The sequence below is a fragment of the Monodelphis domestica genome, chromosome 1 (assembly GCF_027887165.1).
Source record: "Monodelphis domestica isolate mMonDom1 chromosome 1, mMonDom1.pri, whole genome shotgun sequence".
NCBI lineage: Eukaryota > Metazoa > Chordata > Mammalia > Didelphimorphia > Didelphidae > Monodelphis > Monodelphis domestica.
This window is the reverse complement of record NC_077227.1, coordinates 491,522,186-491,594,274: the sequence shown is the minus strand read 5'-3', so window position 1 is coordinate 491,594,274 and position 72,089 is coordinate 491,522,186. Positions and strand designations below refer to the sequence as shown.

Below are 72,089 nucleotides of genomic sequence, written 5' to 3'. Positions count from 1 at the left end.
TAGACAGAAATGGTCAAGTTCCAAGGAGGAGTAGGTTTAGTAGGAAAGAGTACCCGGCACATAGAAAGTACTGAAGTGTCCGTTTTGTTTTAAACTCTTATCTTCTGCCTTGGTATTAATTCTAGGACAGAGGAGCTACAAGGGCTAGGTAATCAGGGTTGAGTGTCACATTGCTAGGAAGTATCTGAGGCTAGATTTGAACTGTCACAATTAAAATGGTTGTTTGCCATAAACTGTGGCAGTTAAAATGGTGGGAAGCATAAACTGTAAGAGTTAAAATGGTTGAGGTCATAAAATGTGGTGATTTAAAAGAGTTAAAATGGTTGATGTTGTAAACTGTAGTGAGTAAAATAGTTGGGGTCATAAACTGTAAGAGTTAAAATAGTTGAAGATATAATTTGTGATAGATATAAGATAGGGTGAATAAATTTGACCACGGAAAATATGTTTCACTACAGTGTCTTGGTTTTTAATCAAATATAAGGTGGTCACCAGGGAAATATTCCTAATTATGAATATACCCAAGTCAACTGAGTTTTATAGAAAATTTAATTAATAATACAATGAGGAATTAAAGAAAGAGAGAAAGAGTCAGAAAGGAATAAGTATGAAGGGCCTTAAGCCAACATGGCTTAGACCTGAGTCTTAAGAGAAAGAGAGATCAGTCAGTCAGTCTTTTATCACTCACCACAAGGTCTGTCTAAGCAAGGATTCTAGTGACAGAGTCTCCTCAGAGAGAGTTCCAGCCAGAGTCCTCCTCAAAGAGCCTTCCAGCCAGAGACTGTTTCAAAGGGCCTCTCTCCAGAGCCTCCAGAGGGACAGAGTCCCCTCAGAGGAGCTCCAGCGAAACCTCCTTAGAGATTGTCCTCCAAGAGCTTCCCTTCTCCAGAGAATCTTCAAAAGGATCTCCAAAAGGATTCTCTTTCAAGAGATTCTGCTTTTTCTTATATAGGGGGTTTTCTCCTATGTCACCTCCCCTAAGTCCTTACATCTACCAATCACAGTAGACGTTTTCCAAAGGACAACCCATTCTAAAAACACTGCTGGGTCGACTAATCCCTTTAGTAAGTTTGTACCAGAAAAAACTTCTGAATAAGTTTTCACCTCTTTGCTCCTGGTAAGTTTACAAGTTGCCTGACCTTTAATAGGTACTTAGCACCCCATTGTATTAATTCTAAAAATAGGCATGGCTTAAAGAACTTTTTGCCTCATTATAAGTATGGGTTAAAGTACTTTCATTGTTTATCAAGGAGTTCTCTCCCCCAAAGCAGTCCCAAGTATGGATGGAGCAGAGGTCCTCCCATTTCTGATCCAAGTAGAGTTCTCACCGTCAAAATGGGGAATGTTCCCAGTAGGGAATTGTTCCAATGGAGAATTCCCCAATGTGGAAATTTTTAACATTCACAAGTCTGAGAAATTTCAAGATTTACAGAACATAGGTTCTTCCAATTCCAGGCCTGGCACTCTATTCACTGTGCTATCTAGCTATCTCTGAAATGCCTGTTAATGGTTTTTAGGAAAGATAATGAGCCCCATTTGGGATATTCTGAGTTTGAGATGCCAGGGGTACAACCAGACAGAGATGTGTGGGAGAGAAGCAGGGTCAGAGTTTGGAAAAGAGAGGTCCAAGTTGATCACATATCTGTGATTTACTTACATAGAGATTTTAGGATCATAAAATCAAAACTGGAAGGAACCTTAGAGTTCTCCAGGGTCAAAACTCTCATTTTGTAGATGAAGAACTGAGGCCCAGAGAGGTTAAGTGAATTTTTCAGAGTAGCATAGCCAGTATCATCTGAAGCAGGATTTGAACTCAGGTCTTCTTGAATCCAAGTTGTTAGATTTAAAATGGTTGAGGTCTTAAACTGTAGTGATTAAAATAGTGGAAGATATAAATTGTGATAGATATAAGATAGGGTGAGTAAATTTGACCGCAGAAATATGTTTCACTACAGTGTCTTGGTTTTTAAATCAAATATAAGGTGGTCACCAGGGAAATATTCCCAATTATTCAAATACCCAAGTCAACTGGGTTTTTAGAGATTTTAATTAATACAAATGTGGAATTAAAGAAAAGAGAGAAAGAAAGAAAAAGGAAATAAGTATGAAGGGCCTTAAGCCAACATGGCTTAGACCTGAGTCTTAAGAGAGAGAGATCAGTCAGTCAGTCTTTTAACACTCACCACAAGGTCTGTCTAAGCAAGGATTCTAGTGACACCAGGCCAGCTCCATCTCAGCTGACTTCACCAGAGAGAGTTCCAAAGGGCCTCTCTCCAGAGCCTCCAGGGGGACAGAGTCCCCTCAGAGGAGCTCCAGCGAGATCTCCTTAGAGATTGTCCTCCAAGAGCTTCCCTTCTCCAGAGCCTCTCTCAAGAGATTCTTCCCAAGCAATCCTCATCAGAGATCCTCCAAAAGGATTCCTCTCTGAAGAGATTCTGCTTTTTCTTATATAGGAGTTTTTCTCCTATGTTACCTCCCCTAAGTCCTTACATCTACCAATCACTGTAGATGTTTTCCAAAGGACTGCTCATCTGAATTCCTGCTAAGTCGACAAATCTCCTCAGTAAGTCTGAACCAGAAAAAATGCTGCTGTGTTGACTAATCTCAGTAACTCTAAACCAGTAAAAACACAGCTGAGTCAACTAATCTCATTAAGAGAAAACTTGCCCCACCCTTTTAGGTACCTAGCATCTCATTGTATCAATTCTAAAAAATAGGCATGGCTCAAAGAACTCCTTGCCTTATTATAAGCATGGGTCCAAGTACTTTCATTGTTTAGCAAGGAGTTTTCTACCCTAAAGCAGTCTTAAGTACGGGTGGAGTAGAGGTCCTCCCATAGCAAGGAGTTTTCTTATCAAAATGGGGAATGTTCCCAGTCCAATGGGGAAATTTTTAACATTCACAAGTCTGAGAAATTTCAAGGTTTACAAAGTCCAATGCTCTATATACACTGCATCACTCTATACTGTAAGAGTTGGGACAAAGGACCATGAGGATGAAGAACAGCTTTGTGTGTGTGTGTGTGTGTGTGTTTTGTGTGGGGGTTGGTGAGAGAGTGAGTGAGAGGTTCTGTTCAGAGGGTGGGATGTCAGAATGTTAGCACTAGAATTGTGCATCGATTTTAGACTTTGGAAGCCATCTAGTCTGACATAACTGTGAGCATATCAGAATCAAAGAATGGGAAGTGACCTAAGAAGTCATGCCTTTCCACATGTACCTGACCAACAACACCTCCCCAACATCCCTGCCAGACGAAAAGTAACCTTCTTATGTTGTTAATGGATATCACTCCCTTCAGCTTGTCACAAGAAAAGAACCCTGGGCATTATTATTAAGTACCTGCTATATTTGAGGCTCTATGTTAAGCTATGGAGATACAAAGAGGGCAAAAAATAAAAACAAGATAAAGTCCCTGCCCTCTAGGAGCTTACAATCTACCCAGGAAGATAATATGCAAACAATTATGTACAAACAAAATAAAAACAGAACAAAGAAGAGATAATTGAGAGAGGGAAGGCACCAGCATTAGGGGGAACAAGAAATGATTCTTGCAGAAGATGGAACTTTATTATTTTTTAAAATAACATTATATTCCCCTCAATTACATGTAAAAACAATTTTTTAAACATTCATTTCCCATTTTTCTCCCACTTCCCCCTCAGATAAGCAATCTGATCTCATACAGATTTTACACATTGCAATCATGTAATACATGTTTACAAATTAGTCATTTTGTAGAAGAGAGGAGAACAAGGAGGAGAAGGAGGAAGAGGAAGAGGAAGGGAGGAAGAAATATAGCATTTTCATTTCAGTCTGCATTCAGACTCCATCAGTTCTTTCTCAGAGGGCAGCTGGCATTTTTTACCTTGACTCCCTGGAATTGTCTTAGATCACTGTATTGCTGAGAATGATTAGGCCATTCATAGTTGTTCAACAGAAATATTATTGTCACTGTATACAATGTTTTTCTGGTTCTTTTCACTTTACTTTGCATCAATTCGTGTAAGCCTTTCCAGATTTTTCTGAAATCATCCTGTTCCTCATTTCTTAAACCACAACAGTATTCTAAAATATAGCACAACTTGCTCAGCCATTCCTGAATAAATGGGCAACCCCTCAATTTCTAATTATTTGCCACCACAAAAAGAGGTACAATAAATCTTTTTGTATAAATACTTTCTTTTCCCATTTTTTTTATTTCTTTGGGATACAGACTTAATAGTGATATTGCTGGATGAAAGGGTATATGTGGCTTTAAAATCCTTTGGATATAGTTCCAAATTGCCCTCCAGAATGATTGGATTAGATTAGAACTCTACCAACAGTGCATTAGTATCCCAACTTCCCACATCCCTTCCAACATTTATTATTTTCCTTTTCTGTTATAGTTCACCAATCTGATAGGTGTGAGGCAGAACCTCAGAGTTGTTTCAATTTTCATATCCCTAATCAAGAGGGATTTTCAGCATTTTTTCATATGACTACAGATAGTTTTGATTTCTTCATCTAAAAACTTTCTGTTCATATCTTTTGACCATCTTTCAACTGGAGAATGACTTTCATTTTTATAAATTTGATGTAGTTCTCTATATATCTGAGAAATAAGACCTTTATCAAAGATACTATAAACATTTTTCTCCTGGTTTCTGCTTTCCTTCCAATTTGGTTGCACTGGTTTTGTTTGTATAAAACCTTTTGAATTTAATATTACCAAGCTCATCTCATTTGTATTCTATATTGCTCTCTCTCTTGTTTAGTCTTAAATTCTTACGATAGATCTGACAGGTAAACTCTTCCATGTTCCTCTAATTTGCTCATGGCATCATTCTTTATGCTTAAATCATATATCTATGTTGACCTCATCTTGGTTTATGGTGTGAGATGTTGGTCTAGCCCCAATCTCCGTCATACTATTTTGAATTTTCCCAACATTTTTTGTCAAATGGTGAGTTTTTGTCCCCCAAAACTTAGATATTATGAAACACTAAATTACTATGGTTGTTTATCATTAAGTATTATGTAACTAAGCTATTCCATTTATCTGTCTCTTAGCCGATTCTATATTATTTAGATGATTACTGCCTTTTAAAAATAGAATTTGAGGTCTACAGCTCTGAGGCTACCCCGAAGGTAGAACTTTAGCTGAGACCTGAAGAAAGCAGGGAAGCTGGGAGGAGGAGATAAGAAAGGAGAGAATTCCAGGCATTGTGGACCTTCTAATAAAAAATGCTCAGACCTGGGAGATGTTTTCGGAGAATAGCAAGGAGGCAAGGATTGTCATTGCACCCCAGAGCATGTGGAGCAGTGTAAGGTGTGAGAAGCCTGGAAAAATAGGAAAAGGCCTGGTTATTAAAGCCAGAGGATTTTATATTTGATCCTAGATATAATAAGGAATCACATAAAGTATTTATTGAATTGGAGGTGGTGGGATGGTGGTTACTATGATGAGATCTGCGATTTTAAAATATCATTTGGGGTCAGCTAAGTGGCTCAGTGGATTTAAAGCCATGCCAGAGATGGGCAGTCCTGGGTTCAAATCTGGCCTCAGACACTTCCCAGCTGTGTGATTCTGGACAAGTCACTTAACCCCCATTGCCTAGCCCTTACCATTCTTCTGCATTGGAATCAATGCACAGTATTAATTCTAAGATAGAAGATAAAGGTTTTTAAAAAAGTTGTTTTTTTTTAAAAAAGGTTAAAAAAAAGAAATATCAATTGATAGTTGGTAAAAGGATGGACTGGGGTGGGTAAAGAGAGACTTGAAGCAGGATGACCAACCAGAATACTATTGCAATAGTTCATTTGTGTCAGAAGATCTGCCGTTCAAGTTCCAGCTCTGCCACTCATCATGGCTTGTCACTTTTCCAGATTGAGTCTGTTTCCTTATTTATAAAACAAGAAGGTTGGTCTAATGACATGCTGGGTCTAATTCTAAGGATCTAACTGTGCACATTTGACATAGTTCCTGAGAAGGTGAGGTTACTGTGTAAGAAAATGTAACTTCCAACAACATCTGGGGTCACTTCTTACCCAAATTCATTCCATGGAATGGATAGATAGACAGACAGACAAACAAAAAGGTAAAGCATCTATTGTGTGTACCTGTACTATGTGACAGACTCTAGAAATACCAGCCAATAAGATAGCTCCTGCCCTCAGGAGCCTTACATCCCAACAGAGGATGGCAACATATAATGGAGTTCCTGAAAGAGGGAAGTGGCAAAGAGAAGGAAATGGAGCTGGGAGAGAGCCTCCATGAAAGTGAGATGAAGCAAGGCTGAAATCTTCAAAACACTATTCCCAGGGAGGATGTCACCAAAGGAGGGAGGAGGACCCTGGGTCAGAGATTTCCCAGAGTGGTAATGTGGCCTTCCAAGGGGAATGGTGGGGAGAAAGACAACACAAGGTTGTCCAAAAGTAGTTTTAAATTATCTGAAGTTATTCTCTAGAGATTCTCTTACATCTCTCCATTATCCAAATGGTGAATATCTGCTCTGTATTTATGATGGGGGTTGAGGGAGAGGGTAAATTAGGAAAGAGAGTCTCTCCTTCGCCCAATCCAAGCAGGGTATACTCCCAGAAGGTTGATTTATTTAAAAAGCAGCCTGCACAAAATATGATTAGGATGGTAGATATCTTGCCAAAAGTAATATAATGTAATTGTTAAGCCAAATGTAAAAAGCTCTTGGATCATTCTCTCCATTAGGATTTTTTTTTTTTTTGGTAACTGGACCCCTTCACAAGATGACACCAATGCATTCAGTCTATCACCATGCTCTAAACACTGTGGACTTCTAAGTAGGAAACAACGATGCTATTTCTGCCTGAGATCAGTTTCATTCCTCCAGAGGATTTACTTGGTTGACAGAAGGCAGAGAAGACTTCTTTACATTTTTAAAGGAAGCTGATCTATACCTGACACGACAGGAAGTGGTATATATGTGTATTTAAGTATATGGACAGACAGACAGACAGACAGATAGATAAATAGACAGACAGAATATAAATATGTTATTGGATTATAACCACTTTTCTCCGTGGGATTGAATCCTAACCTTATTTGAATGCTTCTGGAATCATTTGCATGATTCTTTACCATATACAGCCTAGTTTTATGGTGATCATCTCTCTCCATTTTTGGTTGAAAATTCCTAGAGGGCAGAGACCAAGTTTTATATTTTTTTGGTATTATGCACCACATATAGGATCATAAAATTAAAGCTTGACAGGAATCTTATTAATCATTTGAATTGAACATCCACATTTTAGAGCTGAGAAAACTGCGATGAGAAGTCAATCTACTGCTTTGTACAAGGCAGGTGTTTACTGAATGAATCAAAGTTTATTTTACTTCAATGAAATGTCTTCCTAAGAGAAGACATGATGTGTAAGAAATGGTGCTCTTCAACTGTTCTGGGAATCATAGAATATCAGCAGAAAAGAGGCTTCAGAAGTCTTCTACTTCAAGCCATTCCTGAACAGGAATCCCCTTGACACCATATTGGATAAGTGGTCATATTGTATTTGCTTGAAGACCTCTACTACCTCCTTTCCACTTTTGGATAACTTCAACTGTTAAGTGGCACATTGTATAGATAGGGCCTAGAATCAGGAAGACTCAATGTTGTAAGTTCAAATATAGCCTTAGACAGGTGTTAGCTGTGTAACCCTTTAATCCTATTTGCTCCAGTTTCCTTATCTGTCAAATGAGTTGGAGAAGGAAAAAGCAAATCACTCCAATCTCTCTGCCAAGAAAACCCCAAATGGAGTCACAAAGGACCTGACACAACTAAACAACTGTTAGGATTTCCATACATCAAACCTAAATTTTGCATTCTGGTTCTAAACTCTGGTCTCAAGCAGAACAAGCCTCATCTATCTTCTGCATATGGCCTTTTTATAATATTTAAAGGCAACTATCACATAACCCTCAACTTCCTCTTCTCCAAGAAGAATACTCCTGGAACTCAAAGCCCTTTACTATCATGGTTCCTTTCCTCAAGAGCCCTCTAGCTCACAAATGTCCATCCAAAAGTTTGAAGTAAGGCTGTAAGTGCCCATCTATCACCAGTTCATTATCTTTCAGTACTTAACACTCTAAGGAAGAGGGGCCACTTTATCACCTAACAGCCACTAACACCTCTAGGGATAGGAAGGTCATTAACAAGGTTAAAGTTGTCACACAATTTCAAGTTGATTGGTTGGTTGTTGATGATTTAAGGGAAAGTACATTATTCTGAAAATCAGAGACATTACAGCAGAGCTAGGATACCAATAAGTCATTTGTTTTGCTTAATAAAGCAATAGGACATTTTACCTACTTCATAACGATAGCTTGAATAGAGAACAAATCAATAAGTTTTAAATGTTCTAGATTTTTACCCAACATTCCAGTAAGTAAAGGCAAAGCATATGATAGAAATCTTACAGACATCCTGGTTTAGTCATAAGTATAATACTCATAGTATAATTCATCTCTTCTCTTCTAATAGATTGCCTCCTCTATCATCCTCCATCTATCATTTGTTTTCTGTCTCTCCCAGTCCACTATCTTATTTCCTAGTCTACAAACATGTCCACTTTTCCCCCATCCTGAAAAACTTGATCCTTTCATTCCTGCTCACTATTGTCCTATATCTCTTCTACTCTTTGTGACTTAAAGTGCCTTGAAAAGGTCGTCTATAAATATCTCCAATTTCTTTCCTCTCTTAATTTCTTAAAAGCCAGCTTCTGACCTTATCCACAACTAGTCTCTCCAGTTATTAATGATTTCTTAGTTGCCAAGTCCAGGTCTTTTTCTCAGTTCGTAATCTGTATGACCTCTCTTCAGCCTTGGACACTGTTGACTCAACCACAATTAATTTTAACACTGCTTTTACCTTCCTGAAATTCTCTTCTCACTGGGTTTTTGGGACACCACTCTCTTCTGGTTCTCCTTCTGGCTATCCAACCACTTCTCAGTCTCCTTTGCTGGATCCTCCAGATCACATCCTCTAACTGAGAGACCCACAGAGTTGTGCCTTCTCTTCTCCTTCTATACTACTTCACTTGGTGATTTCATCAGTTCCCATGATTTAATTATCATCTCTATGCTAATGATTTTTGAATTTGTCTATTCTGTCCCAATCTCTCTGCTGACCTCTAATCTAGCATCTCTAATTGCTTTTCAGACTTCTGGGACTGTATATCCTAATAGTAGACATATTAAATTTGGCTGGGAGGTGCAGTGGATAGAGCACCAGACCTGGAGTCAGGAAGACTCAACTTCCTGTGTTCAAATCTAGCCTCAGAGACTCTGGCCAGGTCACAGAACCCTGTCTGCCTTAGTTTTCTCATCTGTAAAATGAACTGGAGAAGGATATGGAAAACCACTCTTGTATCTTTGCCAAGAAAGCCTCAAATGGGGACATGAAGAATTTGACCTGACTGAACAACAACTAAACTCAACAAATTCAAATCCAAACTCACCCTGGAACCTTCCACCCTCTCCTACTTTCCTTATTACCATAAAGGGTAGCATCATCTTTCCAGTCCTTCAGGTTCATAATCTAGGAGTTATCTTTGACTTCCAAATATCTCTCACTTTCATAGCCAATATTTTGGTCTATTGTGGATTTTGCTTTTGTAATATCTCTTGAATATTTCTCCTTTTCTCTTCTGACACTGCCATCACCCCAGTGCCTGCAGGCCCTCATCACCTCGTACCTGGACTATTCCAATAGCCTGCTGTTGATTCCACCTGTAGCAGTCCACCCCTAGCTATGGGCAAGGGAAACAGTTGGTATGTACAGATTGCCTTAGAAGAGAGCATGCTCAGTCTTGAGCATGCTCGGTATTGCACATGGCTGGGAAAGCCTCTGACCCTTGACCCCAGCTTCCCCCAGGTTAGGTGGGCACACAGGTTTCTTTGTGCTCACCTGGTTAAGAGAAACCATACCTATACCTTGTCATTAACCAATGGTAATCATCCCTATGTACTGTGTATATTTGCATATCAAAGAGATTAAATAGGTAGGCCTCAGTCAGCTCCGCCTTGCTCTCTTCTGCTCTTCCTCCCTTCCAGCTCGCACAGATGCCTGTCCTTGTTGGAGCCTGGCCTTGGGCTAGGCTCCATCTCTAATCTTTCTCTATCATCTCTCTGACCTGTGTGGTATTGAATCTGGATCTCTGGACTGGTAAGGGTCCTTTGATCAGAGCTTGGCTGTGGCTCATTGGTAATTAATAAAGACTCATTCCTGCCACCTCATATCTCTACTTCGACTCTGTCATCCCCCTCGTGGTATCTAAAACTTCTATCCTTTCTCTATCTTCCTATCTTAAAGCTTCTCTCTCCCCTCTGAGGAAGCTTTAATGGGGAAATTTTTTAAAAAGATATTTCAGGGGACAGCTGGGTAGTTCAGTGGATTGAGAACCAGGCCTAGAGACAAGAGATCCTGGGTTCAAATATAGCCTCAGACACTGCCTGGCTGTGTGACCTTGAGCAAGTCACTTAACCCCCATTTGCCTAACCCTTACCCCTCTTCTGCCTTAGAATCAATACACAGTGCTGATTCTAAAGTGGAAGTTAAGAGCTTTTTTAAAAGATATTTCATCAGTTTTGAGACTAAAATGCAGTATTCATTGTATTTAATTTTTTTCTTTAATTCTATGAACCTCTATCCTCCCTTTCTGTATATGAGAAACATAGCATATAGGAACTCTGTATGCAAGAGAAACTAAATAAATGCTGCCGAGTGTAAAAGAATAAGTGCATTTCTACCCTCCCCCTCTTTTAAAACTTTAGTTTTATTTGCCTAGCCAGGTAACATTGGTGCTGGAGTCAAAATACCTGGCTTTTAGCCTCAGCACTATATGTGTGACTCTGGGCAAGTCACCTCACCTCACCTTTCCGAGCTTCCATTTCCCCATCTGTAAAATGGGTACAATATGATTTACCCTATTTGCTTCATATTGCTATTGGAAGGAAGACAAAGCAACATAGAAATATGGGTTATCATCAGTATTAATAAAACTGCTAAGGCTCTTGGGCAGCCAGAAGGGCGGGGGTGGGGAGAGGGGAAGGAATGGGGAAGTTGAAGCTGTGTCTCTAAGAGAATGGAGAAATGACCTTGAGAACTGGGCTTTCCTAGTGTTCTGACACGGCAGCACCCTCTAGAGTGTTGAAGAAAGAACACTGAATCATTAGAAATGTCCTCTGATGCTAGATCTATACATAGTCCATCCTGGAGGAATAAGAAACAATTTGTGGGAAAGACTTGCCTTCCAGGACCACAAATTGGGGCTGCCTATCCCTGCTCCCCCATCCCAATATACACTTTAGACTATATAAAATATTCTCAGCTACTTTATCTCATTTCATCCAAAAGGACCACCCCAAGATAGAGGAAGAAGACTAGCATCATCAGCTGCCTTTTGGAGATGAAAATTCAGGCTCAGAGCCAACTCAGGGAGTTTAAGTGAGTGCAGAGCAGGGACTCAACTTCATGGGATACTTATGAAGTGCCCACCATGGGTAAGACCCTTCTAGATGAAGAGGATGAGCAACAAATGTTCTTGCTCTCAGAGAGATTACAATCAAATATGGGGGATCCAATGCCTACAAACATGAATGAGGGGAAAAGCAGAGAAACAGACAAAGGGTTCTCAGGATATTTGAGGAGAGCGACATCTCTTTCAACTGAGGGGACAATAAAGAAAAGTTTCAAGGAGGAGAGGGCTCACGAGCTGGGTTTTATATGTAACTAAGGGGCATACGAGATAGAATGCTGTGCCTGGAGTTAGAAAGATCTGAATCCAAATTTAGCCTCAGACACTTACCATGTGACCACAGGCAAGGTCATTAAACTTGGCAAGTCTATTAATCTTGCCTGCCTCAGTTTTCTCATCTGTAAAATGGAGAGAATAACAAGATCTAATTCCAGAGTTGTCATGAAGACAAAATGAGGTAATATTTTTAAAGTGATCTACAAATCTTAAAAGTACTTCATGGTGCTAGCTTTGTTACTATTGTTAATTATTAATATATATCAAAAGAAAGAGAGAAGAGCTCAGGAAATAGATGGCAAGCCTGGTACAGTGGTGATGAGGGAAGATTTGAATTATGCAGACATCTTCTGGAATCTTTTCCCCATGAGAACAAAGTTGCTAATCAATTCTTGACTTGGCTTCATACTTGAAAAAGAGTAGAGGAAGTGATGAGAGGAATTGTTATTGTAGACTTGAATCTGACCAACAAGGAAGAACTGATTACTGAAGTAGAAATAACAGGAACTTAGGGGAGATATGATTGCTTCATTTTAGATTTCAAGCTACCAGACACTTAGGAAGGACCCATTATGTGTAAGCTACTGTTCTAGTCAGGCACTGAAGAATAAAGGACAAAATGAAAAATAACTGCTGTCTTCAGGGAACTCACTCTACTGAAAAGATACTGCAGGTAAACATAACTAGGCACATGAGAATTTGAGGTGAAGACAACTGAGGGAATGAGAAAAGGTGCCCCATAGGAAATGGCACATGAGCTAAGCCTTGAAGGAAGCTAAGGAGTTAGAAGCAGAAGAAAGGAGAATGGACATTTCTATATATGGGGAGCAGCAAAAATTCATAGACAGAAGATGGGAAGTAGTGTAAGTAGGCTAGCTGAACTAGAATATAGAGTGCATGAAAGAAAGTAATATAAACATTAGCTGAAAAGGTAAATTGGACCAGATTGTAAAATGTTTTAAATTCCAACCTCAGAAGCAATAGGGAGCCATTGAAATTTCTTAAGGAGAGGAGTGACCTGGTTAGGCATGCTTTAGGAAGCTTATTTGGCAGTTGTGTAGAAGATGACTTGGAGGGAAGCAACTAGAAGTCAGAAGTCTAATTAAGAGACTATTGCTGAAGTACAGGTGAGAGGTGATGAGAACCTCAAATTGGGGGGAAAGCTACTATTTAGAGAGGAGTTGTTGAGGATATAGAATAAATTAACAATTGATTGGATATGGGTAAGGGGAGGAGAGAAGAATAACAAATGGCTCTAAGACTGACAAAGGAGAGGAAAACTGGGCATAATCTTTAATGTATATTAAATTTTGGAAGACCTGATTTCAAAGGGTTCAGAGAAATAATAGGTAGGGTCTCATGGCCAAAAATCCCATGGAGGAAATCATCATGTGAGGGACGGGAAGTTTTCAAGAATGAAATTCTGAACACATGAAGCAAAACAACTGTGATGAAGTGGGAAAGAGATTCCTGAAAAGATTTATGTGGGGTAAGCTAGTGGATAGTGAATAATGGATAGAACACCAGGCCTGGAGTCAGGAGGATCTGGTTTCAAATCTGATCTCAGACACTTCCTAGCTAGGTAACCCTGGGAAAATCACTTAACCCCAATTGCTTAGACCTTACTTGTTCTTCTGTCTTAGGACTGAGACTAAGACAGAAGCTAAAAGGTTATTTTTTTAAGAGAAAGACTTTTGTGAAAACACAGTGAAACCATCAATTAATTGTGAATTTTATAAAATGTCCAGAGGATGAAAATAAATAGATGAATAAAAAATCATGGCATGGTTCCATAAGAATAATGTCAGGAGTGCTAAAGCTCAGAATAAGATGAAGCTGGCAGTCTGGAACCAGTCTGGAACCAGGAGGTCCTGGGTTCACATCTGACCTCAGACACTTCTTAGCTGTGTGACCCTGGGCAAGTCACCTAACTTTAATCCCAATTGTCTAGCCCTTTCTGCTCTTCTACCTTAGACCTGAAACTTAGTGTTGGTTCTAAGACAGAAGGTATGGGTGTAAAAAAAATATGAAGCTGGCAAGAAGTGGTAGGAAATAAAAAATGCTGGGATTTTCTTAGTTATATTGGGGAAAAAAAGATCAAAGTAGAGATATGACTGCTACTCTGGGTGGATGGGTCAATGATAATGGAAAATGGAGAAAAGGCAGAACTACTAAGCTCCTTTTTTGCTTATTTTTTCTACATAATAGTTCCAATGATGACCTATATTCTAGAAGTATTATAAGAAATATCATCAAGAAAACATATGATTAGAAAAGGAGGTGGGCCAGAGGTGGGTTAAGAGTAAGAGAAGAACATAAATCCCTCCTGATAAGAGAAATGCAAATCAAAACAACTCTGAGGTACCACCTCTCACCTAGAAGATTGGCCAATATGACAGTAAAGGAAAATAGTAAATGTTGGAGGGGTTGTGACAAAATTGGGGCACTAATGCATTGCTGATGGAGTTGTGAATTGATCCAACTACTATGGAAGGCAATTTGGAATTATGCCCAAAGGGCTTTAAAAGAATGCATGCTCTGATCCAACAATACCACTACTAGGTTTGTACCCCAAAGAGATAATAAAAAGGGTTGCATAAAAGTATTCATAGCTTCATTCTTTGTGGTGGCAAAAAATTGGAAAATGGGGGGGGTTGTCCCTCAATTGGGGAATGGATGAACAAATTGTGGTATATGATGGTGATGGTATACTATTGTGCTATAAGGAATGATGAACTGAAGGATTTCTACATGAACTGGAAGAACCTCCATGAATTGATGCAGAGTGAAATAAGCAAAAATTATAAGAAAATTATACACAGAAAGTGAAACACTGTGGAATGATCCAAAGTAAAGGACTTTTACTACAAGTAGTAATGCAGTGATCCAGGATAATCCCAAGGAATTTATAAGAAAGAATGCTATCCACATTGAGAGAAAGAACTGTGGGAGTAGAAACACAGGAGGAAAACATGTGATATATCACTTGTTTATATGGGTATATGATTTGGAGTTTTGGTTTTAAAAGATTACTCTATTGCAAAAATAAATATTATGAAAATATCAAGTGATAACATTTATATAACACAGTGGTGTTGCTTGTTGGCTCTGGGAGGAGGGAGGGAAAGAAAATGAATCATGTTGAAAGAGAAAACTACCTCCAAAAGGAGATAGTTTAATGGAAAGGACCTAGAGGGATTGAAAATAGGGAAAAATAAAACCACTAGGAACCTCCCAGGGCCAGTGGAGCACAACCCTCGCAATTATTTAAAAAAAAAAAGAGGGTAGGGAAATGATAGATAAAATCCTAAATTTACACAACTATAACTCCTCCCACCAATCTACATCCTCCCTCTAGGGATTTGTTCTTCTGGTCTTCTCAAGCCCTTCCTATTGACTCCCTGATCTTATCTAGCTCCGAAAAAGCTATCTGACTACCTATATACCACAGACTGTCTTTAAAAGGCTGAAGATGCAGGACTCACAGTTGTACTGAGTCCTTAACCAAAGCCTGGGGTTGGTTTCCTAGGTAAACTCAAAGTCCCAGGTGACAAAACCCTTGGGTTTACCTTAACCAAGTTGTTTCTGACAGGTTGATCTCTGTACTTCAGGGAAAGGCAGGTCTCCTCCAAGGCAGTTTTCCAACCCAGGAATTCCTAATCTTTCCACAATCTTAGTCTTTACACTGGCATCCCCTGGGAAAAGATCCTCCTCATCAGATCAGAGGAAAGTCAGATCAGGAGAGACCATTAAACCCAATAAACTCCCAATATCTTCCTCTCCTTCTGGAATCTTCTCCCAGGGTTTGTGTATAAATTCTCCTTCTTTCCTCTTAAAGACAATCTGTATTTCTCTCTATCCCTCATTACTTATTCTTACGATGTAAACATGGAAAAATATTTTTAAAATAATTTTTTTTAAAAGAGAAGAGCCAGAGTATATTCACTGATGTTTACAAAAAGTAAACAGTCCTGTTAAAGCTGAATTCAAACTCTGGTCCTTAATTTCCATAGAGTTTATTAATATTTACTTGAATAAGAGAAGACAGATAGATAAAGATAGAAGCCTATTCTCAAACTAGACACATGGGTACTCCTCTCATGATTCTCTCTCCTTTCACCACTGGTCCAAGTGAATAGAAAGAGCTCACATGATCATTTCTGGGGCTCAGCCTAGGCCAGTGTCATTCACATGATGTATGCTGGGATACAGGTGGGACCCCAGGACGTGATCCTGGGGGAAGTCCCTTCACATAGACCTAAAGGTACATTCAAAGCAAACTTTTTAGGTCTTTGTGGAAGATATCTGGAAGAATATAACATTTTTAAATTGTACAAAAGATACGGGTGGTTTGTAATCAGCATTTACAGAGTGAGTACCCACATTGATGAGTTTATAGATCCAGTTATATAAATATATATATATATATATATACATACATATAACAACGATATCTGGATTGGAAATGATGGAACAAAATGGGTAACAGGGAATTAAAATCCAAGAAAAGTAATCAGGTAAAAGAGAACCACAAGCACGTTTTGATAAGTTCAAGTCACCAAGCTCAGATAAAACATATTCCAAGGATGAAATAAATGGAAAGATTCCTAAGCTATTGTCAGTGATCTCTGAAAGATTATGGAAAATGGCAGAAGTACCATAGGATTCGAGAAGAACAAATACCCCTATTTTCAAAATAGAGAATGGATTATTTAGTCTGCAAACTATAGGCCACAGAGGATGGCTTATTTTTAAATATCTAATAAAATTCTAGAATGTATTTAAAAAGAGGGGTTCATAAATTTGGAAAATCAAAGTCATTACAGAGAGTCAGAATAGTTTCATGAAAAATAGATCAAAGAACCAAGATAGTTCCATCAAAAAAGGTCATTTCCTTTTTTTGACAGGGATACTAGACATGAAGATCAACAGATTTAATGAATAAATATTTATTAAGGGTCTACTATGTGTCTGGCACTGTGTTAAGCACTGGTGATACAAAAAGAGGTTGAAAAACAGTGCCTGCCCTATAATCTAATTAGGGAGACAACATGTAAACAAATATATACTGCTAAATAGGAAATAATCCCAAGAAGGAAATCATTGGAAGTAAGAGGGGTTGGGGAAGGCTGCCTGTAGAAAGTGAGATAAAAGTTGGGACTTAATGGAAGCCATGGGGTCAATAGTTAGAGTAAGGGAGAGAGAGCGTTCTAGTTATGGGGGACAGTCAGAGAAAATACCTGGAGTTGAGAGATGGAGTGTTTTGTTCATGAAACAGCCAGTAAGCCAGTGTCACTAAATCAAAGAGTGCACGTTAGGGAATAAGGGATAAAGAAGAATGGAAAGGTAGGAAAGGGTTAGGTTTTAAAGAACTTTAAATGCCAAACAGAACATTTTGAATTTGATTCTGGGGGCAACAGGAACTCCCTGGTGTTTACTGAGTAGGGGAGGTGGGGAGTTGACATGATTGAACCTGCACTTTAGGAAAATCACTTTGTTGACTGAACAGAGGAAGAATTGGAGTGGGGGGAGTTTGAGGAAATCAGACCCCCCAAAAGTCTATTGCAACAATCAAGGCATGAAGTGATGAGGGCCTGCACTAGAGTGGGGATAATGTCAGAAGAGAGAAGGAGCCATATAGGAGAGATGCTACAAAGGTGAAACTGACAGGTCTTCGCAATAGATTGAATAAGGAGGGGGAGGGGGGAGATTCTGAGGAATTCAGGATGATTCCATTCCCAGGTTGTGAGTCTAGGGAAGTGGGAGAATCCTCTCTCTCTCTGCCTCTCTGTCTCTCTCTCTGTCTGTCTGTCTCTGTGTCTCTATCTCTCTTCTCTCTGTCTCTCTGTCTCTGTCTCTATGTCTCTCTTTCCCTCTCTGTCTCTGTCTGTCTGTCTCTCCCCAAGGGTAGAGAAGTAGAAAGAGGAAATGGGTTAGGCAAAAGATAATGAGTTTTCTTGGGACGTATTGGGTTCAGGATGTCTATTGTACATGCAGTTCAAGATATCTGAAAGATGATTGGAGATGTGAGATTGGAGGTCAGCAGAAAGATTGGACAGGATAGGCAGATTCCAAAATCACCAGCATACAGATGGTCATTAAAATTATGGCAGCTCATGAGATCACCAAGTGAAACAGTATAGAGGAAGAAGAGAAGAGGGCTCGGGACATAATTCTGAGGGATACCTTTGGTTAGAGAGGAACTGGAAGGTTAAGATATTTGAGAAAGAATTAATATGTATGTTGAAGTCTTATATATGAATTTGGGAAGGAGGGGGAAAGTTGTAAGCCAGGTGTCAAACTTATTTGAGGAAGGAAGGGGAGTGACCTGGAGGCATGTGGGTGATAGCTAACACAGATATAGTTTACCTAATTTATTCAAACCAGTTTAACAAAATCTCCCATGCTCTCCATGTGAACAAGATGGAGAAATGAGGGTTAAGTGGATTAAGAGTGGCCTGAACAACAGTTCCCGAAGAGAAGTGTTAAAAGCTTATAGAAAGGTTTCTAGTGGAAAGTCCAGGGATTAGAGCTTGGCCCAGTTCTGCTTAATAGTTTTATCAGTGACTTGAATTAAGGCACAGCTGGAATGTTTTTTGCATATGCAGATGACAAGAAGTGATGAGGGATGGTTAAAATCCCCAAAAGATCTTAACAGGGTAGTATGTTGGGATAAATCTAATATAATAGAAATAAATGAATTAAAAAATAGGAATGAATAAATCCACATTTAAGTGGTGGATAAAAACAAAATCTAGGGTTTTAGTGAATTTATCATGAACTTGGTGAAATCTGGGAAATCTGGGAACCAAGGAAGTTAATGAGATCACATCAAGGCTGAGAGCCTTGGCCTCCAGAACATGGGTAGTCATATTGTATTTGAAAAAAATTAGGTTATACAGAGAGAGTGTACCAGTAAATGTTTAACAACTGGCTTTTGGCAGAATAATAAAAGTGCACATGGAACACTTTAAAGTATAATCTGTATTAACATTTTCTCCACTGCTTTCATTTTTTTAAAAAACCTTTACCTTATGTCTTAGAATTGGTACTAAGTACCAAGGTAGAAGAGTAATAATGATTAAACAACTAGGGTTAAGTGATTTCCCCTAATCACACAGCTAGGAAGTGTCTGAGGCCACATTTGAACCCAGGACCTCGAATTTCCAGGCCCGACTCTCAATTTACTAAGTCACCTACCTGCCTCCATCACTACCTGAAAGTCATGATCACAATAACTAAAGACAATATAAGATACCTCAGGGTATGCCTACCAAAAAAAACACAGCAAAAATATGAACAAAGTTATAAAACACTCTTCACACAAATAAAATCAGACCTAAACAACTGGGAAAACATTAATTGCTCAGGGATAGGCTGAGTAAATATCATGAAATTAATAATTCTAGCTAAACTAATTTACCTATTCAGTGCCATAACAAAGTATCCAAAAATAATTTCATAGAACCAGAAAAAAAATCATAAAATTCATCTGGAAGAATAAAAGGTCAAGAATATCAGGGGAATCAGTGAAAAAAATGTGAAGGCCTAACCATACCAGATTTCAAACTATACTATAAAAACAATAATCATTAAAATAATCTGGTATTGGCTAAGAAATAGAGTAGTGGATCAGTAGAATAGATTAAGTAATCAACACAAGGTAGTTAATGTACATAGAAACTAAGTGTTCAATAAACCCAAAGATACAGGTTACTGGAGAAAGAACTCACTATTTGACAAAAAAAACTTCTAGGGAAACTGGAAAACGGAATGGCAGAAACTAGGCTTAGAACAATATCTTACTCCATATACCAGGATAAAGTCAAAATGGATCCTTTATCCAGAAATAAAGAGTAATACCATAAATAAATCAGGGGATCCTGAAAAAGTCTACCTTTCAGACTTAAACAGGTCATAGAGAATATTACAAAAAATTAAATAGGTAATTTTGATTACTTAAATTAAAAAGATTTTGTACAAACAACAAAACCAATGCAACCAAAATTAGAAGAGAAACAACAAATTTGGAAGAAAAAATTATAGTAGGTGTTTCTGACAAAGGCCTCATTTCTCCGACATATAGAGAACTTTTGTCACTACAAAAAAGAGTTGCTGAAAATATTTTTATACAGATAGTTCTTTCCACTTATCTCTTATCTCTTAGGGATACAGGCCCAGTAGTGGTATTGCTGAGTCAAAGAATATGAATAGTTTTATGGCCTGTCGAGCATGGTTACATACTGCTCTCTAGAATGGTTGTATCAATTCACAATTCCACCAGAAGTGTATTAGTTTCCCGATTTTCCTGCATTCCCTTTAACATTCATCATGTTTCTTTTTTGGTCATGTTAGCTAATCTGATAGGTTATGAGGTAGTATCTCAGAGTTGTTTTAATTAGTATTTTTCTAATCAATAGTGATTTGGAGCATTTTATCATATGACTAGAGATAGTTTTAATTTCTTCCTCTGACAGCTGCCTGTTCATATCCTTTGATCATTTTTCAATTGGAGAATGCTTTGTATTCTTATAAATTTGACTATTGATTTCAATTTTGCTACATCTGTCCAGTAATACCCTCTTCTGTCTTCTGATATTGCCACCACCCTGGTGCAGCCCCCATCACCCCCTACCTTGTCTATTGCAAAAACCTGTTGGTGAGTCTCCCTGCTTCAATCCTCTTCCCACTCCAATCCATTCTCCATTAAGCCACCAAAATCCTTTTCCTAAAGTGCATGTCTAACCAGTGACTCTAGTGACTATCACTTTCAACTTCATATATAAAATCCTCTGTTTGGCATTCAAAGTACTTCATAACTCAGCTCGCACTCTCCTCACTTCCAGGCATTTTGCACTTTTAACTCCCTCATATACTCTCCTCCTGCTGTTAAAAGGAAAGAAGGAGAACACCTGAGATGATGGTAAAATGGTTAGTCAGAATGTCTAGTGAGCTAACCTCCCACGGGCATTTCCTCCCTGCTCAGTGATGTAACTGCTGGGTTTCAGGGGATGGTCATTTAGGGCAGTAATCTGGTTTGGGAAGGCTACCCAAGCCCAGGATCTAGAGCCAGACCCTGAGCTAATAAACACTGACCACTTTATAACAAGGACAGTTTGTTGTATTTAATAAACAAAGAAAGGTGAAAAGGGGATTTGGGATACTCTAAACTAAGGTCAATCTACCTATACCCACCAGACCTAAATATCCCTTCACTGGAATTTCTTCTTAGTGAATTTCCTATTCTAATCCTCCCTAGCTCCTTAAATCTCTAGTCCCTGATCTTAATACCTTCAACTAAACCCCCTTTTGTTAAATTTAAGGAAAGGGTCTGCATAAGACTTTAATAGGGCCAGGGAAGGTCTTAGATCCAACAAGGATCCAGTCTCGATCTCACAATCACTGCAGATGGATCAGGTTCACTAGGAACTGCCTCTATGATGCCTCTATGCAAGCAAAACAGCAAGCAGGAAAGGACAGGATTAGGCACCAAGGAAATTTTCAGCCAGAGATTCTCAGGAGAGTCAGCTAATAGCCTTGGTCCCAGCCTAACCCTCCTTCAAAGTTCCAGAATCTTCCTGCTGGTCTCATGCCACTCCTCTCTGCAAACTTCCACACTTCCCTTATAACACCGGACAGAGAGCTGATGGCTGCCCTCTGTCCCTGATTCTGTAAGGTAGAGGCACAGGTAAATGCAGAGGTCTATACAAGATGAGGGAACACTGCAAGAGTGGAAAATGACAGCTGGTTAGGAAATTTTTCGAAGCCCAACCCCCTGGATGCCCTTCTGGTCAAGCCTTTTGCTGGAAGAAGCTCAATGACCTTCAAACCAGGACTTGGAATAACCTGGTTCTAATAGAGATCTCCCTCTTGGATCCAAACCCTCCACCCACGAACCTTCCTTTTTGTTCCTTTAAAGATCTGGCTGCGAATTATGAACAGCTATTTATTTAGGATAGATAACAAGGGTGACCTTAGGGAAGAGGAAACAGGGTTCCCTAAGCTGAAAGCACAGACTGAAGGTGGGTCCTTCGGCTTTGACCAACAGCCTGGACCAGCCTGGAAGCTTATCCATCTTCTTGTTCTCCTATGCTGGCTAACCAATCTAATATTAAAGAAATAGCAAATGGCTTTAGGTGTAGCTGGCACTGAGGGAGACAGTTCAGGCTTCAGGACTGACTCAGCCTGCCCTTCAGGGTAAAACCCTCTTAGGCAGCTGAATGTCCAGTCAGTCCACACAGGTTTTGAATTAGCAGAGAGGCAGGATCAGTTCACTGACACTTGGGGCATCAGCTATGATCGGAAAATCCTCAGGAAATGGTGAGTTTCCAATCCTGAGGTGGGAATGGGAGCTGTTTCACTCCAGGGTTCAGAACTAAACTCCTGAGAGTTCGTTGGTCCCAGAAGTCCCTGCTCCCAAACATTCTGACTACCCTGTCTGTCACTCTTGCTTCTCCAGCATTCCATTTCAACTCTGTGCAAAATCTTCCTTTTCACTGCCTGTCCCCCATGCCTAGAATGCTCTCTCTTATCATGTGTCTCCTAGCTTTCCTGATTTTAGTCACAACTAAAATCCCACCTTCTATAAGAAGCCTTTTTCAATCCCTCCAATTCTGGAATATTAACCCAGGCTGTATTTTAACATATCTTTTCCTTGTTTGAAATTCCTACAAATGTTACTTGAAATATTCTTGGGTTAGAGAGCCATGTTAAAGGGCTTGGGGGAGGGGGTTGGGGGAGGAGGCTATTGAACTTTGGACCTATTTCTCCTGATGGCAAGGCCTAACTCCATTCAGCAAAGCCATGGAGAAAGCAAATCCTCAGAAACACTGAGGCCATAGCTTAGACACATAGTCCATGCCTCACCTGAGGCTCCAAACCCCTCCCCGGTGTACCTTGCTATAACTGGATGTTCTTACAAAAACCTACTGAAGCATTCTCTGGGAATCTGGGTTAGATGGTTCCATGTTGACAAATTGATTTATTAGTCTATAGAAAACTCTGTCTAGATTCGATGCGGTAAACCAAATCCTTTGTACCAAACTTGTAAATCATTACTTTCCATTGTGGATATGAAAAGCTTACCTAATCCCTCAGCCTATAACAGTCTCTAAAAATGGTAGCTGTAATCAATAAACTTTGCCTTGACTCATGACCAACCTCTCATGGCCGTCCTAATCCCATCTCTCCCATCTCTCTTTTTATTTTCCCTTCAACTTTGTTTACTGATGTACTGAACATGAAAAAGTACAAAGGATTCAAACACAAAAGAAAACATGTACAGCCTCTTAAATATTCAACAGAATATATTTTCTATTCCAACAGATGTGAATTAAGTCATACTGTACAACTTCAAATAAATACCAGCCTTACATTTTATTAAGTGCTCTGATAAACACTGTAAAGTGAAGCACAATTTACATGCCTTCTCATCAATGCCTTGGTTTGCTACAATAGAATGGGAAAGATGCATGTAGCTACGGCTTTCCCATATGGGAAATCTTATTTTTTTAAAAGTATATACATGTGTATGTTTTTTAAGTTTTTTTTTTCTTTTAATGCAGAAGGTTAACTTTGATCATCTAAATGCACCTAAGGATGTGAGAGTGCTAAGCCAATTAATTTCTGAACAGCATTGAGTGGGTCAGCATGAAAACCCGCTTATTCACTGTAGCACACGCTTCACAGTATATGTACTGTACTAATACTGAAAAATTTATAACTACAATTTAAATAATAAAAAATAAAAACTCAAAGTAACTGCAATGATAATGTACAACTATGCTATGCATCGCATATTGCTTGTTCTAAGGGGAAGCATATGAACATCTCAGTTTATACAAAAAGCAGGACGTAACAATGGAGTTGTCAGTGCATCCTGGAGAAGGCATTATGCCCTCAGCTTTTTTGAAAATTTATTTTAAGCTAGATGCTAATCAGAAAATATTTTGTATTTTTAAAATTTCTTCCATACATGGTAAAGACTTATTTTATTATTTCCCCAAATAGTGGTTTAAGCATCATACAAAGTTAAATTTCAATAGCATACAGGTATTTATGATTTTTGTATGAAAAATGTAAGGAAATTTGTTCAAAACCTATGGTTATACTCATTTTTTTTTACCACAAACATATTTATAAACAAAAATGTAGCATCACCATAAACAGCTGAAGCTAGACTACAGACAAAATTGGCAACAAATCTGATGAACTGTAAATTCAAGTCCCCAGGACAACAGAAATGAATAAGCAAGACCTCAAGTAACCATGTTAATGCCATTTACAAAGGAAAAAAAACAAAATGGATACAAAAACATTCAAAACCTGAACATCACTTGGCATGTAAGGAAGAAAAAAAAACAAAACAAAAAATTAGCTGAAAGGTTCATAAACACAAGGTCTTATTTACATTACACAAAGCTCAGGTGTTAGCTTTGAACATAACTTTCAAAACACCTTCAAATATCTCCAACCCAGATCATTTCTGATGATCTGCTGCAGTACAAATTATGTGCAATGTCCTTCTTTTTTTTTTCTTAAGACAAAACAATTTTCCAAACAATACTGCAAGTAAATCACTAAACACCATGAGCTCTATCTGAAGGGAATTCTTTAGGAAGAACAGATTTTTCCCCCATCTCTTGGTAATTTAAATTTCTTGCCTGCTCTTATATATTCTTTTTTGTACATTTTTATTTGTTTCAAAATCACTAATTAAGGTGAGCCACCTATCACAGAATAACCTGGATGATCAGACGCTCCACTGATGATTACAAAAATGAAACCAACAGTGTTTTCCATTGATTCTACTTCTACATCATCTCTCCCACCCCATCTTGGGACCCACAATAACTTTGTAAGCAGATCTTTCAGGTCTCTACACTCTCCCAATACGGAAAGGGCTTGGTATAGAATAATGACAAATTAATTTGTCTCTGCAAGACTTTGCTTTAGTAAAGCAGTGTAAATTATTTGTATTAATTTTTTCATTGTTACTTTTGATGGAAAGGTAGTAGGTGCTATTATTATCCCCATTCTGCAGTGGAGAAAAATTAGGCAAACAGAAGTTGTGATCTACTCTGGGTCACAAATAGGAAGTATTCGAGGCATGATTTGATTTTGTCTTCCTGACTTTAGGATCAGTGGTCCATGCGCCGCATACCTAGTTGCCTCTTTTTTTTTTTTTTAAATATATTTTATTTGATCATTTCCAAGCATTATTCGTTAAAGACATAGATCATTTTCTTTTCCTCCCCCCCCCCACCCCCCATAGCCGACGCATAAGTCCACTGGGCATTAGATGTTTTCTTGATTTGAACCCATTGCTTTGTTGATAGTATTTGCATTAGAGTGTTCATTTAGAGTCTATCCTCTGTCATGTCCCCTCAACCTCTGTATTCAGGCAGTTGCTTTTTCTCGGTGTTTCCACTCCCATAGTTTATCCTTTGCTTATGAATGGTGTTTTTTTCTCCTAGATCCCTGCAAGTTGTTCAGGGACATTACACCGCCACTAATGGAGAAGTCCATTACGTTCGATCATACCACAGTGTATTAGTCTCTGTGTACAATGTTCTCCTGGTTCTGCTCCTCTCGCTCTGCATCACTTCCTGGAGGTTGTTCCAGTCTCCATGGAACTTCTCCACTTTATTATTCCTTTTAGCACAATAGTACTCCATCACCAACATATACCACAGTTTGTTCAGCCATTCCCCAATTGATGGGCATCCCCTCATTTTCCAGTTTTGGGCCACCACAAAGAGCGCAGCTATGAATATTTTTGTACAAGTCTTTGTGTCCATTATCTCTTTGGGGTACAGACCCAGCAGTGCTATGGCTGGGTCAAAGGGTAGATATTCTTTTAGCACCCTTTGGGCATAGTTCCAAATTGCCCTGCCTCTTGAATAATTAAAAAAACAAACAAACCTAGAATATAAAAATAAACGATATTGACAAAAAATTTGTTTAAAAAGAAGCTTACAGAATGGTAGTAGAAATGAGGCATGTGCTATAATATAAATACCTTTTACACAAAGATTCATTGAGGCCAGGATCAGAAAAAAAGGTAGGAATAAGGAGTTGTGGGAATTTAGAGGAAGGAGCAATCACTTCTGGCTAAAGGAACGTTTCCTGGAGGAGGTAGCATTTTGGACTGAACCTTGAAGGCTTTTTTGAAAGAGTTTTAAGACTGGGAGTGAGAGTGGGGAGTAGAAATGTTCCAGAACTAGGGAATGGAAGACATTCTGTGGTTGGTTAAAAAGTCTCTGTTCTCTGATAGATGCAACCTGTTTACAATTAATGTAGAAAAAACAAAAACTCATTTTCAGTCTATTATGGAACAAGATTCACCCTAGCACTTACATATCTAAAGTTTACAAAGTATTTCACATTATGTTAACTCATTTGGGCCTCATAACAATTCTGTGAAGTAGCTGTTATTCTTAGCCCCACTTTACAAGTGAGGAAACTGAGGCAGAGAGAGGTTAATTGACATTCCATGGGTCACAGCTAGTAAGAGTCTAAGGCATGACTTGAACTCAGGTCTTCTTGACTCCTGGTCCATCTCTCTGTGTACCTTCTACTTTAAAATATAGATATCTTTATTAGATGGATTAATTATTATTAATAATCAATAAATGTTTATGACTTACTCTGTGTCAAGCACTACCATTATGATTTCCTTTAAATTATGCTTATAAAACAGTCATCCTATCAGTCAGGATCCCATAGCACATAAGGAATATTAATAGAATGGGAGGGACTGAAGAAAGCTTGGCAAATTTGGATCCTGAAGTAAGGCTGCAGCAGAAGTCATGGTGGGGGAGCTCCACACCTGAAAAATGATTTAAATTGGCAATTGCAGTTGAACAAGATTAAGGTCAGATGTTCAGCAGCTGTTAGACAAAAAGACAGGAGATGGAGAGGTAAGAAAATGGGCAAGATAATGATACTCTTTGAAAATATTTCTATTTCTCAAAAATGACTAATCTGGAAGTAGGATTTGAGTGATAAAATATGTATAACCCAGTGAAATTGCTTGTCAGCTCTGGGAGGAGGGAGGAAAGAGGGGAAGGAGACAACAAGAATCATGGAACCATGAAAAAGATGAAAAATTGAAAATAATAAAATAAAATGTCTATTTCTTCTGACCCTATCCCAACCCTGGGAATGCGTGGGAAACACTGAAACATGGAAATGCTGGTAGTGCTCCATCTACATCACAGAGTTAGCCCTTCATGTCATACATGAAAAAACAATCCAGAAGGCCACTTTCTCACAGTCCTAAGTAGCAGAGCTGGGCTTGCTACTCTGGGTCTCTGACGCCAAACCCTGTGCTCTTTCCACAGCTTCAAAACACCTGGAAATCTTAAAAGCCATACTGCATGTTCACTCACCCATTTGAGTTATGACTCTCCCAAGGATTACCAGGCTTCCTTGCCCCACCCCAAACCTCTTTGACTTCCCTCCCCCCATCAGTATGGGAGGACTAGCACCTTTTCAGGACTGCTCCTTCATCTTTGGGGTCCATTTGTCACCCAACTCTTACTTGTGGCTCCAAGAGGTTGCAGCATGCACAGAGGCCACAACCCCAGGAAAACCCTCTCGGCAGATGGGCTAAGCCAGGTTGAAGCCTATCGAGTATGTTAGGGGCATATCCATCCCAAGCATGGGAAGACTTCTGGCACAATGGGCAGCTGGGAACAATTTGTTCCACCAGTCATGAAGGTGGCTGAAGCAGGTGATGTGAAGTACTTAGAACTTGGTCAGGCATGGAAGATGCCAAGGTCATGTGGTAATTAAAATTATCTCAAGAGACTGGCTTTTCTTAGTTTTAAAATGATTTATTAATGGTCCAGTCAAGAAATCCTAACTGTGGTTAAATGACTCTCTTGATCATCATAAGACAAAAGGAAACTCCAGGTCCAGGTACATATATACATTTTTGGAGCTTATTATTCAGCCCTTCCCTTGAACGTCCCAAGATTTCTTTAACTGGTGATAGCCAATAAAGAGGTAGCCCATTAGATCCTCAGCCCTTCCCCAAACTGACAGGTAAGGTTTCCCATGTCCATTTATAGAACTTTTCCTGTCAGCTGGAGACTGTGAAAGGACTACATTCCTTGGGACAAAAAGAATGCAAAAATCTATAAACTGAATTTTCTCCCTAATATAGCCTTTAAAATTCGGGATGCTGATATAAAAATAATACAGCATGTAAAAAATAAATTCTCATAGCCATCCACTGCATCCTGGGCCATCGCTAGTCATTTTGACTTGCCACTGGACTTTGAAGACTCTGGAAGAGGTTGTGAGGCTGAAAACTCTATGCAACTTTACCTCACTTCAACTAAATTCAAGTGCAAGTCTAGACATATGATGTCATTGGTCTTTCTCAAAAACAAAGGACAAACAACAGCAATAAGGAGGTACTTTTCTGACTCCAAATATGTGAGCCCAAGCTCTGTCTTCACTAGTAAAACAACTCCAACAAAAATCACACCTCAGGCTAGAAACTAAAATGAGTTTATAATCAATTTGATCTTTTGTTAATTTATTTAGTAGAGATAACAGAGACAGTGACAGAGGTTAGAGAATAGGCAGAGGGATTTTTCTTTTCTTTCCTTTTATTTTTCTATTTAAATTACTTTATCCAAACAAAATAGGGGAAAATCCCCTACTCCCTTTCAAAACTGTTTTCTTACCCAGGTTAAATAGCAGAATAAACTAAATCTGAGGACAATGCCTATCCATTGTTAGAAACTAGAAGAGAGTCACAACAATTTTATATCACATCCTTAATCATCTTTCAAATTGTAGTCTGTGGGGTAGCTAGGTAACCTGGAGACAGGAGGTCCTGGGTTCAATTCTGAACTCAAACATTTCCTAGCTGTGTGACCCTGGCCAAGTCACTTAGCCCCAATTACCTGGCCCTTGCTGTGGGAACCCATACTTAGTATTAATTCTGGGATACAGTAAGGGTTTAAAAACAAAAACAAATTGTAGTCTGGAAGATAAAAACCCCACACTAATGGTTAAAGACAACTATGGCCACTGAACAACTGCCAGTACTGCCCCAACTAGAAGCATACATTTAAGCTTTTTGCCTTAAACTGGGAAATGACTGGACAATATTGAGCCTAACAGTAAGAAGCAGAAAAGGAAAAAACATCCCTTCTCAAAGAAAGATAGGCAGAAGGGGGGGGGAGAGAATGAGGGGAATTTGGAACTGGACACACCCTTGGGGCTAGTTTTTAAAGGGCAGTTTGGTCACTCTAATACACTCATTGGAAATGACTTTCATCGCTACAAACTGATGAGTTTGAGAAGAGCGGTCCTCTTAGAGTTTGTGGATTTCATTAGAATCTCATAACTTTGGTATAAGACCAAAAAAAAATGCGTGAAATTGTACATATTCAGATTGGCCAGTGTGGAAACCAGATCGGATCTAAGGTAAGCAGAGTTTGATTTCAAATGCTATATTTCTATGATTGATGAACAGTTTCTAAAGATCATGAGCTTAGCCCTAGTGCAAAATACTTATTGTATGGGCTAGTTAGGAACATATCTAGTATTTGTAACAAAGGTATAATAACCCACAAATGTGAGAGATGGTTTAAAAAGCTTGACAATTAGATTAATATAATTTGTGGTTAAATTTGTACAATATGCACATATATCACAAAATTTACATAGTTTTCTGTTATATTTATTCTTTAACAGATTATTATATATAATATGATGTTTTTCATCACAATTGAAGAAAAGTATTTTATCACAAAGTCAGTTTCTGGAAGTTGGTGGAGAAAGTATGTCAATCTGAAATAAACATTTTTCTGATGTAGATTTTGGATGGCAATTTTTGTTCATTTTTTTCCAACAAAATTCTCTCTATTTAGTTTATCAAAAGACACACTCAAGGTGTCAAGTATTAAATTTTAAGATGACCAATTATGAATGCCAACTGATATGGTCATTTCTGTTTTTACTTAAATGATCTGTGCATGGAATGTTTTAATGTTTGCCTTTTTTTTGTCTGTGATCTTCTGAGGCAAGTGCACTTTAAAAATGGAACAAAGAATATTCCTGTTAATAAAAGTCAGAATTATAGGGCAGCATCATGGGGCATTTAAAACTAAAATACATACACAGGAGGGTGGGGCTGCCTTAACCTCACAGTTCTGAGGTTCAAAGATAAGAGGACAGAGGACCACAAATGAGTGGAAGCTCTAGATATGGCTTTGTTTCTTTTTCTAGAGCGTCAATGTGGTTTAATGGTCAGTGCTCTAAGGAATGGGTAAATGCATGTTTATTTCATGATGCTTATATATGTTATACTCTGTTTTAAACTTTTTCTAATGAACAATACTGTAACTGGTCATATGTTAAAAAATACATCTTTGTAACCAGAATTATTGCTATTTTTGGAAGAACATTAGATTTGGAGTCAGAAAGTCTAAATTAAACTGTTTTTTTAGGTTTTTTTGTCATTCAGTTGTGTTTGATTCTTCCTGACCCCATTTTCATGGCTTTCTTGGCAGAGATACTGGACTGGTTTACCATTTCCTTCTCTAACTCACTTGACAGTTAAGGGAACTGAGGGAAATTAAGTTAAGCAACTTGCTCATAAGCCTTAGTTTTCTCACCTATAAAAAAAGGGGATTGAATTATATGATCTTTAAGGTCCCTTTGAGCATTAATACATTGTAAGATAAGAAAGTAATATCTTCTTTTTTTTTATATTTGACCATAAGTGAAGACATGCCTATTATATTCTAATCCTTGCATTCTTGGAGCAAACAAAGGTCCATTTCATGGTGCCTTTTTTTTTTTAATTTAAAACCATGGTGTGGTTGAGCATATTGGAGAACATCTGCTATCCCTGCTGTTGAGGCTAATGAATTGGAATTGAGGAATTCTGAGCTGTAATCAGCTAAGTCTATCAGGTGTCCCAACTAAGCCACCAAAATGGTGAGCTTTTGGAAGCTGGAGATGCTGGGAGGAAAGTGGGTGGTGGTGCCACCAGCCTGTCCAAGGAGGAATGAATTGGTACAGGCCATAAACAAAGCAGGTCAAATTTCCTGGTTGATTTGTATTGGAATTGATCTATGAGTGGTCATTTTACATTTCCAGACTGGGCAATATAGGGAGATCCAGACTTCAAAAACAAATAAACAATTAAGTGCTATCATATTTTGTCAGAAGTACAATATTTTAAGTCCATCATAACTTAAGTATCGGCAAAATTCTAAACCATATACTTCTGGATAAAAATGAATATAATGTTAAATGATGCAAAGATATATTATTTATAGGTACTTGAAAATACAGCATGATATACACAAATCACAGAGTTCCCCAACCAATGTGAAATCAGGCCAGAGGAGGTGGGATTATTTAAATTTAGTGGAATTTGCACTGTCTTGGCATAGAATGCCATAACACATTACTGATTCACAAATAGGACTCTCAAAAACAAAAGTTCAACCTAATGATTTAAGTTCAAGTCATTTTACACACATATACTTGACATTCTACTCATGAAACTCAAGCTGGTATGAAATCAGTGACTCAACATAATCGTAGAGGCAGAAAATGAAATTCATTTTATGCTACCTAAGCAATTAGGTGGTACAATAGATAAGGTGCCAGATTGTCAGTTATGAAGTCCTGAGTTAAAATCCTGATTCAGACACTTCCTAACTGTATGACCAGAGGCGTCTCTTAACCTCTCTGTGACTGAGTTTCCTCATCTATAAAATGGAGATAATAGTTCCTCCCTTCCAGAGTAATTATGAAGATAAATTGAGATATGTTTGTAAAATGTTATGTGCTAGCAATAATTATTATCATTAACAACAGAAGTCTATTCATGAAGAAGTCTAGCTCCAGTTTTTAAAATCTTGTGAAGGGGGAAGTCATAGGAAAGTCATAGGAAAAAAGAATGGAAGAATTTTTTTTACTATTTTCCCTAAATTCAAACTCTTGGTTCATTACTTCCAAACAAATCCCTAAAGATTTTATCTACCCACTCAATTCAAAAAGCATTAATTAAGCATTTGCTGTATGTTGGGTGGCTATACTGTGCTAGTCCTATAGGTACAACACAAAATGAAAAAAAAAAAAAAGCTCCTGCCTTCAATGAACCAACATTTTTCTGGGAATAAGAGGCAACATCAACACAGATAATATCAATGCAAAATACATTCAAAGTAGTGGTGGAGAGAGGAGCACTCCTGGGGATATCTGGAAAGGAATTGTAGGTGTAGACCATGGCACTTGAACTGAGCCTTGAAGGGAGAAAGGAGCTAAGACTTCCAAAATACAGAGATCAAGAAGAAAGACTATTTCAGGAACTGAAGAAAGTCTATTTAAAGGCAAAGAGGTTGGAGATGGAATGTTGGGCACTGAAAACTAGAAACAGGATAACTGGCTGAGGCCGGGGGTGGGGGGGTGGGGGGAAGCAGGAAGTACAACATGAAAAGTTTGGAGCCATGAATGCATCTATCTTCTTTCAGTTCTGGGAAGTGATTGGTGATGAGCATGGGATTGACACCACTGGCAGCTACCATGGAGATTCAGCCCTGCAGCTTGAGAGAATCAATGTTTACTTCAATGAAGCCTATGGTAGGTACACTGGCATGCGTTTCCAATAAACTTTCAAAAGTCAGGCAAGGGTGGTCATGGGAAAAAGCAAGTGACCACTAGATATAACACAAAGGATGCCTAAATGGCAAACCAATCAAGTGACAAGCACTTATCAAATGCCAACAATGGCTAGACAGGCAGGTCTCCAAACAATACTCAACCCCAAGCCCAACTCCAGAGGAAGGACTAGGGGAAAAGTATCTGAAACTACCTTGAATATAGTAGGCACTTAATAAATGTTTGTTGAATTGGGCCTGAAGTCTGAAAGTATGCCAATACCAATAGTATTGGTTCTAAGGCAGAAGATAAAGGCTTTTTTAAAAATGGTACCTCTTGTCAGGACCACCAGGGACCACCTGGTTGGAGGTCCCAAGGGGTAAGAATGCAGACTCAGGGGCTGATGGCAAGCAAGTGGCAAGTTTGTTGGTCACAAGTAGTGTTATACAGGGCAATGTTACATAAGTTAAAGGATTAGGTAATATTTTTACATGAACAATGGTTAGTAATGATTTACAATCTTAGTACAATGACTTAGTTTACCTCACCAAAGCTTAGATAGCTTTCTATAGGCTGATAAATCAATGTCATTGTGTAACCATCTAACCCAGATTTCTCATAAAATCCCTGCATCAGTAGTTTCTTAGAAGGACATGCAGTTTCTACAAAGTACATCAGGATGGGGTGGAAAGGAGGGTTTTGGGGGCTTCATGCGAGGATTGAGCTATGTGTTTGGCTTTATCTAGACTATGGCTTTGATTTTACTGGGATCCACTCTCACTACTAGGGGCTACAACCTCTGATATCTACTTTACTGGCTACAGGGTCATGGGCCAGTCTTCTCTGATTTTTAAGCAACTCAGACAAGACTTATCTATTATGCTATAATCTGGTTGGGTTCTGCCCTTATGAGAGAGTTCTCATATTGATGAAATGACATCATTTTGGAGATTTCAAGCAATTTTGTACTATAGAAAAAAATAAAAGGGATGACTTCTCCTATATTCTTTTCTGGAATCCTATGCTGTATTTCTTGTCTCCCCAAGTCAAATTTAAGCTCCTTAAGGATGAGATGGGTTCCTTCCACCTTTGGTATTCTTAGTGGCACAGAGTAAAGGGCTTAATAAGTGTTTGTTGATTGTCTATCTACATAAACATCCAATGGATCTATGTTAGCAAGCACCATAGCCTTTAAAAATGTTTTTTTTATTTCCAAACCAGCTAAAAAGTATGTGCCCCGAGCTGTTTTAGTGGATCTGGAACCTGGAACCATGGATAGCATCCGGTCTAGCAAATTAGGAACCCTCTTTCAACCTGATAGTTTTGTTCACGGTAGGTTTTGCCAAGATGTTGACTAGAATAAATGCAAATGTCCTACAAATACTAAATAATACAGCCATTTTCTCTTCAGCTGAATTTTCTTATTCCTATCTTGTAAAGGCCTCTAGTCGGGATAGTACTGGGATCAGAGTTCCCCAGGTAAGGGCAAGAGAAAATAATAGAGGAACATAAAAGTAGAAATTAGAGGGACCTCACCTGTAGGTAAGGGCAAGGGGGGGGAGATAAGAATAAAAAGATAACAGATGCAGAGTGAGGTCGGAAGGGTCTCACCTGCTGCTGGCAGAATGAGTACAAGTTTATTGCAAACTGGTAGATCTTTTAAAAGATACAAACTGCAGAAATTAAAAACAATCGTCTGTGAGAAAAATCCATGGGAAAGTGTATCAAGAATATAGATAGGGTATCTTGGTAAAAGATAATGATTCAGAGCATCATCCAGGGTTCATGGAACAGTCAGCAACCTTACTATGGGAAGCTAAAAGAAGGTGGAGGCCAGGGCACTCAGACCTGTTCTCAGATGGACCGTGAGATCTTAACCTCCAACAAGGGCTCTTAGATCTTTATCTTAGATGGACCCAGAATTATCAACCTGTGACACTATCTTGGATGTAGTAATTCTGAATAATTCTTTTGCTACAGGTAATTCAGGAGCTGGCAACAACTGGGCAAAGGGCCACTATACAGAAGGAGCTGAACTGATTGAAAACGTGATGGATGTGGTCAGGAATGAGAGTGAGAGCTGTGACTGCCTTCAGGGTTTTCAGATAGTCCACTCATTGGGGGGAGGGACTGGATCTGGTATGGGTACCCTCCTTATGAATAAGATCCGAGAAGAATATCCAGATCGGATTATGAATTCCTTTAGCATAATGCCTTCCCCTAAAGTCTCTGACACAGTTGTAGAACCATATAATGCTGTACTTTCTATCCACCAGCTCATTGAGAACACTGATGCATGCTTCTGTATTGATAATGAAGCTCTCTATGATATATGTTTCAGAACCTTAAAGTTGACAACTCCCACCTATGGTGACCTCAACCACTTGGTGTCCTTGACAATGAGTGGGATCACTACCTCCCTCCGTTTTCCTGGTCAACTCAATGCTGACCTGAGAAAACTGGCAGTGAACATGGTTCCTTTCCCCCGACTCCACTTTTTTATGCCTGGCTTTGCCCCACTGACAGCCCGTGGCAGTCAGCAGTACAGAGCTCTCTCAGTCTCTGAGCTCACCCAACAGATGTTTGATGCCCGCAACATGATGGCTGCCTGTGACCCTCGCCATGGCCGTTACTTAACTGTAGCCTGTATTTTTCGAGGCAAGATGTCCACCAAGGAAGTAGATGAACAGTTGCTCAATGTACAGACCAGAAATAGTAGTTATTTTGTGGAGTGGATTCCCAACAATGTCAAAGTCGCTGTGTGTGACATCCCACCCCGGGGGCTAAACATGGCTGCCACCTTTATAGGGAATAATACTGCAATTCAGGAGCTTTTCATCAGGGTTTCTGAGCAGTTCTCAGCTATGTTCAAAAGGAAGGCTTTTGTCCATTGGTATACTGGTGAAGGGATGGACATAAGTGAATTTGGAGAAGCAGAAGGTAACATCCATGATTTGGTGTCAGAATATCAACAGTACCAAGATGCCAAAGCAATCCTGGAGAAGCATGAGGAGGCAGAAGTTGAGACAGAACCAGAAGAAAAGGAACAGTAAACAGTGGAATAAGAGGAAAAATGCTTAAATGTGAGGTAACCACTAAATCAGATACAATCAAGAATTTTGCTTATATAATTTTTGGTGAGTTTTTTTTTTAAAGCTGTTTTGGCTTTTTGCTCCAAATACAGTGAAGAATGGACAGCACCTATTTTTTTTTCTTTGATAGGTGTTTGGGGAGGGAGTAGGGAATGATAAAGGGAAATAAATAGATTAAAGGGTTGAATTCTTAGTACTGGCATTTACCAAAATTAGGAACTTATAGTTCAACTGTAAACTGCATGTTAATCTTTTCATATGACAAATTTGTTGATAATCATTATAATTACTTAAAAAGATATTTACCAAATGCCTACAAGTGCTGTGTTAGGCAGCAAGGGGGCTACCTCTCTGATCTGGTAGAAAATCATTGCAGCTTGTATCAACTCCAAAATCCATTGAGGACATACTTTCTGATCTACAGGGAGTGTTTTGAGATTTTTGCTACACATTCCAAGATTGTCTGACTTGAAACTCCTGCTAACCAAGCTATATATTTTACCTTTCTGCTGACTACCTGAAACCTCAGAGGAAATAAGACAATTTAACTGTTGGATTTCAAAGTGTATTTAAATAGATACTAGTAAATCAAATTTGTAAAAAGCATTGTGTGTAAGCTGGAAAAAAATGGAGAAAACAAGAAGCAAGAAAACTACCTCTAAAGTATAGGTAGCCCCCACAAAGCTTTTAAATCGTCTTAGATTATTAAGTAGTTTTTACATTTTATAAGTATTTATTTTGGTTATTATAGATTAGATTCATGAGAATAGTATGGTTGGTTATTTGTTTTTTTTAAATTCTTGATCTACTTTTATTTATATCCAGAAAATGTTTTGAAATCAGTTTGGCTTTAGAAAAAGGAAATAAATAAACCAACACACACAAATGTAGCAACTATTGAAGTTTAGGAATTAAGCATTGCCCACTATGATGTGCTTCTCAGGAACTGTGAATAGTCTCTAGTAAGAGAGCATTCTACAATATGAAGAATATAACCATTTTGTAACATTACCACTTTTTGTAATACAATTCGATCCATGCATAGCTGATGAGGGGGAAAAAACTATTGTTTCTTACACTGAAAAATGTTTTTTTTAAGCAATTAAATTCCTAATTTGCTTTAGTAATTGGCTAGAATAAATAGAAGACCAGCAGGAAGTAGATGGATGAGGGAATGGTGCAATCCGACAAGACTGTAACTTTTTTTTTAAACTAAGGCAACATGGTTAACACCAAAGCAAAGGAAGCAATTAAAAGGTCTGCCAAGCAAGTAAGATCATCATTGTTGCTGATACTTTTCAATATTTACAGAAGTCAAATCTAGTGACCATTTTCCATTTGTAGAGGAAACATTGTAGAAACAATGTAGAGGAAACACTGAATTCATTAAAGGATTCTATGTATAGAATATTGCTAGGCACTAAGGGAGATAAGATAAATTAGATGAAGCTCCTTACCCTCAAAAATCTCACATTGATAGTGAATATCTAATAGTATATAAAAGTAACTGATATAAAACAGACCATTAAAAAATGCCTAAGAGATATTCAAAGTGCTTAGGGAGTTCAGAGGAGGAAAAGGTAACATTCTGTCAGGACGAAGAAAAGCTTTAAAGAGAAGGTAGAATTTGACCTAGAATTGAAAAATGGGTAGAATTTCAATAGGGACTATTAGGATGAGAGGAAGAGGAAGGGGGGGGGGGAGATTAAAGGAAATTTCAGGACTAGACATAGGGAAAAGCTTTAATAGAGTTTTCAAAAACAAAAACTCTCTAATGTTTAAAGTGATCGTTTGGTTGGATCATAGTAGATCAAGTAAAATACTAAGATAAGGATGAAAAGAGAAGCCAGAGTCACATTTTGGGAAATGTTGAGTAGCAGCTAAGAAGTTATAATGGGGAATTGCTAAGGCTCTTTAGCTTCAGAGAAGTGATGTGATTAAAGGGTATAAATAAGACTGCAGACAAGGGATGGGTCTAAGTGGGAAAAAGCCTAGAGGCAGTAAGCCTGGTTCAGAAGGGAAATCAGGGGTCAGATAAGAGGTAAAGAGTTCAGGAGCAAGATTATTAGTCTAAACTGAAAGAATAAAAGTGAACAAGGTAGAATAAAAGCAATTATTTAGCACTGGCTATGGGTCAAGCACTGTGCAACATGCTGGATATTCAAATGGTGTACAAACTTGAGGCAGTCCTTGCCTTCTAAGAACTTATTTACAATAAAGGGAGATAAAACTTATAGGGAATATTGTTGGCTGCTTTGACCTGGGAATTCAGAAATGTTGAATGAAGGCACAGGGGAATCCATTAATTCACTCTTTTTGTGTGCAGTGTTTTTTTTTTTTTATTGTGGTTCCCCAAAATATGATGTAGGTGTCAAAAAGATGATAGGAATGAATATCTGGATGGGATGTGAGTATGGCAAGATTGAAAGGGGACTGGCTAGATATAGTGGACTATGTGAGTTTGCTCTCATTTGTCAATCAGGACAGTTTAGCTCTTGAGTTGATTAAGCTCCTGTGGAAAGGTTAGAGAGTATACCAGTTCTCTAGATGCAAGAAGATGGCATGGGTGATGACTAGATTGGATATAAAATATTAAATTTGTAGAATCAGTAGTGCTTCCACCAGATTAGATGGAAAAGAATCAAAGATGACTAAGCATGGGTGACTGAGAAAATACTAGTGCCATTAACAGCAACAGGAAAGTCAAGAGAAAACAATGGCAGGATTTAGTGAGAACATTTTAACAGATATTAGGATGGGCATATTACTTGGATAGGCTTGCATTTATTGAAAAATTATACACATGCTTGAGAACTTTTGATGCAAAATTTGAAGAAGCAACTAGGTATGTGTGGCATAGTAGGATAGTGCATTTTTAATCTAAAAAGACTTGGATTCAAACGCCCCTCTAGATTTTTATAGCTGTGTGAACTGATATGTAAAATAAGGAAGGTGTGAGTATCAACTGAAAAAGTATGTATAATTCTTTGAAACCTTAAAATGCTATATAAATGTCAGCTATTATCAGCATGTAGCTATATTAAATATATTAAAATATTTCTGCTGACTTAAAATTCTTATGAAGACTTGTGGCTACAAACAAGAATAAAAGTCAAAGGAAATAAGTTTATATTCATTTTTTCTTTGAATTGTTTATATAGGACTAATCTTTTTTTTTTTGCCTAAACCCTGCCATTTAAACTGATTCTTCATCTGATTGCTCAAAAATATTCCAAGATAAATAACTTTCCTACTTTGTACTATAGCAATAAATTTAAAAGGAAAATAAAATTTGAACTGACACTTTTTCTTCTTAATTTAGAAAACTGTTCATTCTACAACATGATTTTTAAGATGACTTAAAGATTCATGAGACAGGATTATAGAATTTAAAGTTAAGAAGAACCTTGGAGAGCATTTAATTTCAACACCTTCATTTTACAGACCAAAAATAAATAAATAAATACCCAGAAGGATCACAATTTGCCTTAATTTACTTAACTAGTAAATGGCAAAATGAGTACATGAATTTCTAAGACCAACCCCAAAAGGCAAATCCTATCCTAATCCACCAAACTGCAGCAGTTTCTTATTGCTTCTAGACTGAGGATTTGGGTCCTGGACCTGTTTGGCAGTCTAATTCATTAGATACTTCAGAAAACCTTTTTAATATGCATAAAACAAGATATAGGATTACCAAAGAAATCAATGACACTGAAATATTTAATTTAATTTAAATATTAAAAAAGAACTTCTGCTTTGAGCAAAATTAATGCAGCCTGAATAAGAAGGGAAGCTGTCAAACCAGGGGAAAAAAGATTACATTTCTCAGATAAGGGTTTGGCATCGAAGATATAGAGGGAAATAACTTCCTATCTATCTATCTATCTATCTATCTATCTATCTATCTATCTATCTATCTATCTATCTATCTATCCATCCATCCATCCATCCATCCAGCTATCCAGCTCTCTCTCTCTCTCTCTCTCTCTCTCTCTCTCTCTCTCTCTCTCTCTCTCTCTCTCTCTCTCCATCCATCAGTGTAATTAGGATTTGCTCCCCAGGACTCTCTCAACTTCCCATGTTCCCCCTCATGTTATGCACTAACATAGGGAGAATATAAGTTTTGTGTAGCTCCGCCCCTCTGGAGCTCTTTTCCCACTAATGTGGCTGTGAAAGCTTTCTTTACTTAGGCTTTTACCTTTGTCCTTTTATTTCTTCTATTTCAAGTGATTGTTAATAAATCTTACAAAATATAATACTTGGAGTTATTGGATATTAATTTTAATCTTACTCATCCATCCATTCATCTATCTCTATCTATCCATCTATTTATCTACTATGTGACTGTATATGTATGTCAGGCAATAGGAATATAAAAGACAAATACTTCCCACCTTAAGAAACCTATTGCAACTTGTTGGCCTATGGATAGAGCACTGGACCTGGAGCCAGGAAGATCTAGATTCAAATCCAGCCTTATAGACTTCAGAGCTATGTGGTCTGGGCAAATCACTTGATCTGTTTGCTTCAGTTTCCTCATCTGTAAAATGGAGATAATAATAGCATCTGCCTCCCAGGGTTGTTGTGAAGATCTAATGAGTATTTGTAAAGCACTTAGCATAGCGACTGGCACATAGTAGGTGCTACATAAGTTATTCTTTCATTTCTGGTGGGAAACATAAAGACATATACATGGATACAAAATATATGCAAAGTAATTTCTCAGGGAGGGAGTAGGTACAATGGTATAGAGTTGACACATATTGTATCCTTTTCTTAAGGAGTATTTCAAATATGTCATCCTACTCTTCAGAAAACTAACACAATGAAGTAGAAAAAATATTGGGCAAGAAGTCAGGACAGCTGGTTTCCAGCATCTGCTGTCACTAAAGCATAGTATGACTTTAGGAAAGTCAGTCAAACTTCAATGGGTTTTAGGTTCCTCATATATAAAATAAGGAGAGACTGGAGAGTAAACAAGCAACAATTTTAGATGGTCTTGTCTTGCCAGATTGACAGTTATGACAGAGAGAACCACATACAAGGACCCTTTGCTTCAGGCAATTAGGGAATGGCAAGGGTTGTTCTTGTTCTTCTTCCATTCCCTTTCTGCCCTAGAATTGAAATTAAATATCATTCTCAAGGCAGAAGCCTGGTAAGGGCTAGGTAAATAGGGTTAAGTGACTTGCCCAGGGGCATACAGCCAGAAAATGAGGTCACATTTGGACCCAAGACATTCCTTCTCCAGGTCTGGCTTTCTCTTCACGGAGCCACCTAGCTGCCCCAAGTCATCTAACTTTTGACTTTTGCCATCCATCCCTCCCTCCTCCAGGGTATAAGCATAGTTTGGGATTCAAGTTCCTTTGAAAAGTTATAATTCTGGTAGTGAGAATGTGGGCTTAGTCTTTCTCTTTTGAGCAACATCTGCTAGGAGCGAAAGGAAAGGAGCAATGGGGGAAGGAAAGCTCGGAGAGGAACTGAGGACAGCATTCCAAGTCATTTGGTAGGAAAAGGTGAGAACTAAAACTACTGTGAATTGTCAGATTTTAAGCAGGGAAGAAAATTTCAGTGTGCTAGGGATTCCCATGAATGGATTTCCCCAGTTTCCTGGATAGGGGCAATGGGCAAAGAGATAAGAAAATCCCTTATGTAAACTGGGGTCACTGCTGCCTCCAGCACTGTCACATTTGGCCCTCAAAAACAACAAAGTGGAGTAAGGAAGTAGTGTATTAATCATCCCACTTTACAGATGAGGAAATTCAAGGAAACATAGTATGCACCAAATAAATGCTTGCTATTGAGCATGAAAATTATACTTATCCATCTCAAAAACAGCACTTAGAAGTCAAATGTTTTATTCCATCTTGTTTCCTTAGCATGAAGAAAATTGATACCTGCCCTCTATTTATTCATCAGTATCAAAACACCAGGATATTGTTGAATTGTCAAAATCTAGAAATGGTAGCCAGGAATCCTGGATTTTGGTTTCAGTTTGGCCAGGTCATCACATATTACTAAAGATCTTTGCTTCAGTCAAAGATCTTTATTATCTGTGTCATAAGGTAGAGAGGATTGATTTTTTTAAAAGTCCAAATGCCCATGTAAGTTTAAGATGAAATATCTTCACTGAAATCATCTTCCATTCTCCCCTTTCTCTCCCCAAGCTCCTTGTCAAGGTCAGCCCCTCTAAGTTTACCTGAATCCATTCCAACAGAATGCATTCTCAGTCACTCCCACCCCTCCCCAACTATTTCCTTCTCTATCTTGAGACACACCCATCTCCTCCATCCTTAAGAAACCTTAACAAGATAAGACCCTACCTTCCCTTTGTTATTCTCCTCTATCTTTTCTCCTTCAGCCAAATTCCTTAAAAAAGTTAACATCTCCTCACTCCTTACCCTTTGCGATCTGGCTTTTGGTTTCACTCCACTGAAAATGCTCTTTCCACTTGTCAATTTTTTTTTTTAAATTTATTTTTATGCTCCAATGCATAACAAACTTTTGTAAATATAGTCAAGCATAAAATAAAATTCCTACATTAAAAAGATTCTGGGTGTTCTATTCATCACTCTTTGGCTGGTCATTGGGTTCATCAGAGTTCTTGTGCTATTCAAAGTTGTTTTTACAATGTTAGCATAGTACAAATCATTCTGAGATAGTTCTGCTCATTTTACTTCTGCGTTTCTCACAGTTCATTTAAGGAGATATGTCTAAACCTGAACTCTTTATCTTTCCACATAAAAGAGCCCCCTCTTTCAAACATCAGTATTTATACTAAAGATCCCATTGTCCTTCCAGTGTTCCCGGTTCATAATCTTGGCATTATCCCTTTCTCCCTTACATCCAATCAGTTGCCAAATCTTGCCATTTCTACCCTCACATCTCTTTCATCTCAAACCCTTCTCTCCACTCAGGCCCTCATCTACATTATTGCAACAATCCCCTAATTGGGATTTCTGCCTCTTAAGTGTCTCACTCCCCCAGTCCCTTTTATGTGCTGCCAAAGTAATTTTCCTTAAACACAAATCTGAACACATGAATGCTATACAATCTGGTCAAAAGCTAACTTTCTAGCCTATACTCTGCAATCCAATCAAACTGGCCTTCTCTCATACTCCCATTTCCTACCTCTGTGTCTTTCTATTTAAACTTCTTTCCTTGCATTATGCCTTCAGTTTGAGCTCTCTTTACCTGCATATTGTGAATTCTAAAACTCCCTTCCTTTAAAGGGACACCATTTCTGCATGAAACTTTTTCAGTAACATCTAAATGCTAGAGCCAGGCTTCCTAAGTTATCTTTTATTTGATTACTTTGTGTCCACACAAACTTAATTTTTATGCTATATATATTTTATATATACTTGCTATCTCCCCATTAGAATATAAATTCATTGTGAATAAGGCCTGTTTCCTTCTTTGCACTGGTGTCCCCAGTGTTAAGCATGTTGAGGGAACTTAATACTTGAATTGAGTAACTGCTTTAGTCAGTCCTTTAAGGAAGTGGTACTTCTCCTTGCTTGAGTCAGCAGGGCATGGTACTGCTGCTGCTGCCACTTCTAGCAGGAGCAGCAGCTGAAAAAAATGGTGGGCCAGAGTGGCATGATTGCCCCTGGTGTGTGGTGGCCTCTTCATCGGCTACTGTATTTACTTTGACCACAAGATGAAGCAACCCTAACTTCAAGAACAGGCTCCAAGAATGAAGAAAGAAACAAGCTTGTGAAAGAGAGAGCTGGATTTTCCAAGTTACCTGACCTTAAAAATGCAGAAACTATTCAGAAGTTTTTCCTTGAAGAAAGCTTGGTGAGAATTTACTAGCGCAAGGTGAATATGAAGTGTTGATCACTTGAAAAATACCATTACTGTCTGTGAGCAGCCACAGTAGTTGTTGCCAGTTTTACAGCAAACTCTTCCACTACCAGTGTTCCAGATGCTTCTGATTGAGCTGCCTACAAATAGCCAGAGAATTGAGTGTACAGAGTTTAGCTCAAGATGATGTGGAATGAAAAACATGACTACATAATAAAATTTGAATAAAAAATTTAGATAATTTAGCCTAGATGATGAGCAGCAAATGGGGAAAATAGTTATGGACTGTGTATTACACTGAAATCTACAAAAGTTGATTCTAACTTTGTGGAGGTAGGTTTGCTTTGGATTTTATTTATCTTAGTAAGAAGTGTATTTTGTTAAAAAAATTTTATTTTATACACTATGCATTACCTAAATATCCCTCATTTCACTTATTACTAAAATATGCAACTATAATATATATATGACATGACACTCCTTCATGTTAAAATACCCAGTGCTCATTTTTTGATGAAGTTAAGGCAATAAAAAGAATTCTGTACTGTATTACAGGGCTAAAGGGTGGATTTGGTTTATCCTAGTAAATTTTAATTTTTTTTAATTCACCAAAGCTAACAGGCCGTGAAGTCACTAGATATAAAGTATTTCCCATTCATAAAGATAATCATGGATACATTTAGGAGATAGTTTATTTTTTGTGTATAGGGCAATAGCTATTAATCACCGCAAAAAAAATCCTTTAAAAGTTTAATTAAAATAAGATGATGAGTCCTGGATATTTTTTTGCAATTCAGTTGGTGGAATGAACACTGAACTAGTAACAGTCAGGAAATTTGTGTTTTAGTTCTGTTCTATTAACATATACTGTGATGGATATGGCATAATTTTCAGCTATTATGCCCTCTGCAACAGAAAGATAAGGGCCAATTATAGTGACTCTGAGAGACAATTTCTCAACTTTCTATGTTGAGGCATTTCCTCAGTTTTGTTTTGATTTTTGGTTTACTTCAGTAGTTTTTATAGGTGCTACTTCTACTCTACAAAGAATCCCCGTGTCTTTAGTCACAACCCCCAGAAAAGCCCCAAATTGCAAAGTTGACTATAAACCAAATAATTATGTTGAACCAGAACTCAGTTTATTGGCATGTTAATCTACAGATAGGTGTTTTCTTCTCAATAACACCAAGTGAGATAGTTTCCAATCTGCCATAACATATAACTGAAAAGCTTCACCTTGAAAATGTTGGAAGTCAGGTTCTAGAAGAGAAAAAGAGAAAGCAAGAGTTGCAAGTTATTTTCTCCTTGAAAATTCAATAATTTGACATGTATTGCTTATACTGACCCAGAAAATCTATCTTATTCCCTAATTTTAATTGTACTAGTGTCATTCCAGCCTTTTGGCCAGAAGATGGCACTGCTGAGCTAAATGGTACACTTTCCTTGCTGACATGAAACTTTCCCAAGTCAATTATTTTTGTTCTTTTTTAAACCCTTACCTTCCATCTTACTAAGTACAATTCCAAGGGAGAAGAGCACCAAGGGCTGGGCAATAGGGGTTAAGAACCTTGCCACCCAGGGTCACACAGCTAGAAGTTTGGGATCAGATTTGAAGCCAGGACTTTCCAATCTTTTAGGCCTGGCTCTCCATGTACTGAGCCATCTGGAAGCCCCTAATTATTTTCTTCTTAAAAGGCATACATTTTTATATGCTGGAGTCTCACACAACCTAGAATAGAGATGTGGGTTTTTGTAATTTGTTTGTTTTTAAACCAGATCTGTGATTTTATCAGTATAGGAAACTCTAGATTGAGGAAACCTTCAGTTCAGCTCCAGCTCTGCAGATCAATGACATAAAAGTTGTCTGGGGCAAGAGTCCAATGTCTTCATAATGTTAACAAAGCCTAAATACCACAGATGAGATTTGAACTCAGGTCCTCCTGACTCCAAGGCCAACTCTATCCACTGCCTCTCACACAAATGAGTTATTGCTTTAAAATGAAAAGTAATGAAAAGAACAGCACTATCATCTAATGAAATGGACAATGGAGTAGAGAGAGTTGTATTCCAAGTGGCCTCTCTTAACTGCCCCTCTGTTTCCAAATGCTAGTGACTTTCAAAGATAGGTTACACATAGGGTAAAATTATCTCAATCTAAGCACTAACTCTCTGGACTCCTAAGCATAAGCTGTTAACGGTTAACATCTATTACATTTATTGAGTTCTGCTGATACGAGGCATTAAAACTGACCTCTAGGTCTTCAATCATGTGTCTTGCTTGCTTTTGACAGAGATGTGCTTTCGTTTCAAAATATTTACATGAACTTAAAGTTCATGGTACATGGGAGTTTACAGAGAGAGATTTTTTTCACTCAGAACTTATGACAATCTAGAGGTAGGCAGGGCAAAAATTGTTATCCCTGATTTACAGATGAGAAAAGTGAATCTCAGAGAGATCAAGGAATTTTCCCAAGGCTAAATAAAGCTGGAACACAAACTCAGTCCTTTTGAGTCCTACTGCCATGCTTTCCATTGTTTCCATTTTTCAGAGTGCAGATATAATTAACCAGTTATCAACAAACCATTAAAGCAAACATTTATTTAGAAGAAAACTAAGCATTCCCTGAAAAGACTTTTAATTGATAAATTGGCATAAAATTTACCCATTTCAGCAGTGAGGAACATAAGAGCTTTTAGCTTCTATGTATAAGATTACATGAACATGTAATGTGAGATGTGAGGAATAGAAATATCAATGATTGATATTTTCCTCATGAAACCTCTGTAGCAACCTAAAGGTTGAAAAGTAATTATGATGATATAGACTTCGGGGAGAACTGTATCAGTACCTTTCTCACAGAGCTATTGTGGCAAACAAATCAGATGAGTATATGTAAAACACCTTGAAAATTTTTAAAATAAGATTTTGCAAATGTTTATGTTTTTGGAAAGTTTGCCACTATTTTTGAAAATTCAGCATCAATATGGAATTTCAGAACTTACTGGATTTAAATGGGGGTCTGTCTGATTCCAAGCCTGGAGCTCTACCCACTCCACCACCTAGCCAATATATGTATTTACAAAGTATGTTCAAGATAATTTGGGAGAGAAATAGTCACAAATGAAAGGAATCCAGAAAGGACTCAGAAAGATCAATTTGGCCAGAGCAGAAAATATATGAAATGAATAATGCATATTATTCCTAAAAGAGTGGAACAGACCTAGACCATGAAGGATTTTAAATGTCAAATAAAGTTCAGTTGATACTACAACTAACAGGGAGCCACTGAAGTTTACTGAGCAGGAAAATGACATCTGAATTAAATAAAGGGGGAGATGTAAGACAGGAAGGCCAATTAAGAAGCTATTGAAATATTCCAGGAGAGAGGTGTGAAGGCTTGAATTAAGATGGTGGACTGTAGGGAGATGATACAAGAAATGTGGTGAAAGACAAATTGACAGGACTGGGCAATTGCCAAAGTGCTAAGGTGAAAGTGGAATTGAGATTTCCAAGTTTGGGAAGGATAGCTAGAGAATTGAGTCAGAAAGACTCTTCTTCTTAAATTTAAATCTGGCCTCTGACACCAGCTCTGTGACTGGGCAAGTCACCTAGCCCTGTTTGTCTCAGTTTCCTCATCTGCCAAGTGAATTGGGGAAGAAATGGCAAACTATTCCAATATCTTTGCCAAGAAAACCTGAAGTGGGTCATAGTGAGAAATGACTGAACAGTCAAGGCTGGGAAGCTTGGGTATCTGCAAGGACAGTAGTATCCTATTCTTGGCTCTGGTTAAGTCTACTTCCACTATACCTTATTTCATGTACTTTAAGCTATTATCCAATAAGAGGGAAATCTGAACATTTGGGGGGGAGGGGGGAGAGAATGCATTTTCAAAATACGCAACAAAAATAATAAAGATTCCATTAAAAATCAGTTACTTACACATTACTCCTTTTTAACTTTTACTATTTTTACACTGCTGCCAGAAGATTTTTCAGCATTTGCTTTGAATTCAGTCTTCAGTGCATCTCTTACTGCTTTTGCACAGATCTGGGAATATCGGATATAGCTGAAAAAAAGATAAGTGAGAATAATGGCAAGTTATGAATACACTGATGAGGCCAAGTTGGAAAAAAAAAAAAAGAGTTACATTTATTTCAAATTGCCCTTTGAATACAGACTTCAATGAAAAAAATGCATCCAACTGAAAATGTCTCCTCTACAAGACATTCCAATGGTGTTATTAGAAATGTAGGATTTCAGGGGGCAGCTAGATGGATGATTCAGTGTACCGAAAGCCAGGCCTAGAGACAGGAGGTTCTGGGTTTAAATATGATCTCAGACACCAGCAAGACCCTGGGCAAGTCATTTCTTAACCCCTACTGCCTAGTCCTTACCACTCTTCTGCCTTGGAGCCAAAACATAGTATTGACTGTAGGAAGGTAAGGTTTGTTTTTAATGCAGGATTTCTTCCCACCTCTCCATAAAAACTGTCACACTAAAACTTCTTTCTATCCTACATTAAAATAAAAAGTTCTTAGTGAGCAAAACCAAAAAGTCCTTGACTTCAAGTTGTTAACATTCTAAGGGTTTGAAGATGGAGGCACAGTATGTACCCAAATAAATATAATTCAAGGTAAACAGAAAAGCTGAAGGAAGTAGGTAAGACTTCAAAATGTAGCAAGTTTTAGTTCAGGGAAAGGCTAATGGTTGTTTACTTTACCTGGAACAAAGCTTTTCATAGAGAAGTGATGTGAAACTGAAAAAGCAAGTTAAGAGCTACACTGTACAAATCAATTAGAAAGTCATTATGGTAGCTCAGGTAAGAGAGTGATGGTCCAGTGACTGGATGAAGAGAGGGATGATTAGATATGATTTAGATGCAGAAAAATAATCAGTACCTATTTGAATAGATTAAATTTGAAACCCCTACAGGATATGAAGAAGGAAATAAATTTTTTTTAATTATAAGAACTTATTTCCAAGTATCTCATACCCTTCCTACCATCTGCACATTATAGAAGGCATCTTCTAACAAGCATACATGTATATAGAGATTATGTCTTTAGTGTTTACCTTTTTTCAGTTCATTCTCTGGAATTTAATGTTCACAAGTTATTCTTCAAGTATTAAATCTGTAGCTGTAGGTAATATTTTATGGGTTCTACTCATTTTACTACTATCTCATGTAATTCTTTTAAATTGGGTTTTTTAAATTAGCCTGCTCATAGTTTCTTATGCACAGAAGAATTCCATCACAATCATAAACCACAATATGCTCAGCCATTTCCCAATTGGTGGACATCCCTTTGAATTCCAGTTCTTTGCTACCACAAAGAGTTGCTACAAATATTTTGGAACATACGGGTTATTTTCTTTTTTTCTCTGATGTCCTTGGGAAACAGACCCAGAAACGATATTGCCAGGTCTATGAGTGTACACAGTTTTATAACTCTCTGGGCATAATTCCAAATTGCTCTCTAAAATGGTTAGATCAGTTCACATTTCCACCAACAGTGTATTAGTGCCCCCATTTTTCTACATCTCCTCCATCATTAGTCATTTTGTCCAAGGAGGAAAATTTAATAGGTAAGTTTTGATATTAAAATAGAGTTCAAGAGAGATTAGGGCTAAATATTTAAAGATACAGACATATAATTATGGGAAACCATGAGAACAGTCAAGATCATCAAAGGAGAATAGAAAGAAGAGGATAAGAGATACATTTCTTGGGGACAGCTAGGTGGCTCAGTGAATTGAGTCAGGCCTACATCTCTGTAGAACATGCACAGTATATGTTTAAGAGATGGAACATAAACCAGCAAGGGAAATGGAATAAAAAGATAATTTGAAGAACCAGAAAAATGCAGTGTCATGAAAGACAAGACAAAAGAATATTGAGTTAGGAGAGAATTACCAGAGTTGAAAGCTGCTGAGAGCTCAAGGAGAATGATGGCTGTGAAGAGGATAAGAGATTTAACAATTAAGTGGTGGCTGCTTAAAAAACAAAAACAGGATGGGATAAAAAGACTGAAAGGTTGGAGAAGTAAATGGGAGGCAAGGGAAGTTGAGGTAGCAAAGGGAAGGAGAACACAGATGAGGGACATCATAAAGTCAAATTTTTTTAAAAATAAGGCTAGACCTGAGCATGTTTGTAGGCAACTGGGGAAGAAAGCATAGATTAGGAGTGAGGCACAGTCAAGTGAAGGTTTTTAAAAGTTAGGGTAAACCTGGCCATATTCCGAGGTAACAGAGAAAGAGATTCAAAGATATATATGAAAGAAACTCTAAAAGAACACATTGTCAGGAGAGCCAACATGTATGCATACCCCAAATTAAGTGATGCTCATATATTTCATTATCAATATGCACATACATATATATTCATTCCAGGTTTAAATATGTACTTCGAATTTCTCTTAAACGTGATTACAAAAGCAAATGTTTACTGGGCATTTCCTCCTGGGTGTCTTGTAATGTACTTAAAATTCAACATGATCAAAAAAGAACTTACTATTTTTATCTTCACCACTTATTCTCCTAAATTCCCTGGTTCTATACTACTATCCACTATCCACACAAGATATCTGAAAATAATTTAGTGAGTAGTAAGGGAACTAGTATCTGGGGAAAATCAGGATAAGTTCAAGGAGAAGGTGGTGTTGAACTGAGTTTTAAAGGAAACCAAGCATTTTATAAGGCTGAGTTGAGGAGGCACAGTGTAAACTCCTGGAGGACACGGACCTTTTTACTTTTTGTCTTAGCATCTCTTAACGCTGAACATAATGTTTTGTTGACTATTGCAAAAGACAAAGGCTAGTTGACTGACTTTAGGCATAAGGGGTTAGTCTTGGCAAAGGCAATGAGACAGGAAATGTAGTCAGGGGTGAAGACACAACATGCACAAAAATTTACAAACAAGATATATACACAATAAATTGGAAATAATCAACAGAAAAAAGGTGCTAGCATTAAGGTAAATCATTAAAGGCTTCTTGCAGAAGAAAAGAATTTCTAGCTGGGATATGAAGGAAGCCAGGAGGTAGGAATGAGGTGGAGAAGTTCAAGCCATGGGGTACAATTAAATAACTGGTGTCTGGAAGCAGACTACCTTGTGCAAAGAACAGCAAGGAGGCTAGTATCACCGGAATACAGAATACTGGGTAGGGTCGGGTGGAGATTGAGTGGTTTTAAAGCCTAGGAAGAGAGGCCAGGCTATGAAGGAGTTTGAATGCTAAAGAAGAGGATTTTCTATTTGATCCTGGAGGTGACAGTGATCCCTGAAGGTAATGAGAGGGAAGGGGATTAGAGAGTCAGACCTGTGCTTTAGAGAAATCACTTCCATGGCTGAACAGAGGAAGATGGATTGGAGTTGGGAAGAGACCTGAGGCAGGGAGACCAACTGGTAGGATTTGAAATAAATCACCCGTGAGATGAGAGCCTACCTCAAATGGGTAGCAATGCCTGGGAAGATGCATTGAAGGAAAATAGATTGACTTGGAGAAGATAATGATCAACAGGATCAGAAGTCCAGAAGGTCAAAGGCAGAGAAAAGGTCATTGGTCATTGGAAAAGCAAAGCAGTTAGGTAGTGCAGTACATAGCTTGTGGACATGTAGTCATGAACTGATTTCAAATGGAACCTCAGACACTAGCTGTGTGCCTTTGAGCAACTCATTTAACCTTAGTTCCCTCATCGGTAAAATGAGGATAAAAACAGCAGCTCCCTCCCTAGGTTGTTGATACAAGGTTAAGCTGAAATATTTGCAAAGTGCTTTAGAGAGCTAAAATGCTGATTATTATTATTATTACAGTATCTAAAAAGCCCAAAAAGGTAGAGGTAGGCTTAAAAAAAAAAAAGTCGATCATGGAACATGGTTGGAGCACTAAAATAACCCTGGCTGAGATTCCAAAAACAATTCAATAAACATTTAATGGATATTTATCGAATTGAACTGAATCACAAAGCACGAAAGTGTCGTGGGAGGCGGTCTCGGGTAGGGTTACTGCCCGCGGGGAGGGGGGGGGGAAGGAGTGGGGGAAGGCGGCCAGAAGCGGCCGAGCGGGAGCCGAGATGAGGAGGAGGATCCGGTCCAGGCCTAGGGGCCGGTCGTCTTTCACGGAGGATTCGCCCGCTCGGGCCAAGCAAAGAACTCTGAGGCTACCCAGTTTTCAAGTCACCATCCATCCAAAGCCTCGGAGCGAGACCCCCAAACCAACCCTGGGCCTACCTGAGTCCAGCCTGTCTCCAATAGGCCACCATGGCTGCAAAGAAGGCTGGCGAGGGACAGGACAAGCGAGATGTCAACCGGCGCAGGAAGGTCACGAGTCGGAAGGGGAAGAGGCGGGGATCAACGCCTACCTACCAATCCCGCCTGCGTTCTCTTCGCCTGTACGCTCTCCTTGCAACCAATAACAGAGTCTGGGTTAGACACCATCCAATGAGAGTCCTCGGTTTCCGTTCTGCCCCCAGCGCAGGGACAGCCGCTCCACCTGTGCTTAGATTGGCATTTTCCGACTGCGGAGCTCCTTCCCTCGGATACGAAATATTTGCCCCGAATTAAATCGAATTTAATAGATCAAAAACAAAATCTCTCACTTCATTCAAGCAAAATTTACCCACTACCAGTTTCGTAGAAGATGCTCAGTGTTAGGCAATGATTATGATTTCCCTCTTAAAAACACTTGCCGCCCCTCCTCCCAGGAAAGAATGAATGCTCTTCTTCCCAAACTCCTAAAGCCCCTTAGGAAGGCTCAAGCGTCATTACAAGAAGCCTTAAAGTAAGTGTGTGTGTGTTTGGAAATCTGAGGACCAGACTCCATTCTTGCATTTTTGTATTTAGGAGTAAACGCACCATTTTCCGGCCACGAAAGGCTTGAGGATAAGACCTATTCCCCCTTTCTTTGTATTCCCAGAAAATTTCTCTTAATTTGGCAAATGTTGGACTCTCAATAAAGCAATTAAGAGACCACTGATGCTAGGATCAATACAAAATGAAAACACTGCCCACAAAGATAGCCAACGTAATCATATAAATACATACAAAAATACAAAATGCAAACTTAAGTACAAATTAAGGGGTGGGAGAGCAGTGTTGATGGGGGAATCAGGAAGGTCTTTTGTAAGAAGAGGTGCATATTTTGATATGTGATATTATTTGTGCAAAACAAAAAGAGAAAACAATGTTACATAAGGGTCAAGGCCAATTTCAACGAAACACAAAATTCATGTGGAGTAATTTATAATAAAAAATGGGTCCAGGTTGTGAAAAAAAAATAACTTTTATTAGATTTTGAGGTACTAGAGAGCCAGTGGAGTTACAGACTGAAGAGAGCAAGGAGGGCAAGAGTAAGGTTGCAAACCTAGGAGCCTGGAAAATTGATGGTAAATTCTCAAGGAAGTGGGTGGGTGGGTGGGTGGAACAGCAGTGCAGACCGAGTTCAGTTTGGACATCAACAGATTGTTGGTATTCACAGTGTTTCAAACCACATATCCTTTAAGTATATCAAAGTTTCTTTCAAGAGAGAAATATGCACAAGAAAAAAATCTGACTAGACAATAAATCTTATTTGTTAATACATTAAATCTGGTACCATGGTGGGCCCCTGGGGTACCAAATAAGAAATGAAGCAGGTCACTGCTTTCATGCTGTGATCAGCTATGGAATCAGGTCTAAGGGTATTACCTGCACTTCAAGCCTGGGCAAGATAGGGAATTCAGTCTTAAAAAAAAAAAGGAAATCCAGTTGGGGAAAAATATAAACTTTGTATTATTGGTTATGGCAAATCTAATTCAAGGTGGGTAGCTAGCAAGCATAGTGGATAGGATGCAAAGTCTATAGTTGGGAGACCCGAGTTCAAATGTGACCTCAGATATTTCCTACACCTTTGTGACCCTGAGGAAATCTCTTAACCACATTTGCCTATCCCTTGCTTTCTGTTTTAGAGTTGTAAGTAAGACAGAAAGTAAGAGTAAAAAAAACCCAAACAAACCAAAAATACTAATTATCCATGCATTTGCCTTGTTGCTACACTGGCATGGTTAATAATCCATGCCATTTCTCAGAAAACTGGTTCCTTTGTAGTAAACAAAAACAAACAAACCACCAAGGACCGAAGGTTGTTGGTAACTAACACAAGGGGAAAAATCTACTTCAAGTATACTTTGTGAGGAGCTAGATTGTCAAAAGCCCAAATATCAAATATTAAGAACATTTTATAGTCAAAATCCATTTTTTCCAATTTGTGAAGTGACACCCTCAACCCCCCCCCACTGTGCCATTATTAGATAGAATCACCAGGAGGTGATTTACATGAATTTTGCTTTTGACCTTTATTTGCATATTTCAGACTTTGTTTTAATAGAAAACATTAATCTGATAATCAATAGAAAATTGGAAGTTATAATCAAAGAGTTTTTTGGATGACAGCAAATATTGTTCTTTAAGGTTAAATCTGAGATCCTAAATTGAACTAATTAATTCTGCTTCTATGTCCCAGAAGAGGAGCACATTTTTTGGCCACTTCTGAACTACAGCACATAAAAAAGATAATTTGAAAACAGACGAGAAAGAGCCACAGAAAAACTTGTTTAGAAATATTTTATCATTAGAGCATTCATTACACTTTTTTCTGAACAAGTCCAACGTACAGAAACTATACACAGCCAACTTTTATCAAGTATTAACATTTACTATATTTTGTTTAGCGGAAGTGCCATTTCAGTTGTAAAAACAATCCCGTTACAAAAAATAATCATAAACCTTAATGGATCTGAGTTGCTTTTACAAATGTACTAACAAAGTCTCAAGCTAAACAATATTTTAAATAGAAAAAATATTCATTTTTAAATAGTTTGGTAAACTTATGTTTCTGTGGCTTATGTATATACACACTAGTTTTTCTATTGGAAACCTTTAGAGTGTATGAAATCTTTACAGAAGTTCCAATTTAGGTTAAGCACAGTTAAAGGCAAGCTCTAACTGTCTTTTAGAATACTCCATATGCAACTAGTATTACAGAATTAAAAGAATCAGAAAATACTGTCTAGCAGTTAGTAATTATCTGCTTTGAAATATTAAACAAAATACAGCATTTTCTGGAAGTTTTCTGTATTCCAGTTGGCAGTCTTGTGCCAAAAGGAAGGACTTCCCACAAATAAAAGGTTCAGTGCAGTCTTCCCTTAGTGGTTTAGCTGTGGTTAAGTTCCTTCTTTTGGCAGTGGCACCATAGGATTATAAAGAAAGCTAAAGGATCTAGGATTTATATTTCAAATCAGACTAGAAATTAAATCAAATGATCCATGGATCTGCATGTAAAAAAGACTTGCTTATGGTCAATTACTACAATAAAAAGATGCCATTAGCTATTTTGCAGTTAAATGGTTTGACATATCATGCTGTACCAATTATTGATGTATGATTCAGTCATTTTTGCACAAGTTAATTAAGCATTATATGAAATGCTTAAAAGATGCAAATAGCTGTTGTAGCTTAAATTTTATGATGCTCCTAAATTCAGGTAATAACTTTTTCATTTTAGTTCCTTTTCAAATATCAAAGTGAACATCACATGTCCAGAATTCAGTATTCTAAATCATACATTTCCTCAAGTGCAAAAATTAAGATAGATCATGACTGTATTAAATCACAAAATTTTGGCAAATCAATACTTTTGTAAAATAATGCAATCAAGTTTACATTGGGAGTCATATCATTTTAATTATAGTGTTCATTACAAAAATATCACTTAAATACCAGTTCAGAATGTCATAGTTTTTTAAAGCTAGTTACTTTTTTTTACAGATAAAAGGCCTGCATTTGGACTTCAAGTAATATATTCCCCTTCTTTCCAAAGGAAATTATTAGAACATGAAAACTGCTTGGGCAATCATGCTTAAAAAGGTACCTCTGCTTCTTTTTGGAGTTGGTCCAAAACCGGATAGTCTCATGAATTAAATGCTGTAAAATTCAATCTTATGGAGATATTCAACATGCTAGTTTCTGGTCAAAGTATCCATTTGAAATATCCTTAAATCTTCAAGAAAATTGGAAACTTGATATTGCATGATATTTTTGGGTTAATTCCAGTTGATCCCATGTGTTTGGAAGCCTTGCACCTTTCCCTCAAAAGTTGCAGCCTTCCTCCAAGCTAATTGAATACCTATCTAAAATACAGATATGCCTCTTAAATAACAAATACGAATAAATATGTTACCAGCTTGGAGAGACCCTGGTGGACCTATTAATGTTTCATATAAATAGCCTTTATCATTTCTCTACAAATGCTGCCGCTGCCATTGGTGTCCTCATGCTTCCTCTTGCTGAAGCTGTCAACTCTTCAATCTCAGCATTTAATTTGTTAATTACCCACTCCATTGCTTCACGGCCCTTAAAAAAAAATCATGAAATATTCATCATCACTGAATAATAACAAAGATAACTGTCATTACTTTTCACCAGAACTATTGGAATAAACCTTCTAACTTGTCTTGTCTCAAATCTCTCCCCACTTCAAACCATTTTTCACTCAGCTGCTGCCAAAATGATTTTTTCTAAAATGTAGGTCTGACCATATGACACCCCTATTCAGAGAGCTCCAGTGGCTCCTTATCACAATGCTCTTCCTAACTTGATCCTTTTCTACCCTTTTAAGTCTTCTAACTTTACTGTCCTCTTCCAACAACTCTTATGATCCAGCTGCAAAGGCCTAACTGCAGTTCCTCAAAAGTGACATCCTATTTCCCTTTGCAAGCATTATCTCTTACCTGGAAGGTTATGACCCTTCTAGCCACCTGCTGGTTTCCCTGGATTTCTTTAAGAATAAATTCAAGGGGACAGCTAGGTAGCTTATTGGTTTGAGAGCCAGATGTAGAGAAAGGAGATCCTGGTTCAAATGTGATATCAAATAAGCTGAAATTCTACCTTCTGCAAGTCTTCTCAGTTTAACTTCCTTTTTTTGAATCCCCAATTAGCACATAGCAAGTGATTAATAAATGCATGTTGACTGACTAAATTTCTCTTAAAGTGATTCATGAATATAAAAAATTTTTGAGTCTGTAAAAGCATGTTAGATTTGGAGCCAATAAATCCTGAGTTCCAATCCCATTTCCCACTAGTTGTATGCAAGTCACTTAGACCTGTAAGCCTCAGGTTCCTCATTTGCAATGTGGGGGGAAAAAAAAATATATATATATATATATAATATATAAAAAAACATATAAACAACCAGCTAGGAATAGAATTTAAAATATCAATTTCCATTTTCTATGCCTAAAATGTTCACCAAAAATCCAGAATGAAATTATGGTGGTGCCTTTTACTACTAATAACATGCTCAAGGTAGGATGGTGGTAGATGATTGAGAGAAAAAAGTAAAAAATGATTTCTTTGTTCCTGTCATAATATACCTTCTAATATGCATTTAACATACATTAGTAAAGTGAATTTACTTCAGATATAATAAGCTATAAACAGTTACAAAACATATCATGTTCCTTTTACTCAAACTGTTTGCCTGTTATAGTTTAAAGTGAAAAAAAAATTAATGAGAACATAGAGCTATTTCAGAATAAGCAAAAAATACCCCAGAGAATGTAAACATCAATAAATGGAAATACAGCATGACTTACTTTATTAGCATTAGATGATATTGTACTTTCCATCAGTCCTTCTAGATAACTACTAAGGCTTACTCCTTTCACAGTGATAATGGCTTCTTGAGTCAAAATGGTTCTGAAACAAAATACATTTGAACAGTTTAAGTATGTCCATTTCCCTGACTAGTCGAAATATTTAAAATTTGAAAATCCAGCAGAACATAAGATTTTCTAAAAAAGTTTTACTTACTTTCCTGGTTCTTGAGGATGTGGTTTATATATAAGTCTCTCATCTACTGAAACCAAATTTGTAAATGAAATCTATAGAATGAAACCAAAAAATAATCAAATGACAAAATTAAATTTAAACTGAAATAAATTCAAATCATTTCCCAAGTACTAGGGTGTTCAGTTTATCTTCCACTGATCATAAATTTATTACTCTCTTTTACTGAAGCCATAAATTTGGAAAATACAAAACAAGCACATTTTTCTTATGTCCTCTCCTTCTTACAAATACACAAGATTATATTTAATGTAGTAGTAGTCAGGAACAGAGGAAGGAAAATCCTGTAGAAACAATACGAGTATTCACTTTTTAGACCACCATAATGGGCAACATTTATGTGCTAGACACTGTTCTAAGTACTGCTTTATAACGATCTCAATTGTTTCTCATGATAGCTCTGTGAATCGGGGTGCTATTATTATTTCCATTTTGCAGTTGAGGAAACCAAGGCAGAGTTAAATGACTTGCCCAGATACAAAATATCTGAGGCTTGGTTTTAACTCAAGTCTCCTTGACTCTAAGCTGGTACTCCATCCACTATGTCACCTAGTTGTCCAGAAAGACTATCCCCATACACAAGATAAATTAAATAAATGCTATTTCAATATTGAAAATAAAAGCAAGTAAAAAAAAAAACTTACATTAGTGGATTTAAGCTCCATTGTTTTCTCTACAGGATCAACTACAGAATGTTCTTGTACATATGTTTTAGTTCTTGCTGCACCGATAAGCTAAGAGAAACAACCAGAATCAGTGACAGTCTTTTTAACCAGAAATTATTACCATAAATATAATACTTCATATTCACAAAGTACTTAAAGGTTTATAGAATACTTTTCTCACAAAAGCTTTCTGAGGTGGGTAGTGCAAGTATAATTATATCCATCTTAAAAGATATCTCTCTCTTGGAAGAGAAATTTCTAATACCCAGAAAGGTGGAGAAGTGCCACCAAGTGTCAGAGCAGGGACTGGAACCCAGAGTCCAATGTCAAACTCCATGTGAACATCTTCTGTGTATTATTTTGAAAACTAATGTGCAGCTCATTTCAAAACAAAAATATCAACATCTCTTTGATTTAAAAACAAGATGAAACAAAGATTGGAAGGGAAATGCCTGTGTGAAGTTAAGAGGAATGATCACTATGGATGATATTCCTAGATTCAGAAAATTTTCACAGAATTAAAAATCAGGTAAATGATGGAAATTAAAAAGCTTTGGAGAAGAATTTGTCAATGGCACTAGCACTTTCTCTTGGACATACAAAAGTTCTATTTCTAGTTTACTCAAATAGATATGAAGAAGAGACAAAATTTACCATCAATATATGAATGTTGAGTTTGTGCAAAAAACCTAACTCCATTTCTTGTACCTTTAGAGCTGCCATTTGATTTTCCGATTGATGAGCAGAAAGGACTTGGGATGGGACAGTGTCAGAAGTCAAGGGCTGTATGGGGCACAGCTGTACTTACCGATTTTACAATAGAAGGCATTCCCCACTCTGTGCTAAGAAGTCTATGGCTATGCAATTTTCCAGTGGGATCTATATGTCTGGCTAATACATCAACTCCAACTACACTTGGATTCATAGGATTTGGATATTTCTGCATAGCAGCTGTTGTAACTGTTTCCCAAGGGTGGCTGCCAAAATAAACAAAACAAAAAATAAATATTTTTAAAGCATGCATATTTGGAATATTTAAAATGTAAAACAGTCTTTAGAATTCAAGATGCATAACACCAACTTCAATTTCTTCTTTTAACAGTAACAATTATCACATGTACTCAATTCACCTATTACATAATTTTATTGGAGAGGCAGTATTGTATAGTTGAACACTGAATTTGAAATCAAAAGAACTGCAATTTGAATCTTAGTTCTACTAGTTGCTATCTATGTAAACATGAGTTCTCTCTGGGCTTTATTTATTCCTCTGTAAAAATGAAGAGCCCCACACTCATTTTTAGATGGCTTCTAGGATGGAGGGTCACCTTTCATACTATTAGTGAATCTATTCAATCACATATAGCATCCAAATAATTTTATGAATCAATGAAATTACATAGCTGGACCAAAAATAATCGAATACTAACAAACTCTTAAGATTTAAAAATACAATGATTATATCACATTGCCATCAGAATCTCTAAAATTAAGTATGGGCCCTATAACCTAATTCAAACACCATAACAAAGTATTAAGCCCTAGGCTTTGCAGGCATTCGAGAAAATCAAGCATTTTTATTTGTGGAACTTTACTGCAACAACAGACAAATGTTTCTATGAAGAAAATGTTTTTTAAAATACTAAAAGCAATATTTACTATCTGAAACTATATATATAAACTTACAAAAGAGTTTATTTTTAAAGTTATCTCATTGAAACAAGCCAACAAACTTATGCTGTTCATTCCCCTTTTCAATCCAATCCCATGAAGCTAAAATGAAATATAATAATGTTGAGCTTTGAATTTAATAATTTTCAGAATATCACTTAAAATTTTTAATTTTGCCATCTCTTGAGCTCAGATTCATACATATTTCAGTACTAACTTCAATGAAAACTATGCTGATTGGGTTCTACCACTAATCTATTAATTACATAATCTCAACTGCTCAACTCACGGTAGCATGAGAATCTTTTTCTATATCCCTCATCCCGCTAATAACAGCTACTTATCTGAACATTTTCATCTCTCTTAAACTTTCCTTATGTCTCTCTCTACTCTATGACCTTTCCTCACATTTCACAGAAAAAATTTAGATCATTTGCAGGGAACTCCTCTTCTCCCCTCATGTCACCTCACTCAGGGCTTCTGCAATTATCTCTTCCTTTATCCACTTTACATAGATAGATGGTTCTTGTCTTGTGTCAAGGCAAAGCCCTATACCAGTAAACAAACTCCAGTGGTTTCCTAATTCCTTCAGGAGCATATTGTGAAAAGGAATTCTTTATTCTGTCTATTTTTAATCAATCTACTTCACCCATACTTAACTCATACCTAACCCCTATTTAACACTTTGTTAGCCATCAAGTAAGAGAATCCACAAGTTACTTACTTGGAGAGCTCTGCCCTTTTAACCCAATCAATCAGAAACTTGTGAATCCTTTGATAAGAGTGGACACCTTCAGAGGGTGAGAACTGGATCCTACAGACACCCCTCCCCCCCATTTGGAGGCTGTGATTGGCCCCTGTGAAGAGGGGAAGGGACAAGAAGCAATATAAAAAATCCTTCAACTTGAATCTGGAGCTTGGAGGATCTTAGATTGGGACTGCTGCTTGGAGCTATGACTTAAAGACTTTGACCTGGGACTCTGGCTCTTGGACTGCTTCTGGTAAGACTGTTCCTGGATCTTCTCCTTTGGAACTTCGCTTGGGTGAGTGAGTAGCTGGCCTTCCTTTCCTGGCTTCTGGAGAGATTAGTTCTGGAGAGGCTTTCCCCTCTTAGAGGAGGTCCCACGGATGGAACACTGTGTCCTTTGGTCAAGGGTTAACAACTCCTGACAGGCTGAGCTGAGCACCAAAGCAATATTTAGTGTGATAGGCTAGACATCTCTACCCTCTTTCTGCATTTCTCTCCTTTCACTACTTCCACCTCTTTGTAAATAAAAGCTACTAAAAGTCATTTTGACTTGGGCTATAACCATAATACATCTGCTACCCACAGCTGGGAAAGGTATCTGATTTACTTTTCTTCCAGTTTTTTAATGGTGTTATTTAGAATTTATTGTGGAATATGGCATTAGGTATTGGTCTGGGTTTGATTTTGGCCAGATTACTTTTAGTTTTCCTAATTTTAATCAAACAAGAAATTCATTATTTCTTGGTAATTTCAGGTAATTTGTGTTTTGTTTTAAGGACACTAAGTTATCAAGTTCCATTGTTTAGAATCTTCTGTTTAATTTCTTCCTTTTATCTATTTCTATTAGTGAATTCAAAATAGTTTTGATGACTGTTGTTTTTCACTCTTCATCTCTATCTCTTCATTATTTCATTTGATATTCAAAATCTCCAAATATATTTTATTACACTATAGAATTCTATAAAGTACTCCCTTGGTAACTGATTCATAAAGCATTAAAAGCATAAATTAACTTTGGTGATATTGCCATTTTTCTTATATTAGCATGGCCCACCACTAAATATTCCTCCAGGTATTAAATTTATTTATTTTAAACATTTTTTTACTTAAATCTATATAAGTATTTTGTCCTGTTTGGTAGATTAAGCCCCAAATAGCTTCTGTATTTTTAAATTATTCTGAATGAATGATAAAGAAATGCCAGATTTTTCTGGATTTATTTTGTGGCTGAAACCTTGCCTTAGCTATTGTCTCAATTATCCCGTATATTGTTTTTATTTCCAAAAATATCCCTTCTCTCTCCCAAACCAGGGAACCATCTCTTGTGTCAAAGAATTTAAAAGGAGGGAAAATACTGTTCAGAAAAACCAAATATCAGTGGAGCCTAAGAGTTATGTGCATTATTCTCACTACTGCAAAGAATGGAAGGGATATTTTGCTGGACTTCTAATGTAGATGATAGTGGAAAAGAGGAGGAAATTTAGTTGTAGACAGCAGCTTTAGAGGTGGTGGTGGTATGGGGAAACATTACACTCCCTTATCCAAAATATGCAATGATGAAATCTCTTGCTTTTGCCTGTGGATCATCAGCTCACTTAGGTGGAGCTTAAGTCAACAGGAAGTAGAAATTGTTTTCCTCCTTGTCACACTTCTTTATGTCACACCAAACCGATGTGTTTTTCAGGAATAAGCTTCCTTCTTTTTCCAGGTGGGGAGGAATGGCTGAGTTAATTCACCAAAAAACGTTGGGAGCACTTGGGATTGCAGCTACAAGCTTTCCCGATTCCCCGTCTTTGACACACATCGGCACATGGTCCGAACACATTTAAGAGATACATTAATAATTAGTTAAGATAGTGGGTGTTTTTCGAGAAATACTTTGCTAAGGACTTAAAAAGAAAAGATGCTCCATCCCCACTTAACACGTTAATTAGTTGGATGCACTAGTGTTTTGAGGTGGCCCAGAGCAAAGCAGAAACTTTCGGGAACACCATGTCCTCTCTGGGTCAGGGAACACGGCTGCCCATTCCCAACACCACTACCTTCTCGAAACCCAAGCTTTGGGTGCCTGGGGCAGAGGGTCTCGCCAGGCTAAAGTCGGGGGAGGGGTACTGGGCAAGGCGAAGGGGCCCTCAGTCTTGGGAGAGAGAATGGAAGCGAACTTTTCGCGGGAAGACTACGCCGGAAGCCCAGCACCAGCAGTGACCTTGACACTAGCCTCCCCTCCCCATTTCACCCCCACAACTTCCCCGCTGAAGATTAGCGGCTAGCATCCCCTTCGATGGGTCGGGCTCGTGCTTCGGCTCCCGCTCGGGAGCGCGCCTCAAAGCCCGACGCCTGGAAGGTTCCCAAGGAGGCCGGTTTGCTTCTTGGCATTATCCTCCCATCCCTCTCTGCGTCTCCTGCCTCCCGCTTCTCATACGACTGTCCCAGAGCCCCCAACTTACTCAAAAACGTGCTCCGATGTCCAAATTTTCATGGTGCCAGCGACCAGCACGATGTCCGGGCGGCGCTAGGGGATAGTAGGGTAAAAGAGGGAACACAACCCCTCTTCCACTTGCCGGCAACAGAACGCGCAAGCGCCGAAAGGGCAGACGTAAGCGATGTCTCTGACGTAGTTCCTCGTGCCTGCCTTCCGAACCGGATTAAATACCAATGCGCAGGCGCCTTGAGGACCGCACTTTTTTTGACTGCTCGGGACGGCCTACTGCGCAGGCGCAACTGGCGTAGGTTGGTTAATTGCCCTCTCCCCTGGTGTTGCGTAAACGAAATCTGTGACCTCTGTTAGTATTTGGCTTTTACCCAACTGGTAGGCGGGCAAATAAGGATTCCCCTCGGGAGGCAGTTACCTTTGGGTAGCAACTGGCAGTGCCCTTTCCCATGGGTCCAGCGACCCGAGTGCGTAGCCAGCTGGCTGGCTACAGACCCCACTTAACACCTGAAATCTGCCGGGACTGGGAGGCTTCACGGGTGGGAGATAGAACTGGTGCCGAGGCGGAGAATGTCTGCTTCAGCGAAGTGTTTCAACTCACGTCACAACCATCCTGATATTTGAACAGGAAAAACTTGTTTTGACGAATTGGAGCATCAATTGCCATCTTGTTAGTTGGGAATGGAGCGTCTGTTATTTCTCTTGTTACTCATCAGCAAAGCATTTCATGAAAAAACATTATCTTCAAGTAGCCAATTTTGAGGGGGCCGGGACTAGTCGATTAAATAGGACGGAAAGTAAGAAAGAGAAATTGCCTTTGAAAGACTGTAACCATGACGTTAATTTTAAGCATTTCATCAAGTATTTACTGGTCACTTATTATATGTCAGCCCTGTGCTGGATGTTGTTGTGGATAAAAAAGTCCAAGATGTGTTAGCAGCTAAAGGAACTTACTGCCTTGTTCAAGAAGACAAAGCACACGCACTCTCTACGGGATTTCATAGTGAGAATCAAATTTGATAGTATAACTGGAAATGTATGGCATATTAGGCCATAACCTGAATGGGAAATATGTGATAGTGGGGAGAGGAGAGAAAGCATTCCAATTAAATTAATTTACTAAGCAACTACTATTTGCAAGGCATTGGTTAGGCAGTGGAAGTACAAAGGTTAAAAAATCTGAAAGTTGTACAAGATAGAGAGGAATAGTATTACTTAAAGTCTGATACAGATGGTGTGAACAAATGGTATGGGCTGACAGTTCAGGTAATTTTCCTTATATACTTTATTCCTAGTGTCTATTAAAAAAATACTTGTGTCTTTAAAATTGTGTATACTTGTATCTAAAAAAAATTCTGTATACTTAGAAATGTATAAGATCTAAACTTAGAGAACATGGAACAAACAAGTATTTAAATTAAAACTTTTTCCCCCTCAGGACCCAACATAAAACAGGGGCTTCATCTTTATTGTATTTTTAAACTTTAATTTATCAAATATGTCTTAAAAAAACAAGCTATTCTAAAATGGAAGACAAAATTGTAAAACAGCAAAACATTTTCAATAGAAACAAGAAACTAAGATAGGAAGTTTAAAAATATGCTATTTATATTAATGATTGGATGGCATATAAATGTGATATCTATTAATAATAATGTTTGCCAAACTATGTAATTAATTAAATGAAGTAAAATATGTAATGCCCTTTATAAATGTTAATAGTGCTCTATTTCCTTTATATAGTATATTTCTTTGCTTAATTTATGCTATTTGCCATAAATTTATGCTATTTACCATAAATAAGGCAATGCTTAGAGGAATTATGGAAGATCCTCAGTGTCCTTTTTAAGAGTTCAAGTTACCACTACCAGGGCAGAAAACACTTAAGTGTTCAAAACCCAACTCAAAACAGCCTGGCCCTCCTGGAGGGCCTGGAGCATTGTTGAAATGTTTACAGTCACTCAATCTTGCAGTCCTAGTCATTTATTTTAGGAAATGTTATTCCTAGGTCAAGATTTTAAACTTACTATGTTGTTGATACTGTGTTAATCACTGAGGATACAAAGAAAGATATAACCAGACCTGCCCTCCCAGGTCAAGATTTTAAACTTACTATGTTGTTGATACTGTGTTAATCACTGAGGATACAAAGAAAGATATAACCAGACCTGCCCTCATTTAGTTTTCTAATGGGGTAGACAACATGCAAATAAATAGGCACGTATAAAATATATAAAATAGATACAGAATAGATGGAATATTTATCTGAATGAATAAGACATTAACAGCTAGTGGGGAAAAAGAAGTACGAAAGGCCTTTTGTAGAAAGTGGCAAATTTCATTTAATTTTAAAGAAAGACAGAGTAGCTAAGAGGCTGAGGAAAGAGGGCAAAGAGGGCATTCTAGTCTTGAGGGACAAACACTGCAAGGCAAGTATATAGGTTAGACAGGGCCATGTGTAAGAAACAGCAAAGTGGTGAATGTTGCAGGATCAAAAAGTATATTGAGGGGAGTTCAATATGGGGAGAATGGAAAGTTATAAGAACTTATTAAGCGTACTCTATTAAGAGCTTAAGTACCCATGTCAACATGAAATCTAGAAACCCCAAGCTTGTAGTTTAGTGAGATCTGATGAACCCCAAATTTTAGGACTAGCTGATATGCTGGAAACTCCAAAGCTTGTACTGGTTCCCTGTTCCCATGAGAATCTACTCTGAAGGGAATCTTAGGCTAGCAGTTTCAGACTGAATAAGGGACCCTAAGTTAAATGACAATCCCACTTAGGTGGGGCTAAGCAGGTGCTAAGTACTCTTTTTGTCTTCCCCATTGTATCAGATATCCTTTCCCAAGAAGACCCACACCTGGGCAGGGACCATCCTTTTAGTATCCATTGTAAGTAGCTCCTTCCCTTACACCCTAGCCTCAGATTCCTTTCCCAAGCTTGATTGTATTATGTCCATATAGTTTGAACATTCACATTTCCTTGTAGTTATGGTAATGTCCATCATCTTTCCCTATCCCTTGGTTTCCCAAAAGGTATATAAGTTCCCCAAATTATTTTGTTCCTTGCAGTTGTCAACCTAGTGAGGTTGGTGATCCCAGGGGTTAGTGTTCAGAGCAACCACAGTTTCAATCCTTGGAACTCTGCATGGGTGTTAGCTCTGCTGTGGAGGCCTAATTTTTGCACTGAATCCCTTTCCTTAATTAAACAGTGACTTTTGATTATTTAATAGTTCTGTGTTTTTTTCCCAGTTGACACCCAAATAAAAGAGTTTATATTTGGTCCAGGAGTTAAAAAGGAACCATTGGAGCTCACCAAGAAGAAACAGTATGGTCAAATCTACACTTTAGAAAAAATCATTTTGGCAATCAAGTAGAACATGGATTATAAAGAGACATGAGACAGGGAGACCATTTAGGAGGCTACTGCTATAGTCCAGGCAAGAGGAAATGAGATCTTATACTAGGGGTGAGCAGCCTGTGACAACTACAGAGGCATCTCACTACTCTCCACTGCTGGAAAGATCCTCACCCATGTTATACTCAACAGACTCCTGTCATCTGTTTCAGAGCAGAACCTGCCTGAATCACAATGTGGCTTCCGACCAGGTCGCAGCACCATCAACATGGTCTTCACAGTTAGACAAATGCAGAAAAAATGCCTTGAGCAGAACCTAAGTCTCTACAGTGTCTTCATAGACCTGACAAAGGCATTCGACACAGTGAACAGAGACCCATTGTGGGTGATCCTCAAGCTTGGTTGCCCAGCAAAATTCATCAAACTGATCCAGCTCTTTCATGTCGACATGACAGGGGAAGTCCTATCTGGTGGAGAGACTTCCGATTGCTTCAACATCTCCAATGGCGTGAAACAAGGCTGTGTCCTCGCTCTGGTACTATTCAACCTATACTTCACCCGAGTATTACGACATGCTGTGATGGATCTAGACCTGGGCGTCTACATCAAATACCTGCTGGATGGCTCACTATTCGACCTTCGCAGCCTGACTGCAAAAACAAAGACAACAGAGAGACTCGTCCTGGAAACTCTCTTTGCAGATGACTGTGCTCTCATGGCCCACCAAGAAAATCATCTTCAAACCATTGTTGACAGGTTCTCCACCGCAACAAAACTGTTTGGCCTGACTATCAGCCTCAGCAAAACAGAGGTGCTGTTCCAACCTGTACCAGGGAGGCCAACTAACCAGCCGTGCATTACAATCGATGGTATGCAGCTTTCTAACGTCAATACTTTCAAGTACCTGGGCAGCACCATTGCCAACAACGGGTCCCTAGATCATGAGATTAATGACAGGATACAAAAGGCCAGCCAGGCACTCGGGTGGCTACGCTCCAAAGTCCTCCAACACAGAGGTGTAAGCACTGCGATGAAGCTCAAAGTGTATAACACAGTGGTCCTCAGCTCGCTCCTGTATGGTTGCGAGACATGGACACTGTACCAGAAGCACATGAAGCAGTTGGAGCAATTCCACCAATGCTCCCTCCGGTCAATCATGAGGATCCGATGGCAGGACTGAATCACCAATCAGGAAGTCCTCGACAGAGCCAACTCCACCAGCATCGAAGTCATGGTCCTCAAAACTCAGCTATGATGGTCTGGACACGTCATCCGCATGGACCCACAGTGAATACCAAGACAGGTATTCTCTGGTGAACTGTCAGCTGGACTCAGGAAACGAGGTCGACCAAAGAAAAGATTCAAGTATCAGCTAAAGTCAAACTTGAAGTGGGCTGGCATCACACCAAAGCAACTAGAACTTGCTGCCTCTGACAGAAGCAGCTGGCGAACCCACATTAACCATGCCGCCACCACCTTTGAAGATGAACGAGGTTGATGTCTTGCTGCTGTGTGTGAACCTTACACCAGGCCACAACCGCATCTCCCGTAACAACTGGTGTCCCAGGCCCCATGTGCCACACACTCTGCGCCTCAGCCTTTGGACTTCAAAGCCACATGAGGGTACATCAATAGATGATAATGCACAAAGACAATTGTCATTCTTGGTCACCGAGAGACTACCACCATATATATATGAAATGATGTGAAGGCAGATAAAATTTTTTTTTCAATGGATAGGACATCTATGAGTTGAGGTCTTCAATAAAAGTTGAGAACCTGTTTGACTAGGAGGATGATGGTGCTCTTAACAATAATAGAGAAGTTGGGAAAGAGGGAAGGTTTTTAGAGAGGTAGTTGGGAGATACAGGAGAGGAAAAATTTGTAAAGAGGAAGGAGTATGCAGGAGGAGAAAATGATCAAGGGGCTTTCTGCAAGGAGGGTTGAGAAAAGGTCTTTTAATTTTGTCAATTAAGAGAGCACTGATAACTTTTTTTTTTTGGTAATTTTCATTTGAATGATGAGATGAGAAGTCCAGATACCTAGAGTTTAGAAGAAAGCACAGAGAAGTGGTAATACCAAAGGCTTTCTTAGGGAATTTAAACCAAGAAGGAGAGAACAGACTGAGATAGTGTTTTTGTTTTTGTTTTTTTTAAGATTGAGTGAAGTCATGGGAATGTTTGTAATCAGTAAGGAAGGAACTAGTAAACTGTAAGAGATTGGAAAGAGTGGAGATGATAGTGGGAGCAATATTCTAGAAAAGATAAGAAGGAATGGTATCCAGGGATGGTCATGGCAGTGTCAGTTATAAACACCAGCACTGTGTAAAGCACTGGGGATACAAAAAGAAGTAAAAGACAATTCCTGCCTTCAAGGAACTAATGGAGGAGGCGACATACAAATATAGAGAAAGTAAGGTATGTACAAGATGTCAGGAAATAATTGAAAGAAGGTACCAGAATTAAGAGGAGTTCCTTAGAAGATGAGATTTTAGTTGGGATTTAAAAGAAGCCATTCTACCAGCAGGCAAGAGATAAGAATAAAAGAACCTTCCAGGCATGGGAGACTGACTAGATAAAAAGTCCAGAAATCGAGAGATGGAATGTCTTGTTTGGTACAACTGGGAAGCCATTGTCTCTGTATGGAAGAGTACATGTTGGAGAGTGAGGTGTAACAAGAATGGAAAAGTGGGTGGGGAGTAAATTACGAAGGGCTTTGATTGTATAGATTAGAGTAGGGAACTTTAGGCTGGCAGATTCAATTTAACATTGATGAGGAAGATAATCTGAATTAAAACAATCAGGCATGGTCAAGGGGAAAACATTGTTATTAGACTCAAGTTCAGAAAGGACAGGGACTCTGTCTTAGTAAAACTAATTCTGACAGTCTGCACAGAGTGGACACAATATTGAATAATAAATATAATCATTTCAGTATTTAGAGATAAGACTTTAGGGCCAGGAGACTGCAGGGTAGAGCCTGAAATGGGAAGTTGATGACTCTTTACTTTATCCATTTGTTTTTTGTTTTTGTTTTTTAAAGAATGCTGTCTTGCTTGCCAAATTCAACATTACTAATAAATCTCTCTTTTAAGTTAAATTTCAGAGTCTTCTTGCAAAAAGGTATCCTTACCAAACCCCAGGGGTACACCTTTGCACCCCATAACATCATGAGAACAAACGTTTATCATGTGCCTGCTATGTGCCATATACTGTGCTAAGCACTTTATAAACATCACCTTGTTTGACCCTTACGATGACTCTGTGAATGGCCAAAACAGAGGTTGTGACTTGCCCAGAATCACACAGCAGTGCCTGAATCTGGATTTGAATTTAGGTCTTCTTGACTCCAGGTCCAGGGTTTCTATTCACTGTCCCATCTAGTTGCCTCTGAAGTAAAAAAGTCATGGAAGCAGGAGAGCCCTAAGTAAGATTATTATGCTTCCTAGATGTAACCATGGGCATCTTAATTGATCCATAGTTTCCTTTTTTTGTGAAATGGGGATAACTACTTGTAATGCTCACCTTGTAGAGTTGTTATGAGGGTTAAGAGAAAAGTTGTAAATTTAAATATGCAACATTTAAATAATACAAGTTAAATAAAAATTAACAGTGATTTGTGGTTGCCACTAACCCTGGGAGAATCTCAAAAGGCTTCTAGAAGTATTTAGCACTTGAACTGAGCTTTGAGGAGAGCTAGTGCTTCTAAAAGGCAGAAATACAAAAGCAGAGAATGGAATGTTATGTAAGGAAAACTATAAGTAGGCCAGTTTGGTTAAAGAATAGTGCATGATTCAGAATGTTCTAGAAAATAAGTTGGATCCAGATTGTAAAGGATTTTAATTTCCAGAAAGAGGGGTTAGTATTTTATTCTAAAGGCTCTGAACAGCCACTGACATTAAAAAGGTGGGCTGGGGTGGATATATTGTTACATAGATACATACTTTAGGAATAACTATTTGGCAATTATATGGAGGAGAGATTGTAAAGAGTATAGAAGGGCTGAAGGGAGAGAGATTAGAAGGCTCCTGCAAGAATCCATTTAACAGGTGATAGACCTGAATTAGAGTAATTTGGGGGTTTGTAGGAAAAAGCACAAAAATGAGATTTTCAGGAGGCAGAATGGTTAAGATATGGAAATCACCTGGATATGGAGGTTGAAGGAAAGAAAAATCTGGTTTCAAACAAGCTTTATTTACTCTGTTTGACACTGTGTTTGGCTCTAGGGATACAGTGACAAAAATGAAACTGCCTTTGATCTCAGTAAGTCTGAAGTGGGAGAACTGATCAGGAAATCTGGCTGAAAAGGTCACTTTCTCAGGAATGACAAAGCTTCAGTAATTAGCTTAAAAATAGAAAAATGTATTAAATTTAATACAAGTTGAATTGCTGAGCTAAGTGGCTGGGAGGCAGGAGCAGATGGAGTACTGACTGCCTCCCTGAGGAAATGGGATTTGGGATACTTTTACCCTCTTGACAATAGGGCCTATGTGACTAGAGATGGAATGATGGTGGGGTGAGATGTTATGAGACAGAGAGGAGGGATGATGGTAGGATGATGGAGTGATGTTTTTTGGGACTCTGGGACTTGAGATGGGTCATGTGTTTTTGTCTTATCCCTCAAAGGCAAAAAAGAGGTAAACTTGTCCAGTTCAGGGGATAGTTAGATATCTGAGCTCAAAAATGATGCTTATTAGAAGCAAGCTGGCAGGTGCCTATCTGTGTTCATCAAGAAGCTAGGAGAGATCAAAAGGGAGTGTCTCAGAGACTTCTTATCATTTGGCTTCTGTTGCTCAAAGTAGCCTTCCTTTAGCCAGCACTTGCAGAAATGCAAGGGAAAAAAGGAATTCCTTTTTTACCTGGGATACCTTTGGGTTTGGGGAATCTTGGGGAAGTCTGTACTCCCATATCATCTACTGAGGGAGACAAAATATATATGTGAATATATGTGTGTGTATGGGTGTATAAATATATATATATATATAATTTATAACATATATAAATGTTCACAAAATAAGTACTAATTTTGGAGGAAGGACACTCAGAAGGCATAAGAAAAGTCTTCATTTAAAGGTAGCGATTGAACTAAGTTTTGAAGGAACAAGGGATTCTTAAAGGCTATGGTGAGGAGGGCCATTCCAAGCAGAAGTATCATGGAACCCTTGACAGATTTAGAGATGTTAGAAGAAGTGGAAGATTTAGAGTAAAGTAAATGAGATATGTCTGGACATGTTGAGTTTGAGATACCTGTGGGACATATAGGTAGAGGTATCAAATGGGAAATTCAGGACTAGAGTTCAGGAAAAAGATAAGGAAGGCCTAGAATAGATGTGTACCTGTGTATGTACATACATACACACACACATACACACATACATACACATGGTATAGAGGGAGAAGAGAGGACCTAGGGAAGAACCATTATATGGAACAAATTTGACACTCAATGGGAAATGGATGATCCAGAAGGATAGGTTTGACATGGGTTATTGGGTCTCATGGACACCCCAATACTCTAGAGGAATCCCAGATCAAAATTTACATGAGGAATTCCCCATTCTTGCACCCCTGCAGTACTGGCTAAAAGAAGCCCCCCTGAAAGCAACTGAAGGATTTATATGATAAAAAAAGTTTCTGAGAGATACATTTCTTTAGCATCCCCTAGATTCCTGATAAACACAGATATGTACCTACTGTTTTCATTTCAGACACCAATTCATCCCCTGAGACATACAATTTTCCCTCCTTTGTGGTCAGGAATAATCAGAGACACCTGTGCCTTTCATCTCAAATCTCATATCATCCCCCAACCCCTGTTTCTGGTCACATAGTCTCTGGTCCCTATAAAATATAAAAATCCTTAAATTGTCTCTCCTCAATGCTTCATATTTTCCTCAATTTTTCATTCTTTTGGTTTTGTTTTATAGTGTCCTGCTGCCTTGTGAGGTCACTTAATTCTTGTTGTTGTATTCTGGTTCTTAAAAACTGGATTTCATCCCTGGCTTCTTGGTCATCCTTCTCTTTCTGGTCTGA

General features: G+C 38.2%; 2 protein-coding genes and 1 pseudogene across 2 annotated transcripts; 2 read left to right on the top strand and 1 right to left on the bottom strand.

Annotated features, from left to right (window-relative positions):
- Positions 1–28,885: 28,885 nt before the first annotated feature.
- On the top strand, positions 28,886–38,798 carry TUBB1 (tubulin beta 1 class VI). The gene is made up of 4 exons (XM_001377418.4): positions 28,886–29,211; positions 32,277–32,385; positions 33,625–33,735; positions 34,384–38,798. The coding sequence occupies exons 1-4, from the start codon at positions 29,155–29,157 to the stop codon at positions 35,454–35,456; spliced, it is 1,350 nt and encodes a 449-aa protein (XP_001377455.1). The 5' UTR covers positions 28,886–29,154; the 3' UTR covers positions 35,457–38,798.
- A 4,011-nt stretch (positions 38,799–42,809) lies between these two features.
- On the top strand, positions 42,810–43,501 carry LOC130456480 (mitochondrial import receptor subunit TOM20 homolog; annotated as a pseudogene).
- Positions 43,502–53,888: 10,387 nt separating this feature from the next.
- PRELID3B (PRELI domain containing 3B) lies at positions 53,889–62,855 on the bottom strand. The gene is made up of 6 exons (XM_001368417.5): positions 62,716–62,855; positions 58,658–58,826; positions 57,829–57,918; positions 57,149–57,219; positions 56,932–57,034; positions 53,889–55,690 (listed from the first exon to the last, which is right to left on the bottom strand). Exons 1-6 carry the CDS (start codon positions 62,745–62,747, stop codon positions 55,571–55,573), a joined length of 585 nt encoding a protein of 194 aa, XP_001368454.1. The 5' UTR covers positions 62,748–62,855; the 3' UTR covers positions 53,889–55,570.
- Positions 62,856–72,089: the final 9,234 nt, after the last annotated feature.

Coding starts and splice junctions, on each gene's coding strand:
- TUBB1 (XM_001377418.4), top strand. CDS start 29,155: ATGCGTGAAATTGTACATATTCAGATTGGCCAGTGTGGAAACCAGATC. Junction 32,386..33,624: donor TTACTTCAATGAAGCCTATG/GTAGGTACACTG, acceptor TTTCCAAACCAG/CTAAAAAGTATGTGCCCCGA. Junction 33,736..34,383: donor ACCTGATAGTTTTGTTCACG/GTAGGTTTTGCC, acceptor CTTTTGCTACAG/GTAATTCAGGAGCTGGCAAC.
- PRELID3B (XM_001368417.5), bottom strand. CDS start 62,747: ATGAAAATTTGGACATCGGAGCACGTTTTTGA. Junction 58,827..62,715: donor ACATCGGAGCACGTTTTTGA/GTAAGTTGGGGG, acceptor TTATTTTGGCAG/CCACCCTTGGGAAACAGTTA. Junction 55,691..56,931: donor TATCATCTAATGCTAATAAA/GTAAGTCATGCT, acceptor TTTTTTTTTAAG/GGCCGTGAAGCAATGGAGTG.